This window comes from Perca fluviatilis, chromosome 22 (genome assembly GCF_010015445.1).
Source record: "Perca fluviatilis chromosome 22, GENO_Pfluv_1.0, whole genome shotgun sequence".
NCBI lineage: Eukaryota > Metazoa > Chordata > Actinopteri > Perciformes > Percidae > Perca > Perca fluviatilis.
The window spans coordinates 26,915,671-26,987,759 of record NC_053133.1 but is presented as its reverse complement, the minus strand read 5'-3'; the positions used below and the strand labels follow the sequence as shown (position 1 = coordinate 26,987,759).

At 41.2% G+C, this 72,089-nt stretch overlaps 3 protein-coding genes and 1 long non-coding RNA gene across 12 annotated transcripts in view; all 4 read left to right on the top strand.

The window, feature by feature from the left end:
- Positions 1-435, top strand: part of LOC120552564 (nebulette-like) — a 67,036-nt gene extending 66,601 nt beyond the window's left edge. For all 4 annotated transcript variants that reach the window (XM_039790732.1, XM_039790731.1, XM_039790730.1 and 1 more), the window contains one exon: positions 1-435. This exon is cut by the window's left edge and continues 267 nt beyond it. The gene's annotated coding sequence lies outside the window, so the exon portion shown is untranslated.
- A 6,450-nt stretch (positions 436-6,885) lies between these two features.
- On the top strand, positions 6,886-14,913 carry LOC120552563. Of its 5 annotated transcripts, XM_039790727.1 has the most exons (5): positions 6,886-7,278; positions 7,324-7,458; positions 7,633-8,011; positions 11,657-12,258; positions 14,318-14,913. In XM_039790727.1, the coding sequence occupies exons 1-5, from the start codon at positions 6,907-6,909 to the stop codon at positions 14,750-14,752; spliced, it is 1,923 nt and encodes a 640-aa protein (XP_039646661.1). In that variant the 5' UTR covers positions 6,886-6,906; the 3' UTR covers positions 14,753-14,913. The 5 variants fall into 5 exon arrangements, with proteins under 5 accessions (XP_039646661.1, XP_039646662.1, XP_039646660.1 ...); XM_039790728.1 differs by lacking the exon at positions 7,324-7,458 and having other exon boundaries at positions 6,886-7,323; XM_039790726.1 differs by having other exon boundaries at positions 6,886-7,413.
- A 4,432-nt stretch (positions 14,914-19,345) lies between these two features.
- On the top strand, positions 19,346-42,310 carry ssr1 (signal sequence receptor, alpha). Of its 2 annotated transcripts, XM_039790722.1 has the most exons (10): positions 19,346-19,500; positions 23,327-23,472; positions 27,617-27,713; positions 29,366-29,469; positions 30,989-31,147; positions 32,846-32,922; positions 33,382-33,460; positions 35,062-35,155; positions 37,936-37,950; positions 41,006-42,310. In XM_039790722.1, the coding sequence occupies exons 1-10, from the start codon at positions 19,350-19,352 to the stop codon at positions 41,071-41,073; spliced, it is 990 nt and encodes a 329-aa protein (XP_039646656.1). In that variant the 5' UTR covers positions 19,346-19,349; the 3' UTR covers positions 41,074-42,310. The 2 variants fall into 2 exon arrangements, with proteins under 2 accessions (XP_039646656.1, XP_039646658.1); XM_039790724.1 differs by lacking the exon at positions 37,936-37,950 and having other exon boundaries at positions 19,347-19,500.
- A 16,428-nt stretch (positions 42,311-58,738) lies between these two features.
- Positions 58,739-67,554, top strand: LOC120552561. The gene is made up of 4 exons (XR_005638030.1): positions 58,739-58,770; positions 63,643-63,738; positions 66,164-66,232; positions 67,074-67,554. It is a non-coding gene; the product is annotated as an uncharacterized LOC120552561 (long non-coding RNA).
- Positions 67,555-72,089: the final 4,535 nt, after the last annotated feature.

Genomic DNA, 72,089 nt, shown 5'->3' with positions numbered 1-72,089 from the left:
AGAGAGGTAGAGAGGGAGGAAGGGAGAGGGACAGGGGGGAGAAATGGTAAAAATGTGATGAATGAAATCCGCCCTTGCTGTTAAAAAGTCAGCAGTCGGTGATGTTCCTTGCATTTCAGGGATGGTTTACATTTTTTGGATGTTTCAAATACAGACAAAAATGTGTTTTTGTTTTTTTTTTAAATCAGGAAATAGACCAGAATGCAATGCAGCTACAGGGACAAGGAGCTGTGTTGGAGACCGTTTCCATATCACAGAAATAGTTCCCTATATAGTGCGTTCGGCATTTTGTACAGTAGTGGTGTTCGAATCCTCCGCGGTCACTATATAGTCCTATTATGAAATACCCACAATGCACTGCTAATTTGAGTGTACATACGATGTACAGTACAGGCCAAAAGTTTGGACACACTTTCTCATTCATTTTTTTTTTTTTTTTTTTTTTTTTTTTTATGTGTTTTTCTTTTTTTTTTTTTTTTTTTTTTTTTTTCATGAGGTAGTCACCTGAAATGGTTTTCACTTCACAGGTGTGCTTTGTCAGGGTTAATTAGTGGAATTGTTTCCCTTATTAATAAAAAAGCAAAGGGTGGCTACTTTGAAGAATCTAAAATATAATACATGTTTTCAGTTATTTCACACTTTTTTGTTAAGTACATAATTCCATATGTGTTCATTCATAGTTTTGATGCCTTCAGTGAGAATCTACAATGGAAATAGTCATGAAAATAAAAAAGGAAATGCATTGAATGAGAAGGTGTGTCCAAACTTTTGGCCTGTACTGTACCTTACATTTTACTCCTGTATACCCACAATGCAACGTGGCCGTGTTTTACCCGGAGGAGAAGAAGAAGAAGCAGCCGTGGAAACTGAAAAGGAAAAATGGAGCTGGCTTTAGTTTCTAAACAGTGGTTAATAATATATATATATATAATATACAACATTTTACTATTCTCCTGGGTGCTGTGTTTGCTGTTCGTTTTTTTCTGCTCTTTTTTTTGACGTTTTTGTTGAATTGTTTACCATGTTTTTTAAAGCTTTTTCCGACATTTTTATGACGTTTTTCAACGTTCTTTTATCACTTTTTCTTCAAATGCTATAACATTTAATAAAACGTGAAAGCAGTGAACTGATTATTTATTTTACTTGTGAAGAGCGTCGTATTGAACCATCCAAGGTATTTCTTTTTTTTTTGACAATTTGGTTGAAAGAAACCCAAATTTATGATCCAGAAACTTTTGGAAAATGGCTCAAATTTTGACCGGAGGACAACACAAGGGTGAAGAGGCATTTTGGGAAATGTAGGCAATAACCAACTAAAGACGAAGCAGTCGAGGCTGTCTGACGTGAATTTTTAAAAACAAAAACAATAGCCTGAATTAGGGCTGGGCAATATATCTATATTATATCGATATTGTGATATGAGACTAGATATCGTCTTAGATTTTGGATATCGTGATATGACATAAGTGTCTTTTCCTGGTTTTAAAGGTTGCATTACAGTAAAGAGATGTACTTTTCTGAACTTACCAGACTGTTCTAGCTGTTCTATTATTTGCCTTTTCCCCACTTAGACATTATATCCACATTACTGATGATTATCTAAAATCTAAGTGTGAAGATATTTTGTTAAAGCCCCAATTTTCAACCCTAGAATATCGCTGCAATATCGATATTGACGTATTGGGTCAAGAATATCGTGATATCTGATTTTCTCCATATCGCCCAGCCCTAGTCTGAATACTCTGAACATCACCGACTGCTGATATAAGAACGGAGACGTTCTTTTGTTGAGGTGGAAAGAAAAGCAAGCGAGAGAAGACGCAAAGATATTAATCTAGCATGCTGTCGATAAGTTATGTCAAATATTACAACTAGAGAAGGGAATAAGAGCGGAAGGATGCATGAAGGTAGAAGGTAGAAGAGATTGGAAGAATCTGTCATTTTCACATGACCTGCAACAAACTATATCCGATTATATTTTTCAGCAATTCAAGCACATTATGAATACAATTTGTTATCATTTGCAAAAATAAATAGCAGTGCAAGTGGACGCTATATTTAGGATATTTTCTGAGCTTCACCTAGCTGTCAGACGGCCCTTTACGACAGGGAACTGAAGCCGTTCTCTATGTTCTCTTCAAAGCCACCAGACTCCTTTGACCAAATATTTTCATTTTGACATTTCATGTCATTTTAAATCGCAGGACACGGGAGTTGAGTCCACCACAGTCACACAATAACACAGAATAACTAGAGAGGTGTGAATGCTGTGTGCGCTACCCAGTATGTCTGAAAGATGTGGGACATTTTAACGTTTGAACGGGGTTTCTCGGTAAGTGTATGAACGAGTGGATAGCAGTTAAAAAATTTAACGAATCTGGGTCAAATCTGAAAATTCCGTCCATTCACTTGAATGGGGGGAAAAATGTTGAATATTTCAGAAATTATAAAAGTTATGGAAAATGTGTATATAAGCAGCACTGTCCTAATCGTGCTGAACGTTTGGACGATTGAATGACGTTTCTATGTCGAAAAATATGGAAGGAGTTGCAAAAAAGAGAAAATGGGTACGGAAAAATAATGAATACGTAGAAGAACAGCCTTCAGCATTCACACAAACTAACCGACGGAGGCAGCGGCAGAGCAGCAACTCCCGTGTCCAACGAGGTCAAATTAATACATTTTTGTCAAAGGAGTCTGGTGGCTTTGAAGAGAGCGGAGATAAGAAGCTCGTACAACCACAAAATCCAAACGTAACGATGGAGGAGAAAAGGAGAGGAGCAGAGAAAAGGAAACACATTCAGATCTGACATTTGGGTTTTTAGAATTGGAAGATAAGGATACATTTAGAAAAACACAAGTACATTTCTGGCTTTTTACTCGGAAATGATGCAACCAAAGGAAGGAGGGATGAGTGGAGGAATTAAAAAAAATAAATAAATAAATAAAGGCGACAATAACACATTTGTAGGAACAAAGCTTTAGAGATCTCTCAAGTTTAATCATTTATTTATCCTGAGTTTTAATTAATGTCCAGGTGAGTGTAGTTTTAGTTTTTGACTTCTGAAATATAATTACACAAAGACAGAAAGATCCGACAGGTTCTCACTCCCAACGCGTCAAATACGGATGCCTGGTCGGGTGCCTTTGGCGTTGTTGTTGACGCTAAAAGTCTCCTTTAGCGTCAGATCTAAACGCGCTTGGTTGGGATTATTGGCGTCACTTTTGACGCAGTTATGTTAAGGAAAAGGTCGTTGGAGGGCTTACATTTCCATTACAAGTGGGACAAGAACGGGACAGTTGGGTTTAGGTAAAGAAGAACGGGACAGTTGGGTTTAGGTAAAGAAGAACGGGACAGTTGGGTTTAGGTGAAGAAGAACGGGACAGTTGGGTTTAGGTGAAGAAGAACGGGACAGTTGGGTTTAGATAAAGAAGAACGGGACAGTTGGGTTTAGATAAAGAAGAACGGGACAGTTGGGTTTAGGTAAAGAAGAACGGGACAGTTGGGTTTAGGTACAGAAGAACGGGACAGTTGGGTTTAGGTAAAGAAGAACGGGACAGTTGGGTTTAGATAAAGAAGAACAGGACAGTTGGGTTTAGATAAAGAAGAACGGGACAGTTGGGTTTAGGTAAAGAAGAACGGGACAGTTGGGTTTAGGTAAAGAAGAACGGGACAGTTGGGTTTAGGAAAAGAAGAACGGGACAGTTGGGTTTAGGAAAAGAAGAACGGGGCAGTTGGGTTTAGGAAAAGAAGAACGGGGCAGTTGGGTTTAGATAAAGAAGAACGGGACAGTTGGGTTTAGATAAAGAAGAACGGGACAGTTGGGTTTAGGAAAAGAAGAACGGGGCAGTTGGGTTTAGGTAAAGAAGAACGGGGCAGTTGGGTTTAGATAAAGAAGAACGGGACAGTTGGGTTTAGATAAAGAAGAACGGGGCAGTTGGGTTTAGGAAAAGAAGAACGGGACAGTTGGGTTTAGATAAAGAAGAACGGGACAGTTGGGTTTAGGAAAAGAAGAACGGGGCAGTTGGGTTTAGATAAAGAAGAACGGGACAGTTGGGTTTAGATAAAGAAGAACGGGGCAGTTGGGTTTAGATAAAGAAGAACGGGACAGTTGGGTTTAGATAAAGAAGAACGGGACAGTTGGGTTTAGATAAAGAAGAACGGGAGAGTCGGGGTTTAGGAAACGTGACACGCGGGACACGATCCCCGGTCTCCTGGGTGAACGTCCTGTGTTGTTTGACCCATTCACCCCTCCCCCACCCCCCCGACCAACCTCCCTATGCGGTATTTCGGCCTTTCATACTACTCCCTACCGTAGCCTCTCTTAGTGCTACATCATCTTCAAACGTCGTGTAGCTGCTGCTCTCCCCGGTGCGTTCTACTCACGCTGAAGGCGCTTTTTGCGTTATTTCTGACGCTGACCGCCACTGCCCAAACGTATTTTACGAGCTCGGAGTGAGAACGCGTTGAAAGGTCCCACAGTGGCACGGCTTTGGTTTTAAACAGCAACACTAACCTCTGTGTGTTGTAAAAGTCTTCACTAACACACCGGGTCTTTCTGTGTCTCTTTAGTCAGTTACTGTAATAAAAGCGTCCCCGTGCTGTGCAGAAGACTTAACACACAGACTGACATTTAAAGGGACTGTAAAGTACGTCAGGCCTTGACATTTCTCTCTATGTCGCAGACTATTTTGATACACGGGCTCCTGTCTATGTTTTTTTGGAAAGATATATTTTACTCTTGTACCTGTATGTGTCCAGTGCGTTGTGTTTTTCGGGTCTGTTGGTCTTGCTGTGTGGATTGCATCGCGCGGTCATTCTCATCGTTTTGTATTGAATCAAAACTTCACTCTGCCATGATTTGTCATTCTAGCTGGAGAGCGTTTTTTTGTACGTTTGATTTCATAAACACAATAGAATATAATTAACCGTGTATTCATAAGTTAACTTTGTTCATTTTGGGAAGACATTGGGGGGGAGGGATTTTGTTTTGGCTTCTAATGTCACCGTTGTAAAGTTTTTTTTTTATTTAGTCCGTATGTCGTCACAGATTATAGTAAGTTTATTTGAAGATGTATATCACTCGATCTCAGTTATGTTTTGTTTGCCATGTGATAATTGCAGTGTGTTTCATGTTGTAGAAATAAAATATGAATAATTTGTCAGCAGGAGTGTGGTTTTTCTTATTTAGAATCTCAGACAATGTTTTCAATTCATGTTTATTTGAATAGCTTGATGCTTTATAGACATTTATGCAACAAATCTCCAGTGTACAGCATCACAGCATTTATAGCTATTATTTGACAATGCTCGTCAATAGAAAGGCTTTAAAACTGTCATTAAAAAAACAAACATTAAACACTGCCACAATCATTTATACACCAGGGTTCAACGCTAAGGTTTTTTTTTTCACTTGTCCGGTCGGGCCAGTAAAAAAAAACAAATTCTACTTACCCAAAGTCATTTTTTACTGGCCCCTTACAATGTCTCTTTTTTTTTGCTTGGAAAAAAGTTTTTTTTTTTTAAATGGGAGGGGAAAGCCTTGGAAAACATAGCAAAAAATATCGAAAAAATGTCAAACTTTGGGGAAAAAAGTCAAAAAACTGTAAAAAAAGAAAGAAAGAAATAGACAAAAAAAAGTGTCAAAAATGTAAACGAAGAACGTCACAGAAGTCAAACATTGAAAGCATCGAAAGTTTAAAATAATGTCAAAAGCATTAAGCGCTCACTCAATTCTTGATTGGCCAACAGCACATTCAAAAAATCCGATGATTTATGATACGATGACGCCTGAACAGGCGACTGGGTAGTTTTATTAAGTTGTCCCGGGCCATTGGGCAACCCTTATTGTTGAACCCTGTACACATATTCATATGTATTGCAAATTAAAAAATGGCCAATAGAGCTCAACAGTGTGGTTCCGGAAGTAAAAAAATCCCATTCATTTTCTCCATAAGGATTTAGATTAGCAGCCATAATGTCTAAACCATCCCATAATGTCTAAACCATTCGAGGCAGACTGACCACGAGCTACGAGGTCGTGAAACGAAAGTCTCTGCTCCTGTAGAAGCTAGAAGTCTGTATGAAATCACCCTTGTTTTAAGAAAAACATGTTTTTATCCGCGATCTTATGGAGAAAAACAACAGTACCCACAATCCTAAGCGTAACAGCCAATGTCTCTGATTGGTCCAACTCGCTGTTACCATAGAAACGTTAACTGTAACCGGGGAAAACGCGAATGGCTAAAGTGGGCTTCTAGCATTGAAGTCTATGATTTGTTCATGTATTTTAAGACCAAACCCTCCCTGATCCATTGGAAGAATGAGTTAAAATCTTTTGGGTTAAAGATAAAAAAAAGAAAGGAAAAAAAGCCCTTGAATTGATTTATTTATTTGAAACTCTTAATTTAATTTGAGATAGCCCCTTCTATTTATTTATTTTTTTATTTCTTTTCTTTTATATCATTCTGTATGTTGTTTTGTACGGTATAAGCTCCTAGGTTTTGTTTATATGCTCGACCCGAGGCAATAGCTCTGTTTTTTTAGATGGATTTGTGATTGTGACTTGTTTGTTTGTTTGTATATTTGTATTCTGAATTTTTTAAGGCACTTCCGCAATTGCAGCACTTCGGCGAACCGGATGCTTTGTCCATTAATATTATACGGTCTATGGTTAGACCTTTATTTCACAACTTTTTTTTAAAATTTATTTTCTACATATATTTTTTCTGTATATGCACATCTGGTATTTACCTGTTGCATATGTACATACTAGCGTTGCACCTATGTTCTTTACTACTACTAATAATAACAAAACATTTTCTTACTAATTTACTTCCGTATTCTTTTTACCGGATATACGCTATCTTCTCCTTCCTCAGCGGTTTAGGGCAACGGGTAAACAAATGGCGCAAGCAACGAGCAAGGCTTGTAGCGTCCCGGGCTGCTGCTGTTACTCCCAGAAGCAGCCGTATCTGTCGTTTCACTCCTTCCCTGTCCACGGTGAAGTCCGACGGAGATGGATTCAGGCTATCCGGCGGGAAGAAGGACCGGACTTTACCATTCAAACCGGGAGCACGTACGTCTGCAGCAGACACTTCACGTTAGACGACTACGTTTTAGGGATGAGTTCCCCCTTCTCCATCACTATCCTCCGGCTGAAAGCAGACGCCGTCCCGAGCCTGTTCCCCTGGAACGATTTCACCCCTGGAGGGAAAATGGACCGTGTGTATGAGCGGAGCCAAAAACGGCCGCCGGTACCGTCCGTAGGAGCCGAGATAAAGGACGTAACACGGCCGCCGGTACCGTCTGTAGGAGCCGAGATAAAGGACGTAACACGGCCGCCGGTACCGTCTGTAGGAGCCGAGATAAAGGACGTAACACGGCCGCCGGTACCGTGTGTAGGAGCCGAGATAAAGGACGTAACACGGCCGCCGGTACCGTGTGTAGGAGCCCAGATAAAGGACGTAACACGGCCGCCGGTACCGTCTAGGAGCCCAGATAAAGGACGTAACACGGCCGCCGGTACCGCCCGTAGGAGCCGAGATAATGGACGTAACACGGCCGCTGGTACCGTCTGTAGGAGCCGAGATAAAGGACGTAACACGGCCGCCGGTACCGTAGGAGCCGAGATAAAGGACGTAACACGGCCGCCGGTACCGTGTGTAGGAGCCCAGATAAAGGACGTAACACGGCCGCCGGTACCGTCCGTAGGAGCCCAGATAAAGGACGTAACACGGCCGCCGGTACCGTCCGTAGGAGCCGAGATAAAGGACGTAACACGGCCGCTGGTACCGTCTGTAGGAGCCCAGATAAAGGACGTAACACGGCCGCCGGTACCGTTTGTAGGAGCCCAGATAAAGGACGTAACACGGCCGCCGGTACCGTCTGTAGGAGCCCAGATAAAGGACGTAACACGGCCGCCGGTACCGTCTGTAGGAGCCGAGATAAAGAAGGCGTTGTATGACGCTTTGAAACGGGAACACGATTATGCGACGCCGCTGCCTGCAGGTAAGAAATCCTACTTCCTGTCACGTTATGTAGTTAGTAGTAGTAGTAGTAGTAGTAGTAGTAGTAGTAGTAGTACTAACACACAGACACACACAGACGCACACACTCAGACATACACGCACAGAAACACACACACAAACACAAAGACAAACACACACACACAAAGACACACACGCACACAGAAACACACAAACACACACACAGACACACAAACAAAGACACACACACACACACACACAAAGACACACACACACACACACACACAAAGACACACACGCACACAGAAACACACAAACACACACACAGACACACAAACAAAGACACACACACACACACAAAAACAAAGACCACACACACACACACACACAAAGACACACACGCACACAGAATCACACAGACACACACACAAACACAAAGACACACCGCGCACAAAAACGTACAGAAACACAGAAACACAACCACACACAAACACACACACACAGAAACACACACAAACACAAAAACACACGCAACACAAAACAACACAACACAGAAAACACAAAACACACACAAAACAAACACAAAAAATAACACAAAACACACATACATACAAACACACACACACACAAACAAAAACCAGAAACACACACACACAAAGAGACACACACGCCACAGAAACACAAAACACACACACACACACAAACACACACACAACCAGAACACACAACACAAACCCACACAAAGACACACAGGGCCACAGAAACACACAAACCAAAACACACACACAAACACACACAAACACAAAAGACACACACAGAACACACACAAATACACACAAAACAAAAACACACCCACAGAAACACAAAGAAACAACACACACACACAGAAAACACACAACGCACAGAAACACACACTCACAACAGAAACACACACAACACACACACAGAAACACACACAAACAAAAGACACACTGGCACAAAGACACACACACACAGAAACACACACACACAGAAAACAACACAAACACAGAGAAACACACACAGACACACACGCACAGAAACATACACACACACACAAGAACACACACAAACACAAAGAACAGCAGCACACAGAACAAACACAAAGAACCACAGCACACACAACAACACACAAACAACAAAGACACACACACACACACACACAAAGACACAACGCACACAGGAAACACACACACAGAAACACAAACAACACACAGACCACAGAAACACAAAGACTTACAAGAAACCACAACACACACACACAAACACACACACACACAAACAACACACGCACAGAAACACACACACAGACACAAAAGACAACACACACACACAAAAGACACAAACACACACAAGAACACAGACACACACACAAAACACACAATACACACAGAACCACCACACACACAGAAACACACAAACACAAAGACACACACACACAAAGACGTACAAAAACACACAGACACACACACACACACACAAAGAAACACACACACACACAAACGACACACCAAAGGACACACAGAAACGCACACAACCACAAAGACACACCCACAAAGAACAAAGCAACAAAGACACACACACAAACATACAAAACAAAAAACACACACACAGAAACACACACACACACAGAAACACACACAAAACACACAAGAAACATACAAAACAAACCACAAAGCACACACACACAAAAGACACATCACACAAACACACACAAAAACATCGAGAGTAACACATATAATCCACACACAACACACACACACACACACACACACACACACACACACAACACACACACAAACACAAAACAACAACCAGAGACACAGACACACACAGAACACACACAGAAACACACACAAACAAAAAGACAAGCACACACAAACACAAACACAAAAAAAGAACACAGAAAACAAACACATACACGCACGGAAACAAAAAGAAAAACAAAAACAGACACAGAACAAGCAACACACATCACACACAAAAACAAACAAACCACACAACCACACAAAACACAAAACCAAAAACAACAACCAGACACACACGCACATAAACACACACACACACACACACACAAAGACACACACACACAAAAAAACACAACACACAAAACACACACAAAAAAAGCACAAACACAGAAAACAAGCACAGACACACACAAACACAGACACACAAACACAAAGACACACACGCACACAGAAACACACACGCACACAGAAACACACAAACACACACACAGACACACAAAGACACACACGCACACAGAAACACACAAACAGACACACACGCACACAGAAACACAGAAACAGACACACACACGCACAGAAACACACACGCACAGACACACACACACACAAAGACACACATGCACACAGAAACACACACAAAAAAAACACAAACACAAAAGAAACACACACAAAAGACACACCACACACAGACACACACACATACACAGAAACACACACAAAGACACACACTCACACATAAACACACACACACAGAAACACACACAAACAAAAAAAGACACACACACACAAAGACACACACGCACACAGAAACACACACAGACACACACAGAAACACACACAAACACAAAGACACACAAACACAAAGACACACACGCACAGAAACACACACACACACAGAAACACACAGAAACACAAAGACACACACGCACACAGAAACACACACACACAGAAACACACAGAAACACAAAGACACACACGCACACAGAAACACACGCACACAGAAACACACACACACACACACAAAGACGCACACAGAAACACACACCCACAAAGACACACACGAACACACAAACACAAAGACACACAAACACAAAGACACACGCACACAGAAACACACACAGACACACACAAAGACACGCACACAGACGCACACACACTGACAGAAACACACACACACACACACACACAACACAAAAAACGCACACAGAAACACAACACACACACACACACAAAGACGCACACAGAAACACACACCCACAAAGACACACACGAACACACAAACACAAAGACACACAAACACAAAGACACACGCACACAGAAACACACACACACACACACAAAGACACACACACACACAAAGACACACACAAACACAAAGACACACACGCACACAGAAACACACACAGACACACACAAAGACACGCACACAGACGCACACACACTGACAGAAACACACACACACACACACACACACAGACACACACACCCCCACATGGCTACATTATCTGAGACTTATGTAAATAGGCCTAATTGTTCATTTCCATCAACCTTAAAAGTTGATCAGAAGAAATGCTGTTATTCTCCACAGGGCTTTATTAATGCCACTCAACTGAATGAATGAATGAATGAATGAATGAATGAATAACTGACTGAATGAATGAATGAATGAATGAATGAATGAATGAATAACTGAATGAATAACTGACTGAATGAATGAATGAATGAATGAATGAATGAATGAATGAATAACTGAATGAATAACTGACTGACTGAATGAATGAATGAATAACTGACTGACTGAATGAATGAATGAATGAATGAATGAATGAAATGAATGAATAACTGAATGAATAACTGACTGACTGACTGACTGACTGACTGAAAGTGTTAATTCTCCCCAGGTATGCTAGACGGGACGGTTGAGTACATCGAGTACCTGGAGGCCCAGCTGAAGAACGCCTTGCGGCCGCCGTCGTCAGACCTCTTCGGCCGCTACTGCGCGTCAGACGACCAGATGAGATTCTACACCAGGTTTCCGTCCGAGCGCGTGTTTCGGATCTTCTGGGAGTCCATCGCCCCTTCTGCCTCTCGGCTGCTCTCCTGGACTGAAGCCCAGAGGATCGGCGAGGGCTCCGGTGACCTCCTCGCCAGTCCCAGCCCCCCTAGCACGCTGCCGTTAATCGATGAATTTCTGATTTACTGTATGCAAGTAGCGGTCGGCGCGAAGGAGCAGGTCATCGCCGACACGTTCCGGATACGTTTAACCGCAGTGAGCCGTGTGACCATCACCTGGGCCAATTACCTCTACTTCCTTCTGGGGGCGCTTCCTCTTTGGGCGAGCAGGGAGAAGGTGAAGGCCGCCATGCCCGGAAAATTCAAGAAGTGCTGTCCCGATGTCCGTGTGATACTGGACTGCGCTGAGATTCCCGCGGCGGCGGCGGCGACGGCTTCCTCTTCGCGATCGCGAGCGTCCTCCCGCTGCAGAAACGGGACGACCTTTAAGGTAGGGGGGCTGTGCAGTTAATCGAAAATGTAATCGTGATTATGATTTTTTTAGGGCTCCCTGTCGGTACACGATCCGTTCAGCGCGTGCGCGAAAATGTTCTGCGCATGCGCTGTTGTACGAGGATTTACGACACCGCCCGTTCGCGATATTACGAATCCCACTATGGCCACGCCAAGACCCGCCCTTCAATAGCATTCACACACTACTATTGGCCAGGCGTCCATGCTTACACGTACAGGTCCTATCCCCTGACCAATCCCTAACCCTAACCTTAACCACTAGAGGTGAAATGCCTAACCCCAACCAATCAAGCTGCTTCGTAGGGCGGGTCTTGGCGTGGCCATAGTGGGATTCGTAATTTTGCCGCCCGTTCTGGTTCCACGCTTCCGGTCGACAGCCAGGCTAACGTTAGTTTAGCTAACGGCTAATTCGGCTAAGCGCTAGCTGAGACAGCATGTAGCTAAACTTTAAAAGACCCTCAAAATAAAACTTGAAAATAAACGTTAACATATATAACAGCTGTTACGTCAGTTCTACTTTACTTGTGCTCATTTAAAATACAATCACTCAATATTTGTCTTTATTGTTATTATGTTACTGTTAAGTCTTAATGTAGCTGTAGCCTGCTTCTCCCATTGAGTTTGACTTAACGTTATTTTAGACTGAATCTAGCTGTCAACGTCCCGTTAGCCGAATTAGCTGTTAGCTAAACTAACGTTTGCTTCCCGGTGGAGGCTAGCCATAGGCTAGCGTGGAACAGATCGTGCAGGTCGTAAACAGTAATATCTTGCGCATGTGCAGAACGGATCGTGTACCGACAGATACGACACTGCACAATCTGTTCCACGCTAGCCTCCACCGGGAAGCTAACGTTAGTGTAGCTAACGGCTAATTCGGCTAACCGCTAGCTGACAGCTAGATTCAGTCTAAAATAAAGTTAAGTCAAACTTAATGTGGAGAAGCAGCTACAGCTACATTAAGACTTTACAGTAATAACAAAAAAGTGTTGAGTGATTGTATTTTAAATGAGCACAAGTTAAGTAGAGCTGACGTAACAGCTGTTATGTGTGTTAACGTTTATTTTCAAGTCATTGCTGTCTCAGCTAGCGGTTAGCCGAATTAGCCGTTAGCTAAACTAACGTTAGCTCAGCTGTCGACCAAAAGCGTGAAACAGGTCGCGCAGTGTCGCGAATCCTCGCACAACAGCGCATGCGCGAACATTTTGCGCACGTGCAGAACGGATCGTGTACCGACACGCCCAACGATCCCAAAAACAGAAAATAATCGAGAAAATTTTTTTCTGAATGAAAAGATCAACTTTAAATAGTTAAAGTATTACGGCAAATTTCACAGACGTATGTGTGTTTTTGTTGTTGTTTGTTTTACTGTTTATTTATTTAACTTTTTCCATTGTTTTTTTTTAAAGGACTAAGCCACTGTTTGTTGAAATAGTTCTTATCCCGGTCTCCCCTGGCTGTAGATAGGTGGGCCAACGCATGTTTTGTCTCAGTGCAAGTAATTAGGTTGTTTTTTTTTTTGTCTTTTGTTGGCTCACTTTTGCTCACTTTTACTCACAGCATGCTAACCGGTAGGGCTGTGCTCGATTTAAAGAAATTCTTAGTCGACTAACACTCGTTCAGTTGTATCGACTGATCGATTAGTTGATTTAATCGACAGATCTGTCAATCTGAGTTTCTCCGCAAAGAGTCATGCATAAAGCGCCACTTTAATTCTTGTGTTTACCAGAGATGTGCTCGTACGTTTCTTGGAAATAAGTCATTCAGCATGAAAAAAAACATCAAACATGACTAATGGACTAAAGAAATCTAAGTTGACCAAGACCAAAACGACCGATTAGTCGACTAATCCACTAAGAGGGAGCAGCCCTAGTAAGTATTAGGGCAAATTTCATAAATCAGTTTTACTGTTGATTTATTTAAAGTTTTTTTAAGTTCAGTAGTTGCAACATCTCTCCAGAAGTTAACGAGTAATCGTGTCAAATTATCGAGATTTCAACATTGACCGAAAATAATCGTGATTATGTTTTTTTATGCAGCCCTACTTTAAGGGACTGATCGGAGTCGCCCCCCACGGTCTGGTGACCTTCTTCTCGCCGCTGTACGCTGGAAGCGTCTCGGACGAGGAGATGACGAAGGTCAGCGGGGTCCTTCCCTTACTCGAGCCAGGGGACGAAGTGGTGGCCGGCGAAGGATTCGGCATCGGAGAGCTCCTTTCCGGCGTCGGGGCGAAACTGGTCGCTGCGCCGGTCGAGCGTTCAGCCCGCTCCGGGATTACGAGAGAGGACGGCGAGAAGACGCAAGCCGTGGCGCGCCTCAGGACGGTGGCGGGAAGGGTGATAGGCCGAATTAAGTCCAATCACATCTGGGACTCGCCCGTACCTCCCGCTCTGATGGGCACGGTCAGGCAGATCTGGCACAACTGTTGTGTTATGGTGAATTTTCAAGGACCTTTGTCTTTAGACGAAGACTGAGATCTGGAGAGGATGTCGGGATGCGATGATGCATACCAGGGCTGCACAATCAATCGCAAATCTATCGAAATCGCAATATGGACTATAGTGCAATATCCAAATCGCAATGTTTGTTAAAGGCAAAATGTGTCAAACCGTTCTGAATGAAGTATTGTGGGGCTGCAGAGATGTCTTTTTTTTTTTTTTTTTACAATATTTTTATATATTTTTCAATGAAAATGAGAATAATGATACAAAAATGATCATTCCCTCCAATATTGTGCATTATATCGCAATTGCAATATCAGTCAAAATAATCGCAATTATATATTTTCCTCATATTGTGCAGCTGTTGCATTCTTATCCTGGTTTTGGGTTTGCTCTCTTTTTGTCATTGGTGTGTGTGTGTGTGTGTGTGTGTGTGTGTGTGTGTATACATACATACATACATACATACATACACATACATACATACATACATACATACATACAGTACAGGCCAAAAGTTTGGACACACTTTCTCATTCAATGCGTTTCCTTTTTATTTTCATGACTATTTACATTGTAGATTCTCACTGAAGGCATCAAAACTATGAATGAACACATATGGAATTATGTACTTAACAAAAAAAGTGTGAAATAATTGAAAACATGTCTTATATTTTAGATTCTTCAAAGTAGCCACCCTTTGCTTTTTTTGATAACTCTGCAAACCCTTGGTGTTCTCTCAATGAGCTTCATGAGGTAGTCACCTGAAATGGTTTTACCTTCACAGGTGTGCTTTGTCAGGGTTAATTAGTGGAATTATTTCCCTTATTAATAAAAAGCAAAGGGGTGGCTACTTTGAAGAATCTAAAATATAAGACATGTTTTCAGTTATTTCACACTTTTTGTTAAGTACATAATTCCATATGTGTTCATTCATAGTTTTGATGCCTTCAGTGAGAATCTACAATGTAAATAGTCATGGAAATAAAAAGGAAACGCATTGAATGAGAAGGTGTGTCCAAACTTTTGGCCTGTACTTATATATATATATATATATATATATATATATATATATATACAAATAAACAAATAACTGCCTCTTGCGGGGTAAGACACTTAAGAGCCAATTAGTGCCCTTGGTATAAATAGGAACCAATCTTTCGTTCCTCGGGTGCAACTCGGAAGCAGGTACAGTTTTTGACCACACACGCACGCACACACGCACGCACGCCCGCACGCACGCAAGCAGTAACTAATATCTCATGGAAATAAATGGAACCAAAGGTTTAAACTGCAAATATGACGTGGACTTTCATTGATCAAAAAGGTAAGAAGTTACACAATACGTCCTAAGTAAGTTAAAAAAACTCAAGTACTCTCCCTGTGGAACAGCACCTCAGGGGCTTAAAGTTTGGGCTAAAGGCGGTTTTAAGTCTGATGTTATGTGCGAGGTGTCTGCCGGTCAGTTTATGTTATGTTAGCAAGTTAACTTTAGCACAACTGCCCACAAAGTACTGCTTGCTAGCGAAGTGCTGATTTCAAAACGTTGCTGACATATACACACTTCACAAACAGATAACCCTGTCACTGGAACCAAAATCTGTCTGAGTTGATTTGCAGAGCTGATGTCAGTGAACTAGCATGTTGCTACTCCCCACAGTAGGCTGCTGGAAACACCCACTATCAACACACAGGACCAGCTGACCAATCACAGTCACACAGGACCAGCTGACCAATCACAGTCACACAGGACCAGTCGACCAATCACAGTCCTTGCCTAGTTGCGTCGCCTCGACGCAAAGTTACAAATAGTTAATAAATCATCCTTTAGCCTCTACACATACCATATACCACATACCTTATACCTCTACACATACCATATACCACATACCATATACCTCTACACATACCATATACCACATACCTTATACCTCTACACATACCATATACCACATACCATATACCTCTACACATACCATATACCACATACCTTATACCTCTACACATACCATATACCACATACCTTATACCTCTACACATACCATATACCACATACCTTATACCTCTACACATACCATATAACACATACCATATACCTCTACACATACCATATACCACATACCTTATAACCCACACATACCATATACCACATACATACCATATACCCTACACATACCATATACCACATACCTAACCTTACACATACCATATACCACAACCACATACCTTATACCTCTACACATACCATATACCACATACCATATACCTCCTACACATACCATATACCACATACCTTATACCTCTACACATACCATATACCACATACCTTATACCTCTACACATACCATATACCACATACCTTATAACTCCTACACATACCATATACCACATACCACATAACTTATACCCTCTACATACCATATACCACATACCATATAACTTCTACACATACCATATAACTACATACCATATACCTCTCCACATACCATATACCACATACCTTATACCTCTACACATACCATATACCACATACCTTATACCTCTACACATACCATATACCACATACCTTATACCTCTACACATACCATATACCACATACCTTATACCTCTACACATACCATATACCACATACCTTATACCTCTACACATACCATATACCACATACCTTATACCTCTACACATACCATATACCACATACCATATAACTCCCACACCATATACCACATACCTTAACCTCTACACATACCATATAATTACATACCTTATACCTCTACACATACCATATAACCACATACCATATACCTCTACACATACCATATACCACATACCTTATACCTTCACATTACACCATATAACACATACCATATACTTCTACACATACCATATACCCACATACCTTATACACCTCTACACATACCATATACCATATACCATATACCCACATACCATATATACCTCTACACATACCATATACACCACATACCTTATATACCCACACATACCATATAACTTACATACCATATAACACCACATACCTTATACCTCTACACATACTATATACCATTACATACCATATACCTCTACACATACCATATACCACATACCTTATACCTCTACACATACCATATACCACATACCTTATACCTCTACACATAAAAGGACCATGTCTACAGAACAGGACATGTTCTACTGGTTGGACAGTATAAAAATATATAAATATATAAGGACCATGTCTACAGAACAGGACATGTTTCACTGGTTGGACAGTATAACATATATAAATATACAAGGACCATGTCTACAGAACAGGACATGTTCTACTGGTTGGACAGTATAAAATATATAAATATATAAGGACCATGTCTACAGAACAGGACATGTTCTACTGATTGGACAGTATAAAATATATAAATATATAAGGACCATGTCTCACTGGTTGGACAGTATAAAATATATAAATATATAAGGACTATATGAGACTTGTACTGGACTGTGATGTGCTGCCAATTAAGGGAATGAGTTGCAATAAAAGAGAAAATAAATCAATTAAATCATTTTTATTACTTAAAGGGTAAGTTTTTGGTTCCTTTTCAACGTTATTGTCGCGTTTTTCAGGATTTTTTTTGTTTACCAATTTTTCGAAGTCTTTGGCGCTTTTTTTATTTATTTTTTTTTCAACAATTGTTTTGATGTTTTTGTTGCTCCCTTTTTTTAATACATGCAGACAAGTCCTAGGACATCCCTAAATAGTTGGAGATCTCAACCCTCCCCCCCAATGTTGAACCCAAAGTTACACCCTTGCTTCAGGGGGCATTGTTTTTCACATCCTTCATAGAGCATTTTAACTACTACATACTAATATATCACAATATCCGAGAAAGATTTTAAAGATCTTTTCTCTTGTGAGACGTTTGATTTTGATGGAGGGTACTACGAGGATTTATGTCAGAGGAAAAATGTAATAGAGTATAGAATATTGGATAAATAAGGATCTTAATAATAGTCTTACAAAAGGAGAAGTTCAAATGGCTATTAATAAAGCTAAATTGGGAAAAGCGACAGGGGTTGAAAATATCCCAAATGAAATACTGAAATCACCCAAACTATTTGATATTTTGTGTGATTTATTTAAAGGATGTTTTGAATCCGGCAAAATACCATCTATGTGGCTTAAATCAATTATTAATTCGATACCAAAATCCCAAAATGAAAATCCAAGGGTGCCTTTAAATTATAGAGGGATTAGTCTAATGAGCACAGTTTATAAGATGTATTAAGATCTACGATACTTAATGAGAGGCTCATGTTGTATTTAGAGAAAGAAGAGCTCCTTGTGGAAGAACAAAATGGGTTCCGTAAATCAAGATCATGCCTAGATCACATGTTTGTATTGTCTACAATTATAACTAATAGAATAAGTGAAAATAAGACAACATATTCGTGTTTTATCGATATCATTAAGTATCTAAGATAAATTAATCTAGTATCTTTATTTATTTATTATTTCTCTCTTTATCTCTTGTTCACACTCCAGTCCAGTTGGCGGCGCTAATGCACCTTTAAGTTGGTTTGCCAACCGCCAATAAACCCTAAAGAGGAAGAAGAAGAACGCCTACCTGTGTTCCTGCGCATGCGTCGTAGTAACTGTAGCGGAAGCGGCACTCACAGCTGTCTGACACTGAATGAGAACGCACTGATTTCGCCTCCAAAAATGATGAAATTTCTCCCTAAACTGCTGGTGCTAGCGCTGCTAGCCTTCCCGGCGACCCTCCTCGTCAAAGGTACGTCTTTAACACAGCTGCTGCACGGTTGGTAGACGAAGAAAGGGGACCGTTGTTTAGTTAGCTTTAAACGTGCTAGTGTTAGCTGCGCGGCTAACTACCGTTAGCTGCCGTGGGTAAGAAGGAGAAGGCCGTTCTCCATTTGACATGTGCTAGCTGAAAGGATATAAATGAGACGCTTTTCGCTCGTTTAGGGGAGTTATGAAGCGTTTACACGTAGCGTCTCTTTCTCTTAATGTTTAATTGTTAACATATGTGATACACAGTTCGCTACGTGCAGTTTACCCGACTGCTTAGACTGACGTGTCCTTAGCTGTTAGCCGCGAAGCTAAGTAGCGCTGCTAACTGTCAGTCAGCCTCCTGGACACACAACACGCTATACTCCTTTTTAAATGAAGTCTAAACGCTCAAGTAACTACATTGTGTTGTCTGTAATCAATGCCTCAATGCATTTATAAAAAGTTGTATTAAACTAGCTACTGTGGAATGTTGTTAGCGATAACGGTCCAATATTGTAAAAGTGATAAATCCATGTCTTGTTTGATTATTAAGCAGGACGAGTTGCAACATACTTACTGTGAAATATCAACACGTTTCAGTCTACAGAGAAACGCACACCGCCCTTTAACCTTTTAAAAATGAGCCGTGAGGACTTCCGTACTAAGTATATTTGTGACATAATCCAAGTTTCAAGAGGTTTATTGTCATATGCAAAGTAAAGACAACTTAGACCATGCAATGAAAAGCTTGCTTTGCCGGTCTTCCTTACATAACGAATACAAAAAGATACAAATACAATAAAGCTAAAAAGAACAATTAAAAATAAGTTTTAATAAATAGTTTGACAAAAAGATTAAAAATGCATAAAGTGCACTTTGCCTAGGAAGCTCTGTGTGTGGAGTCTAGGAGGGGGGTGTGTGTGTGTGTGTGTGTGTGTGTGTGTGTGTGTGTGTGTGTGTGTGTGTGTGTGTGTGTGTGTGTGTGTGAGTCTAGGGAGGGGAAGATGAGTGTGTCTAGACTAGACTCTAGGAGGGGAAGATGTGTGTGTATGTGGGGGTATTTGAGTGTCCAGTAGTCTGATGGCCTGTGGATAGAAGATTATATTGTGATGTCACAACTATACTTTATAATAAGAAGTGATGTGTGCTGTGCAGAGGCTTCAGAGTATGTTGAGTTATGGGACGTGTCCACTGGCAAGCGTATCTTCCACGCTTCCTGTTCATGGTCTGTGTAAGCAGCAGAGCAATGCATTCTGGTAGAAGCGCTGCCTGCTCCTCATTTTTACATAAAGTTAAATCTAGGCTACTTTTTTTTTTTTTTTGCTTGCAAATCAGGGGCATCCAGCTCGACTCGCCGCCTCTTGAAAAACACACAAATTTCTGACCGTTGTCAATCTAAAATGAAGACAGATTCAGCAGCTGCAAAGCTGGCAGGCCTTCGTCTGCATTTAGCGACAGACTAGAACACGTGTAGCAAAGAATTGCATCCCCTGGTTCCTGCAGTACTGTGGAGTACTGTCACGTTTCCAGAATTTTTAGGATTGTCTTTGTACAGAATTATCTGTTCTCGTGACATCGCCATATGTCAGCATGCACAGTTTTGACCTGAAGCCCAAGATGAAGAAGTACCTGTACTCTTCTTTATCTTCCTTCTATATAACTGGGGGTAAAGGAAGAGGCCACAGTCAGTATCTATTTTATGTCTTTGTCCCTGTGATGAGTAGACCTTCCAATCAAATGTCCCATCAACTCCCGAGTCCCGCCCCTACATCCTTTTTCATGTGGTAATGTTTTTGAACCACAGATGAAAATTACAGTCTTTCGCCCGTGTGTTTGTGACCATTTCTTTGTATTGCTCAGTGGGACTGGGCGTGGATCGAGGGCGTAGGTATGTTTCAACATTGGGGGGGACACACACATTAAAACTGGGGCATCCTCCCCCAGAAAAAACTTTGAGCCTCAAACACTTCATTTCCTGCATGCTGGTGAATTTTTATGCACCAATTGTTGCACTGTTTTACCTTTCCCAGCGCACTTAGGCAGCTTTATTTCCCCAAAGAGACATGCGCTGCGAGGCTAAGAGGGTTTCTGAAATTGTTGGGAAACATATTTACAGTTAATAAGGATATAAACATGTTTTGAGCCCCCTAAATGAAATTATTTTACCTCTTTTGGGGAGTGGGTTGTCTTTCATATTTTTTTGACGGGGACAAATCTACCTCCTTTATAAATAAATGTAAGAAAAAGGTTGGCCAATTACTTCATGTCATATGGTCCTGTGATAAGGTCCAGGAACTTTGGACAGGGATACATGATAACCTCTGTGGGATTGCAGGGACCCAGGTTCAGGCAGTCTGAGATTATTTACTCTGGGAGACGGGTCAATCCTAAATGGGATGAATAAGCACATAAGAAGCTGGGTCCAGTGTAGTTTAAAGGTCCCATGACCTTGGTGACATGGTGCTCTTTGGATGCTTTTATATAGACCTTAGTGGTCCCCTAATACTGTATCTGAAGTCTCTTTTATATAGACCTTAGTGGTCCCCTAATACTGTATCTGAAGTCTCTTTTTATATAGACCTTAGTGGTCTCCTAATACTGTATCTGAAGTCTCTTTTATATAGGCCTTAGTGGTCCCCTAATACTGTATCTGAAGTCTCTTTTATATAGACCTTAGTGGTCCCCTAATACTGTATCTGAAGTCTCTTTTATATAGACCTAGTGGTCCCCTAATACTGTATCTGAAGTCTCTTTTATATAGACCTTAGTGGTCTCCTAATACTGTATCTGAAGTCTCTTTTATATAGACCTTAGTGGTCCCCTAATACTGTATCTGAAGTCTCTTTTATATAGACCTTAGTGGTCCCCTAATACTGTATCTGAAGTCTCTTTTATATAGACCTTAGTGGTCTCCTAATACTGTATCTGAAGTCTCTTTTATATAGACCTTAGTGGTCCCCTAATACTGTATCTGAAGTCTCTTTTATATAGACCTTAGTGGTCCCCTAATACTATATCTGAAGTCTCTTTTATATAGACCTTAGTGGTCCTCTAATACTGTATCTGAAGTCTCTTTTAAATAGGCCTTAGTGGTCCCCTAATACTGTATCTGAAGTCTCTTTTATATAGACCTTAGTGGTCCCCTAATACTGTATCTGAAGTCTCTTTTATATAGACCTTAGTGGTCCCCTAATACTGTATCTGAAGTCTCTTTTATATAGACCTTAGTGGTCCCCTAATACTATATCTGAAGTCTCTTTTATATAGACCTTAGTGGTCCCCTAATACTGTATCTGAAGTCTCTTTTATATAGACCTTAGTGGTCCCCTAATACTGTATCTGAAGTCTCTTTTATATAGACCTTAGTGGTCCCCTAATACTGTATCTGAAGTCTCTTTTATATAGACCTTAGTGGTCCCCTAATACTGTATCTGAAGTCTCTTTTATATAGACCTTAGTGGTCCCCTAATACTGTATCTGAAGTCTCTTTTATATAGACCTTAGTGGTCCCCTAATACTGTATCTGAAGTCTCTTTTATATAGACCTTAGCCAGGGCTCTGTTTACACCTATCACCATTTCTAGCCACTGGGGGACCATAGGCAGGCTGGAGGGACTCATATTAATGTTAAAAAATCCTCATAAAGTGACATTTTCATGCCATGGGACCTTTTTAATGATAGCTAGACATCGTATCGTGAGGCCTCTGGTGATTACCACCCCTAGGGCTTATGGTGTTGTCACATGTCTGGGTGGGGTGGTGATGACGAAGGGGGGTTTCGTATGTAAAAAATGTTAATCACAAAAACGAACCCGATGTTCCATCAGGGCCGATGGCGAGCGCCCAGGATCTGACGGAGGACGAGGAGGCCGAGGCTGTGGAAGACGACGTTGTGGATGACGCGACCGCCGACGCCGAGGCTGAAGACGAAGACGACGAGGCGGAAGTGGAAGACGACGAGAATGTGGAGCTGGTGAGTGACTGAAGCGTGATTTAAAAGCCGGTACACACCAACCAGACGGCCGATCCTCGGCAGAAAAGCCGGTCGAGATGATCGGTCGGGTCCCCTAGGTCCAAAAAAACTGCCTCGGGACTAGGGTTGGGTATCGTTTGGTTTTTTTTCGATTCCGGTGCTAAATTGATACTTTTAAAACGGTGCCTAAACGGTGCCTGAACCGGTACTTTTCAATAAAGTAAAAAAAAAAGAAGTAAAAAAACAAGGGTAATAAACAACAGTCAGTGACTTGTTCATTGCTAAGGCCATGGTAAAAATTAAAGATTTAATAATAATGTAATAACTATAACAATAACTTATTTCACCAGTATATTGCTGTTGAACCCCAGATGGGAAAAGGGTATTTTACAATTACTGTGAATGCACCACGAGGCTACCTGTTTGAAGTGAATGCACCGTCTGTGTTGTTTAATTCCGACCATATAAACATAGTACTACTAGTACTACTACTGTATATCTATGAATTGCGACAACGGCTGCGCTGCAGAGCAGACTGTTACATCCCGCTGTTGAAGTCCTCCACAGTGAAATACAGTCACACTTTACACTGTTTAACGTTAGCTGTCAGCATTGTAATGTAATATGTCTCCATAGCAGCAGGCGGCGCTACTCTGTCTTTTGATGTATACCCTCCTGTTTTTACCTCTTATGAGTTTCTCCTGATCTCAGCAATTGATTTTTAAAAACATCTACAACATTTAAAAGATTATAAAAAAGGCTAAGATGGAGATATTTATAGCCATTATCAAAGCAGTACCATGTTATGCAGTAAAATAAGTAGTAATGGAAATGAAAACCGGGCAGCTGATTTGGACGAACGCGTCACATGGGGTTTGTTTTCTCCGGAAATTCAAAGCCAGACTGTCATGGCGGCTCGTTGAGAATACGATCTCATATCGGACTAAAATAGTTCACCGAAAAAACATGTTTCTGAAAACATTTTAAGAGAGAAATAGGCCGTGCAGTGTCTGAATCTGTCTTCTTTTCAGATCAACAAAGGTCAGTTTAAAAGATCTTCATCAGATTTTGAGACTCTAGTCACGCTCATCCTGCTCGCCATTTTCCGGGGGAGTCGCGACTGCCCTGCCGCCGACTGAACATGTCAGGTCGGCCCAAAATGAACGCCGACAGCCCCCCAAATTGACGACAGCGTGGGACACACCGAACAGACTCGAGTCACCGACCTCACCAGGCTGTCAGACGGCCGATTTTCGGCCCTGTGTCCCAGGCTTTAGAGCTGAGGATCTTTGCCCGAATCCGATTGGACCCGACTGGTTCGGCCGGGTTCAGTCTTAATTTTATTTAACCAATTTGTAAATGGCCAATTACATGGTAAATGAACGGTCAGGTGATGCGTTTCAATTAGCGCGAAAATGGATGCTGAGGAGGTGAAACGGAGGCTGGCCTCTGGAGTAGGGCTGGGCGATATGGGGAAAATAAAATATCACGATATTTTTTTTTTTACCAAATACCTCGATATCGATACTGCTACGATATTATAGTGTTGACTAATGCTGCTTTCACACAATATTTACAGAATGAGATTTTTTATAAATAATCATCAGGAATGTGGATATAATGTCTAAGTGGGTAAAGGCGAATAATAGAACAGCTAGAACAGTCTGGTAAGTTCAGAAAATGACATCACTTTACTGTAATGCAGCCTTTAAAACCAGGAAAACACAACATTTATACCATATTACGATATCCAAAATCTAAGTCGATATGTAGTCTCATATCACGCTATCGATATATCGATGTATTGCCCAGCTCTACTCTGGAGGACTTATTTTATTTCTTTGTTCCGACTTCCAAGTGGTCTATAGCCTACGTTTAGAGCTGCAAAGATTAATCAATTAGTTATCAACTTCTAAATTAATCGCCAACTATTTTGATAATCGATTAGTCGGTTTGAGTAAATTATTTTAGGCAAAAGTCAAACTTCTTTGATTCCAGCTTTGTTAAATGTGAATATTGTTCTAGTGTCTTCTCTCCTCTGTGACAGTAACCTAAATATCTTTGAGTTGTGGACAGAGCAAGACATTTGAGGACGTCATCTTGGGCTTTGGGGAAACACTGATTCAAATTTTTCACCATTTTCTGACATTTTAGAGACCAAACAACTAATCGATTAATCAAAAAAATAATCGAAAGATAAAATCGACTGTGAAAATAATCGTTAGTTGCAGCCCTACCTACGTTAGTCATGAATACATGATGTTAAAACATGTCTAAATGACTCATTCTTGACAAAAAGACAAAAGAGCTGTGTGTGTTGTGTGTGTCCTTGCGCACATTTGAATGATGTCGGGCTGTAAATGGATTCGGGCTTTTAAAAAGCTGTCAATCAAAATGTACTTGTCGGGCTCGGGCCTTGTCGGGCCGAAATTTGAAGGCCCCATTACAGCTCTAGCGTGATTTATGCTTCTGCGTTAAAATCTACGCTGTGGCTACGTACGTAGGTACGTGGAGATGGCGACCCTACGCCGTTTCCTGACATTCACCTCTTGAAAAATGTAAATACCGTATTTTCCGGAGTATAAGTCGCATCAGTCAAAAAATGCATCATGAAGAGGAAAAAAACATATATAAGTCGCATTTATTTAGAATAAATAAATCAATCTGTCAACTACACAATAGCACCCAGAACAACCGGCTACCAGGGCGTGGAGCATGGATGGATTAAAAGGCGTGGAGACGTAGCGGCACCGTTGACGAGCCCCTCCCGACTCGTTCCTCCAGCTCTGGCCATCTCGCTCTCAGCCCGCGATTAGCCCATTAGCCGATTAGCTTTCTTTGTTTTCTTCATTGCAGTAAGAGTCACCTTTTCGCCAGTCTCCCTCACAAGTTTCTCCCTCATTTCAAACTTTCTTTCTGCTGCTTGATTACCGTTTTCGGCTGCATGTTTTACTACCTGCAGATTATCTCTTTTCTTTCTCCGTTGTCTTTAGCAGCAGCATTCTAGTCGTCACAAGCCTAGAGCGCCCTCTCGCGGCTGTAGACGGTAATGTTTTCAGTATGAATTAACATTTAAAGACATGTTCAATTATATATATTTTGATATATAAGTCGCACCTGACTATAAGTCGCAGGACCAGCCAAAGTAGGAAAAAAAGTGCGACTTATAGTCCGGAAAATACGGTACACGTCGCAGCGACGCAGAGCGCGTGGCCGTGGCTTGGTGGCGTTGCATGTCCCCCCTGACTCATTTCCCCGTGGTCAGCTAAATGTCTAGCTGACCAATCAGATCGCCGCATTTGTCGGATCTACTTGTTGTATAATGGGGATTAAATAAACTGCTTCTGTTTTATGAGGGAAAGATAATTGTGTAAACGAGTAAGGATATAACCTCAGAGTGTTACATACAATCCTAAAATGAAGCTCTGTGTTTATACTTGGAGAAATTAAACTTCTGTCTGTCTATGTATCTGTCTGTGGGTCTATGTTTTTGTCTATGTGTCTGTCTGTGTCTGTCTCTGTGTTTGTCTGGGTCTATGTGTCTGTCTGTGGGTCTATGTATGTGTCTGTCTGTGGGTCTGTGTATCTGTCTCTGTGTCTGTCTTTGTGTCGGTCTTTGTGTCTGTCTTTGTGTCTGTCTGTGTGTCTGTCTGTGTGTCTCTCTGTGTGGGTCTGTGTGTCTATGTATCTGTCTGTGGGTCTGTGTATCTGTCTCTGTGTCTGTCTGTGTCTGTCTGTGTGTCTGTCTGTGTGTCTATGTATCTGTCTGTGTGTCTATGTATCTGTCTGTGGGTCTGTGTATCTGTCTGTCTGTGTCTGTCTGTGTGTCTGTGTGTCTGTCTGTGTGTCTATGTATCTGTCTGTGTGTCTATGTATCTGTCTGTGTGTCTATGTATCTGTCTGTGGGTCTATGTTTCTGTCTCTGTGTCTGTCTTTGTGTCTGTCTGTGGGTCTATGTATCTGTCTGTGTGTCTATGTTTCTGTCTCTGTGTCTGTCTTTGTGTCTGTCTGTGGGTCTATGTTTTTGTCTGTGTGTCTGTCTGTGGGTCTGTGTGTCTATGTATCTGTCTGTGGGTCTGTGTATCTGTCTATGTGTCTGTCTCTGTGTCTGTCTGTGGGTCTATGTATCTGTCTGTGTGTCTAGACGGAAGAAAAAGAAGATGAAGAGGAAGAAGCGTTGGTTGGCGAGGTGAAAGCTTCCCCTAACGCTGACACCACCATCCTGTTCGTCAAAGGAGACGGTACGTGTCCTCCAGAGTCTTCTGAACTGTAAATGGTAGCGAAGGCGAGATGACTAGCTATGATGTCACGACAACCGGTACTTCGGTACCAACTCTGTACCAAAATTCTGGAAACGTGCCGGTACTCATTTTTCCACAGTACCGGGAGACGCAATCCTTCCGGACCTGACGGGGGCAGTAGATACGCCTAACGCTAAAAAATGTTCTAGACGGCCGCTAAATGCTGAAGAAAAACACCGACCTGCACGGGAAAATCTCCCTGTACGGCTTGACCGCATTCAGCTTCTTCTATGGTGGCGCCTTTCACGACTTCACCTGGAACTCCCAAACCGCAAGGGAGTCTGTTCCTCTCTGCTGTTGTCTACTACATCCTAGATAGAAAGAAAATCACAAATTCTAGTTGTTGTTTTTTTTTCCTGATTTGAACCAAAACAATTTTCCCTCAAATGATGGCTGGTTACTGACCGCAGTGTCTAGTAAAGTAGACAACCTGCCCAATTATTAACTAGCATATGGCTGGTGTTATACCGTATGACCATTGCCCACCATTTCTCTGATAGCGCCTGTTTTAACGGACCTCTGTAACATCATTAACTTTAACCAGCCCGGTTCTTGGTGAAAAACGACGGCAGAGAGAAACCGAGATAACTTAACGTGCTTGCTGAGGTGAACTCATGAAAGACGGTACCGTACACTGGCTGTGTGGTGATGCCAGGCTCCAGAGCAACGGCCTGTGGGGTTAAGAAGACGCACGTTTTTGTAAATCACGCTGTCCTTGCCCCCTCCACTCCACACCTTTCAACAGAAAGTTGAAACTAAAAGAAAACGCTGAAAGAAGAATGACCGGCATGGTTTTATTTCAGTTAGCCTAATAGCTGGTTTGATTTGCATTGAGAGTTGGTCTTATAGAAAGTACCCCATGCTAATCTCTAGGTATGGTGAAGGGTATGTGATGATGTGGGGGTATGGTGAAGGGTATGTGATGATGTGGGGGTATGGTGAAGGGTATGTGATGATGATGTGGGGGTATGGTGAAGGGTATGTGATGATGGGGGGCTATTTTAATTCCAAAGGCCAAGGGAACTTTATCAGGATGCATAGTATCCTGGATCCATGAAATAACTGGCCTTTTAAAAATAAAACTCTGCCTGCCTCTATGGGAATTTAACATAGGGATGTGTATACTTATGTCCCCTGTATTTTAAGGAAGAACATTTATTTATTTATGATACATTATTCATTCACAAAGAAAATTGGTGTCCTTAAAGGTTGGATTTTTCCTAATTTTTTTAATTAAGGCATTAAGATCAATTTCCAAAAGAGGATTTTTTTATTCCTCTTTTTAGTCAAATTTAGCATGGGTGTATTCACTTAAGCTGAGCACTGTATATTCTGAAAAAAGGCCACATTCTGAATATCCAACCGGACCTGTATCACATTCAGAATATTGTCATATTTTGAATATTTGTGTGCATGTAAACGTACTCCGTGACGTCCTTTATCTAAAACGACCCAAGCCTCGATATGTCCTTCACGAAACATGCGCTTCGAAGCCTCGGCACAGAACGTAACATCACTATTAAATGCCAGTAAACTAAAAGACAATATTTTAGACATGCAACAGCAGAATTAACTCCTCCTCTTCTCTCCAGACTTCCCTGCCAACAACATCGTCAAGTTCCTGCTCGGCTTCACCAACAAGGGATCGGAGAACTTCGTCGTGGAGTCTCTGGATGCTTCTTTCCGTTACCCACAGGTACAAAAACTTCTAATAAAACTTCTCTGATGTCAGCTTGTTAAATGTAAATATTTTTTGGTGAACTAAATATAAAAACTAAATATCTTTGAGTTGTGGACAGAAAAAAAAGACATTTAAGGCAGTCGTCTTGGGCTTTGGGAAACACTGACCCAGACAACTAGATGGACCAATACCAGTATCGGAAAAGCAGTGTTCGTACTGGTGCTTGAAATCCTTGAAGATGCTTGAATTTTGATGTGTTTCCAAGGTTTGAAAAGTGCTTGAATTTTGGATAAAATGCTTGAAAATGCTTGAAATTGTAACTGTATTTCTTTCACAACAAATGCCTAACTTACTGAATAGTTTGTTTATTAAATGGAGAAATGCAAACCACGCAGGGTAAGGCATTTCACCTCGAGTGGTAAAGGTTAGGATAGCCGACTGGTCAGAAGGCCAGTTATTTCATGGATCCAGGATACTATGCATCCTGATGAAGTTCCCTTGGTCTTTGGAATTGGTTCGGTGGGAAAGAATTTTAAGGTTCGGCAGAAACCCAACCCCGTTAAAAAGCCCAATATTCAGCCGAATCTGAAGCTGAATCCTGGATTCGGTGCATCCCTGACAAAGATAGAAATCGTATCCCATCCATACAGGGATAGCAGTATACAGCTGTTAAAACATAGTAGTGTACAGTACAGGCCAAAAGTTTGGACACACCTTCTCATTCAATGTGTTTCCTTTATTTTCATGACTATTTACATTGTAGATTCTCACTGAAGGCATCAAAACTATGAATGAACACATATGGAATTATGTACTTAACAAAAAAGTGTGAAATAACTGAAAACATGTCTTATATTTTAGATTCTTCAAAGTAGCCACCCTTTGCTTTTATTAATAAGGAACAACGTCCACTAATTAACCCTGACAAAGCACACCTGTGAAGGTAAAACCATTTCAGGTGACTACCTCATGAAGCTCATTGAGAGAACACCAAGGGTTTGCAGAGCTATCAAAAAAAGCAAAGGGTGGCTACTTTGAAGAATCTAAAATATAAGACATGTTTTCAGTTATTTCACACTTTTTTGTTAAGTACATAATTCCATATGTGTTCATTCATAGTTTTGATGCCTTCAGTGAGAATCTACAATGTAAATAGTCATGGAAATAAAGAAACACATTGAATGAGAAGGTGTGTCCAAACTTTTGGCCTGTACTGTGTATATGTATTTTTTAACACACTGGTATTAGATCGGCACTCTGTATCGGCCGTTCTGCAAGTTCAGGAATCGGACTCTGTATCGGGAAGGAAGAACTGCATCGGAACACCTCTACAACTTATCGATTAATGGAGAAAATAATCGACAGAGTAAACGACAATGAAATGAACCGTTAGTTGCAGCCCCAAAAAACACAGTAAACCACTTCCCTCCTATAGCACGAGAACGAGCGCCAACTCTGCGTCGAGTGACATTAATACGGATGAGCGTTTCTGTGCAGCTCTTGTCTAACTGCGTCTCTGTCTCCTCCCGGTCAGGATTACCAGTTCTACATCCAGAACTTCACCGCTCTGCAGCTCGGCATCGAGGTTCCCGGCGGCAGACAGGCCACCTTCGAGTACTCCTTCATCCCCGCGGAGCCAATGGGAGGGCGGCCGTTTGGACTCGTCATCAACCTCAACTACAAGGACAGCAACGTAAGGAGAAGTCGGGGGGCACAGTATGATTTAAAGAAAAATAACCTACTGGTAGAGATGCACCGATAGACCGGCCGGTGACCGGAACTGGCCGGTTTTCACGTGCTCGGCCATGACCGGCAGGTCAGTCTGACATTATGCCGATTTCATGCCGGTCAACGCTACGATTAACTGACAACAGAAGTTATACGAGTTACAGTTCTCAAGGACGCACGGACGCCACAGCACGCAGTCTCTATTTCCTTTCAACTTCTCCACTGTGTGTGGCGTGTACCCGCTCGCGGTGTGAAGAGCCTGTCGGCGCTGTTCTCCCACATGTAGGGAACCTCGTGAATTAACCTGCAACATGTCAGCTGTTTGGACATTCTTCAGCGTGTGTGCAGAAGATAACAAGTTTGCAATATGCAAAACCTGCAAGGAGACAGTAGGGCGTGGAGGGACCACACCAAAAACCCCAAATCACATTGTTTTTAGCTGGATATTAGATGTGAAAAGAAGGAAATGGTTCTCACATTACTCTTTAGATGTGTGTGAATGTCTCACACCAGGAGTCATTCATATAGTTCTATTTTATAGCGATCATTAACTGTTCAAAACATGTTCTATTAAAGAAAAGATAGAAAATAAATATTTGCATGTGCTGTAAAGTGGTTAGAAAAAATTTAATCGGAATCGGCTAAAGTTGGTATCGGCTGGCCTAACTCAATGAAAATCTGAATCGGCCTAGGGAGTCGTAATCGGTGCATCTCTACTTACTAGTTTCTACTAACACTGGGGTAAAATCAGTTTTTCCTGACTCTGTAAGAATGATTGATTTGCTTGTTCAGTAAAGGCAACGAGTCTGTTACCTTATTCAAAAGAAATCTGTAATGTCTATGCTTGAGTAAATTAAACCCCAATCAACAGAACTTCTTGAAAAAATAATAATATTTAAATGCCACCGTAAAAATCACCGGGAGAGTCCCACACAGCCAGACTCTGGACGGTAGAACTAGAGGTGTGAATCTTCACTGATCTCCCGATTCAATTACGATTATCATGTCAGCGATTCGATATCACAATGCGTCAAATAAAAGTTTCTATTAAAGCCATGTAGGATATTTAATTCGTAGCTTTTCAAGCTTCAAAAACCAACCATTCTGCAGTGCTCTAATACTAAATAAACTGGATACATAAAACTATACAGCGCTGAGCACATGGCACCTCCTGAATGTGCAAAACATACCAGAATATGTAAACAGAAATGTTGTTAGGCCTACATTAAATTGTAAACAGAAATAATCGATTATGAGCCGGCCGATTATCGATGCAGCATCGTCCATGTCCACGATTCGATGCATCGATTATTAGATTAATTTCAACACCTCTAGGTAGAACTGAGATTAGTGCTCCTATTGGAGTTGATGTTCTGCTTGTACAACGGTTGTTTGGTGAATTCCTGTTAAACATCGCGGCTAGTGACCCTGAAAAAGAAACTGATTGTTTTTCAAGCTAACCTGATGTTTAAGGGGCAGAAAGACTGACCTGTGTCTGTTTTTTACTTTTCTTATCTCACTACTATCTCTATACCTTCTGCACTCTGTTTTTCTCTTTTTTTTTTCCAATCATGTCTTTGCCGATCTTCCCTTTCTCTCTGTTGTTGCTTTCTCTTTTCTCCCTTCTCTTGCTTCTCTTCTCTTTCCTTCTTTCTCTCTGCAGGGAAACGTTTTCCAGGATGCCGTGTTCAACCAGACGGTCACCATCACCGAGAGAGAGGACGGCTTAGACGGAGAGACGTAAGCTTCTGGATCTTGTTTTTAATTTCCTCTCAGAATCTGTTTTATTGGCCAAGTGTACTTACATACACAAGGAATTTGACTTCGGTAGATGTTAACTCTCTATGCATTCAACAAATAGACACATAGTAGTAGTAAACATTCAGTAGACAAATAGTGATATAGACACATACTGTACAGTCGATAACAATATACAGTACATATAGGCACATATCAACATAATATACAAATAAGACATAATATCAAGACAAGTACACATGGAGTAGGATGTAAAGTGCAAAAAGTATTAGTGCAAAGTAGTGTGCAAGATGCATATTGAGTGAGTGGCCAAAGTGCGGATGACCCCACTTATCCGCAGTTCAGTAGAACTAGAAATCCCTTCTTTTATTCCTGCGTCTGTTGTTCTTCTCCTTCTCGGACATTCATTCGTTCCTTCTTCCCTCCCTCCGCCTCTCCCAGGATCTTCCTGTACGTCTTCCTGTCCGGCCTCGGGCTGCTGGTCATCGTAGGCCTTCACCAGCTGATGGAGTCTAGAAAGGTACGGCTGGTTAAAAGAAATTTAAAAAACATCTGAACAACAGTGAGTTGGTTTCACATACAGTTGTGCTCATAAGTTTACACTAGAGGTGTGAATCGTCACTGATCTCCCGATTTGATTTAATTACGATTATCATGTCTTCGATTCGATATCTCGATGCGTCACCATGTAGGATATTTAATTCATAGCTTATCAAGCTTCAAAAACAAAACATTCTGCAGTGCTCTAATACTAAATACATTGGATACATAAAACTATACAGCACTGAACACATGGCACTTCCTGATTGTGCAAAACATACCAGAATATGTAAACAGAAATGTTGTTAAGCCTACATTAATTTGTAAACCGAAATAAGCTATGAGCCTGCCGATTATCGATGCAGCATCGTACATGTCCACGATTCGATGCATCCATTTATTTGATTCATTTCAACACCTCTAGTTTACACACCCATGCTAAAGTTGACTAAAAAGAGGAATAACATTTTTTTTATTATTTTAATTCCAAAGGCCAAGGGAACTTTATCAGGATGCATAGTATCCTGGATCCATGAAATAACTGGCCTTTAAAAATAAACATCTGCCTGCCTCTATGGGAATTTAACATAGGGGAGTACTGACTTATGCCCCGTGTATTTTAAGGAAGAACATTTATTTATTTACGATACATTATTCATTCACAAAGAAAATTGGTGTCCTTAAAGGTTGGATTTTTCCAAATTCTTTTTTTTTTTTTTAATTAAGGCATTAAGATCAATTTCCAAAAGATGTTTTTTTTTATTCCTCTTTTTAGTCAAATTTAGCATGGGTGTGTAAACTTATGAGCACAACTATATGTTGGTTATTCAAGAGAAAAAGATCCTCATTTAAAATGCAAAACCTTCCCCTTTTAAACTCGGGAATTAGCTAAATTGTGAACAGAAGATCCTTCGAAGGATAAAACGAAACAAAGACGTCACCTTGACATCTGGGAAACTTGAATTGACTTTTCCCGTTATTGTTGACGTTTGTAGACAAATGTAATTGATTCATGCGTCTGTAATTTAAACCTGTGTGTCTCTGTGCGTGTGCGTGTGTGTGTGTGTCTGTGTGTGAGTGCGCCTGTGTGTGTCTGTGCGTGTGTCTCTGTCTATGTGTGTCTGTCAGTGTGTGTGTGCGCGTCTCTGTCTGTGTGTAAGTGTCTGTCTCTGTGTGTGTAAGTGTGTCTGTCTCTGTCTGTGTGTAAGTGTGTCTGTCTCTGTCTGTGTGTAAGTGTGTCTGTCTCTGTCTGTGTGTAAGTGTGTCTGTCTCTGTCTGTGTGTAAGTGTGTCTGTCTCTGTCTGTGTGTAAGTGTGTCTGTCTCTGTCTGTGTGTCTGTGTGTAAGTGTGTCTGTCTCTGTCTGTGTGTAAGTGTGTCTGTCTCTGTCTGTGTGTAAGTGTGTCTGTCTCTGTCTGTGTGTAAGTGTCTGTGCGTCTCTGTGTGTCTCTCTGTATGTGTGTAAGTGTGTCTCTGTCTATGTGTGTGATGTGCTTTATGCCAATGGCCCATGATTTTGTATATGTATTTAACTGCATCTCTAATGTTAATGTCCCTGTGAATTGTTCCCTGTGCGTGAACAGAGGAGGCGTCCCGCTCCAAAGGTGGAAATGGGAACTTCGAGCCACAATGACGTCGACCTGAGCTGGATCCCTCAGGAAACACTCAACCAGATCAGTACGTCCCTCTCCTCCACACACACTCGTCCGCTCGCGCACCGGCTTCTGTTTACTGCACCTTTTTTATCGCTACACTTCTGTTCAATGTTCCCTTTGTTTTCAGTTCACTATGAAAACCAACATTCAGAGACTTCAAATCAAAGTACAACTGTCTTAACATGTCTTATTGTAGTGGAACTACTACAGATTTGTGTGTTGTTTTTTTTTGTTATCAAGTATCAAATATGGAAAGCTGGCAGTGAATGCCTGCTCAGATTGTTGACTCATTTAGATCTGATATTTACACAGCCCCCAAAGTCCTGAAAGATGAAATCTTTTCATCTCGTTTGCCAAGACAGTCTTCTATCGTGACCTGGAGCGCTGCAAACATATTTCCTGATCAGTCCCTCCAGAAAAACGTGATTTTTGCGATCGCATAATCAGCCAAAGTCCGCATATTTATGCAGGGGCTGCATGTTTTCAAATATGCCGCACTTTCGCCGCATAAATTGCCGATTTCCACGCAAAATATCATATAGCATATTCCACTTGCATGATTTCATAATCCACCGCATTTCCGTTGCAAAAAAGTCACATATCTTAGCAGAAAGTTGAAAAATGTTGCGTTTACTTAACACAAGAGCAGCCATTTAGCCCCTGTTGCCATGGGAACGTTATGAAGTGACGTAATTACGCGACGTGAACATCATCGAAAAGCAGGGTGTTGGGGGGTGAATCACTGTTTTTTCTCTTTTTCATCAAACTGCAATTTTTGCAAGTTCTCGCAATTTCATCTCATAAAATTGCATAAATATCATATAGAACATATTCCATCGCATTTTTTAAGAAAATGTGCAGCATAATCAAGGATTTTTGCCCCGCAACAATCACAAAAAAACTCTTCATTTTCCTGGAAGGGACTGCCTGATAAAACTATGGCTGCACGATTATGGCCAAAATGATAATCACAATTTATTTTTTATTTGTAGTTTGTAGCACAACATAATATCTTGTATAAAGCAGCAAAAGGTGACCGAATTCTTCACAGAATGCCGAGGAAACCGCTTAAAGGGATACTCCACCGTTTGTTGAAATAGTTCTTATCACTGTCTCCCCTAGCTGTAGATAGGTGAGGTCTCCTCTAGCTGTAGATAGGTGGGGTCTCCTCTAGCTGTAGATAGGTGGGGTCTCCTCTAGCTGTAGATAGGTGGGGTCTCCTCTAGCTGTAGATAGGTGAGGTCTCCCCTAGCTGTAGATAGGTGGGGTCTCCTCTAGCTGTAGATAGGTGGGGTCTCCTCTTAGCCTGTAGATTAGGTGGGGTCTCCCTCTAGCTGTAGATAGGTGAGGTCTCCCCTAGCTGTAGATAGGTGGGCCTCTCCTCTAGCTGTAGATAGGTGGGGTCTCCTTAGCTGTAGATAGGTGGGGTCTCCTCTAGCTGTAGATAGGTGGGGTCTCCTTAGCTGTAGATAGTTGGGTGCTCCCCTAGCTGTAGATAGGTGGGGTCTCCTCTAGCTGTATGTGGGGTCTCTCCCTGTGTAGATAGGGTGAGTCTCCCCGCAGCTGTAGATAGGTGGGGTCTCTTGGCGTGTAGATAGGTGGGGTCTCCTCTAGCTGTAGATAGGTGGGTTCTGCTCTAGCTGTAGATAGGTGAGGTCTCCCCTAGCTGTAGATAGTTGGGGTCTTCCCTAGCTGTAGATAGGTGGGGTCTCCCTCTAGCTGTAGATAGGTGGGGTCTCCCCTAGCTGTAGATAGGTGGAGTCTCCTCTAGCTGTAGATAGGTGGGCCTCCCCCCCCTGTAGATAGGTTGGGGTCCCCCTTAGCTGTAGATAGGTGGGGTCTCCCCTAGCTGTAGATAGGTGGGGTCTCCCCTAGCTGTAGATAGGTGGGGTCTCCTCTAGCTGTAGATAGGTGGTCTCCCCTCTAGCTGTAGATAGGTGGGGTCTCCTCTAGCTGTAGATAGTGGCGTCTCCTCTAGCTGTAGATAGGTGGGGTCTCCTCTAGCTGTAGATAGGTGGGGTCTCCTCTAGCTGTAGATAGGTGGGGTCTCCCCTAGCTGTAGATAGGTGGGGTCTCCCTCTAGCTGTAGATAGGTGAGGTTCTCCTCTAGCTGGAGATAGGTGAGGTCTCATCGCTGTTTAGATAGGGGTCTCCCCTTAGCTGTAGATAGGTGGGGTCTCCTCTAGCTGTAGATAGGTGGGGTCTCCTCTAGCTGTAGATAGGTGGGGTCTCCTCTAGCTGTAGATAGGTGGGGTCTCCTCTAGCTGTAGATAGGTGGGGTCTCCTCTAGCTGTAGATAGGGGGGCCAACGCAGTTTTTGTGCACGCATTGTTTTAGTCCGGTGCAACACCGGCAGCGCCGCCGCTAGTTAGCTTAGCGTAGTGAATGGAATCCTATGTTGCCGGTTAGCATGTTGTGAGTAAAAGTGAGCTGACAAAAAAACAACCTAATTACTTGCACTGAGACAAAAAATGTGTTGGTCCACCTATCTACAGCCAGGGGAGACCGTGATAAGAACGATTTCAACAAACGGTGGCGTATCCCTTTAATGATTAAACAATCCATCCCTCCTGATAACCCAGAACGGTGCTTGTTGGCGCTCAGATGTTTTTAGGTCTGTTGATGTTTCTTCCCTCCCAGAAGGAGCGGCTGTGTGTGTGTGTGCAGGTGTCTCTGTTCCCTTCCTGCTTCACCTGCTCCTGTATGAACTGCAGCCTTCACTGTGCATGAGGATCACTCACTCTTTTCTCTTTCTTTCTTTTTCTCTGCCTTCTTCGCTGTCATGTTTTCCTGCGTCTTCAGTGCAGAGTCGCAGAGGTGAGGTCTTGTGTGTGTGTGTGTGTGTGTGTGTGTGTGTGTGTACACTAAAATCTAAATGCTGTGCTGATGTTGGAGTGTTGATTCTCAAATGAGTGAGCTCGCTAAAAGTACAGATGCTCCGATTCATCAAAGTGTTTTGTTCCTCTATAAATAAAGGCCTAAAATGTCTAGGGCTGTGCTCGATTTAAAGAAATTCTTAGTCGACTAACACTCATTCAACTGTATCGACTGATCGATTAGTTGATTTAATCGACAGATCTGTAAATCTGAGTTTCTCCACAAAGAGTCATGCATAAAGCACCACTTTAATTCTTGTGTTTACCAGAGATGTGCTCGTACGTTTCTTGGAAAGAAGTCATTCAGCATGAAAAAAAAAAAGCATCAAACATGACTAATGGACTAAAGAAATCTAAGTTGACTAAGACCAAAACGACCGATTAGTCGACTAATCGACTAAGAGGGAGCAGCCCTAAAAAATGTCCCAAAAACGTTTTTTGATAGTAAAAAAAACAAAACATGAGAAATCAGTCTACCACTCCCATTCAGTTTGAGAAAAAGCATTCGGAGCATCTCTACTTTGAATGACTGTGACATCTCCCTCGTTCTCCTTTTTGGAAGTTTAGTTGCATCTGTGTTCATCTCTTTCACGGTCCGATCACACCAAAAAGTGGCTCGGTGAAATCATCTGCATGAGTTTGTGAAATATTTTTTTGGACAGTGTTTCTTTTCGGAAGCTACAGTGAATGAATAGTAGGGCTGGGCGATATGGAGAAAGACCAATATCACGATACTCTTGACCAGATGCCTTGATGTCGATATCGCGACGATATTGTAGGATTGACGATTGGTGCTTTTCACAAAATATTATTTGCACAATACGATTTTTTTTTTTTTTATTAACAATCTTTAGAAAGGTCGATTTAACGACTACCAGTAAGTGTATAAAGGCAAATAATACAATAGCTAGAACAGTCTCAGAGAATTACATCATTTTGCTCTAATGCAGCCTTTAAAACCAGGAGAAGACAACACCATATTACAATATCCAAAATCGAAGATATTTATTCTCATGTCACGATATTGATAGACTATCGATATATTGCCCAGCCCTAATGAATAATAATAATAATAATAATAATAATAATAATAATAATAACTTTGTACTAGACTGTGACTTGATTCTTGCATGGCAGGAGGACTGTAAGTGCAGTCCCCCAATCAGTAGTCGTGTTTCCATTCCCATATACTGAACGTTTATGCATTTTAAAGTACGGCATTAGAAAAGCTGTATGGAAATGGCAAACATTTAAAAAAAAACGTCCTCAATTGCAGACGGTTTGTACGCTCGCTTGATGTGTTTTTTGTTGGAGATTTTTTTGGGCTTTGTGGAAAAACAGTTGATGCTAAATGTGATATGGAAACTCCTTCCTTCTGCTGAGCAACTTCTGACCATAGACTGTATAATAAGATTAATGGACAGGCGATCTCGTGCAAGTGCTGCAAAAGTAGCTGCAAGCTTTTTAAAGCTGCGCTTCTTATCTGAACTCCAGAAGGGGCAGTATGGGGGGTTCGGGAAAGGAGGTCTGTTTCTGTAGAAGTCCAGGAGAAAGTGAGCCACTTCTCACTTGATTTATTACCTCAGTAAACCTTTTCATAATGACTTTATGGTCTCAATCGCTAGTTTTAAGTCTTCTGCCACACAGAATGAGGTTAATTTTTTGAATTATGGTCTCGTTGATTTTAAAATCGGCGCTAAAGCAGGGGGTGTTTTAGGGTGTGGCTATGATGTGACAGTTCGCGGCCTTGTCTTATATGTAATATAACTATGGGAGATAGATAGATAAGATAGATAGATAGATAGATAGATAGATATAATATATTTTTAAAACCTAGTGAAGCTAAATCGTACCTAGAATCATGTAGGCTAGCTTTCAGCAGCAGTTGCATCAGATACCGGCGAAGTGTCAGCCGCGAAGTGTCGTTGCAGCTCTCAGCTACGTCACAGTCACCCCAGTCAGCAGCCCACATCGGCTCCTCCCTCACTCCTCCCTCTCTCGTCTAAAATCCTCACATCCGCAACCAGGACGGCTGACTCATAGCCGATCCCCACCAACCAACAGGTGACGTCACACCTGCGCTGTCCTTTTTAATATTAACAGTCTATGGTTCTGACACAGTCGACGTTTAACTCGCAGGACTGGCCCGCACGTTCCCTCAACGTGTCTCCGTGTCCAGACAACATACCGATACTAGTGTGTGTGTGTGTGTGTGTGTGTGTGTGTGTGTGTGTGTGTGTGTGTGTGTGTGTGTGTGTGTGTGTGTGTGTGTGTGTTTGTTGACATTTCAAAAGTTTTCTTGACAAATGAACGGAAACACGACTACTTGCTTTGAAAACTCACCAAGGGGCCCACCTCCCAGGGCCGGTGTGAACGGGAGAAATGATTACAACCATATTGATACAGACTTTGTTTTTACAGTCAGACTTTGACCCTGTTTACACGTACGTTTTTACAAACGGACATTTCCCTTCGTTTGTGCCCTTCGTTTACACCCAAATGGAGAAACCGAGTCTTTCTAAAAACTCCGGCCAGAGTGGAGACTTTTGAGATCTTCGTTTGCACGTAAACTGAGACAAACGAAGGTTTAGGCAGCCGAGAGAGAGAGAAAAAGAGGAAGTGATTGGTTGCTGTTGTTGCTATCTTCTGGATTCTGATTGGCTATAACGTGGGCTTGAGCTTCTCGTTTACACCGCCACCTACAGGTCTGGCGTGCTCTCGGCTGCACTGACGGCATATATACACACCGTTACGTGTAAACGAGCACTTTTCTGAAAACTGACAGCTGTGCACGATGTTATTTTAGAAAAACGGAGAGGTTGAAATGTCCGTTTGTGAAAATAGCCGGCCACGTGGAAACGTAGCATTGAGAACCTGTGAACCTTTTTTTTCTTTTAACCTAATTCCAAGCAAATCAAAGTGAAGGTGTCTCGTCGGGTGTGTTTGTTTTGTTAAAGTCCCATCAGTCACGCTGTGTGTTTGTGCTTCTCCTCCAGACAAGGCGTCTCCCAAAAGATCTCCTCGCAAGAGGAACCAGAAACGCTCGGCCGGCTCGGACGAGTGACGGGCGCCAGCGACACCACGGCGGCAAAAACACTTCATCCGACCGTCTACGTGGGAGGAGGAAGAGGGGGGAGGGGGAGGAGGAGGAGGAGGAGGAGGGGCGAGTGAGAGGGGCTTTGAGCGCCACGCTGAGCGCACTCTGCCCTCTCACCTGAGGAACTTTAACCAGTACCAGGCACCGAGATGGCTGGCTCTCTACTGTCATCTTAAAAAACTGTTCCACACACACACACACACACACACACAGACACAGACACAGACACACACACAGACACAGACACACACACACAGACACACACACACACACACAGACACAGACACAGACACACACACAGACACACACACACACACAGACACACGAGGGAGAGCAAATACTCATCCTAAAACAGGTGTGTTGGGTTTAAAAGGCACGTGTGAGGACGTTTTCCTCTAAAGGTCGTTGGTTTTCTTTCATTCTATTTGTTTGTCGAAGCGTTTTTAGTACGAGAACGGCTGATGGGATCGCTGTGAGACCGTTTTTGATTGTTTGGTTATTACCTCCCACTCTGGTGTAAAAGTCAAAGGAGGAAAAATAAAAAATAAAACGCCCAAAAGATCTGGTTTTTAGTCTCTGAAAATCTCACGACGACTTTCTTTTTTTAATCGTCTCGTACGATGGTAAACTCTGGCTTCAGAACCGCTGCTCGGGCGGAGTAAGCCATCTGAAGAAGCCGACTTGTGATGGACATTCATCACCATTTTTCTACTTTTTTTTTTTTTTTTAGAACAAATGATTCATTAACATTTTGCAGATGGACTGATGATGTAACTCTGTCGTTTTTAGTTGCAGCTGTACTCGTGATGGAGCCACGATGACGGGAACGAATGCTTTGTCGATCGGGGCCTGCACATTTCGAAGTCTCTCTGCTCTCCTGCGTTTGCTTCGCTTGTTTTCACTGTACAGATCCTAAAAAAGGAGAGTCTGACCCCTGGTGTCGGCTCTCACCGATTGACCCACTTCTGACGCTCTTTCTCAAAAAGTCTGCGAGGACTCGGTCCGTCCACCGGTTTAAAATAGTAGATAATGTGACACGGCTTTCAGACTCTGAGCCATTTGTGCAGGAGAGCACACACACACACACACCTGCAGCAGGCAACATCCCACATTTCATCGTGTTCATTTTATATCTGGGTGTGAAAGGAAGCAAAAGGAGTGTCAAAAATAAACCTGGAACAAGCTTGCAAGAACATAACCTGTATCAGTATCTCCCTGTGTGTTTTCTTAGCCGTGCTGGCACAAACGACTCCGAGCTCTGTGGTCCGAAGCTGCCTTCAAACGCGGCGAGTCGGTCGCTTTTTTTAAGTGGTTTTTTTTTTAGTCAATCTGTCGCTGAACCACTCAACAGAAATGGATTTTGCCGCGTTCCCGGTGTGAGATTCTATGATTTTTTTTTTGTTGTTTTTTTTGCATTTGAACGTCACGTTTGATAATGAGAAGCACAGCTGAAATGATGAAAACCGATTGGTTGATTGGGAGGGAAAGAAATATATTTAAAAAAAATCAATTTATTGCTTTAGTAACAAAAAATTAAAAAATTCACCGGTTCCATTTTCTTCAACGTCTAGGATAGTAAATCTAAATCTTTTTGAGTGCCGGGGATTTTAGAGTGCATTTTGAAAGACTTTTTATTCAGGCTCTGGGAAACTGTGATGGCCGACTCGTAAGACTATTTTCAGTCACTAGACGTCAAAAACTAACTTATAACCCCCCCCAGGGTCCATCGTGACTTGTGAACAGGGAGCCATGAAACAAATCGATTGTAGGCATCGCCATCCGGGCCGCGTTCAGCCCCGACGCTACCTAGCAACACGTTGTTTTTTAACTGAAACAGGGCTGGGTTGAACACTGTTGTGTGTGAAAGCGCTCTGCCTGTTTACAGCCACGTCTCTGCTGATTGGCTATCCCCTGGGACATGTGGCGATATATATATATATATATATATATATATATATATATATATATATATATATATATATATATATATATATGGGCCTCATTCTCTGAGCGAGTAACTGTATGTTCTGAGCACAGAACTGTATTTTGCAAGGACATTAAAACGTAATTTTAACAGGAATTAACTCTCGCAAGTCTCATACTCATCATAGTCTCATCATTCAGTCTCAAACTTCAACATCTTCACCACAAAATGATCTTTTTAAACGGACGACATCGTCTGTGTAATCCATGGCTCCGTTCAAAATGGATCACGTCATTATTTGTCTCTCTCCGTTCACTACCGTTGAGTTGATGTCCCATTGCGGTCCACCGGAAGGACAGGGACTTCTCCTCTATTGAATTTGAATCTTAATTTTTTTTTATTATTTGGATTGTAAAAAAGAAAGTATGGAACTGGCTGAAACACTGGTGTAAATACAGGCTGACAGATGATGACCTGAAACAAAAAAAATGTACTGAGCTAATTTATTTGAGTGACAGATTGGGGATTCAATGTGTGGGTTTTTTTTTTATATTTTTTATTTTACCACTAGGGGGAGACACTGACTCACTCTACACTGCAGGACTTTAGCTTTTCAAGGTCTTGTGCTGCAGAGTTTTGTCTTTTTTTTTTTTTTTAAAGCTGTGTGTTTTCTGCGAGAAACCCCTCCGATGTTTGGACGGGAACGTTAACTGAATGTTTGAAGTCTTAAATGTTTCTGCAGATGATCCGACAGGAAACGCACACAGAACTCGGCTGATGTTAAGGGTTGTTTTTTTTTTGTTTTTTTTTCTAAGATAACAGGGCTGTCATTCCTAGATACAAGCTTGGACTTTTATTTGCTATTAAATGTGCAGGAAATAAACTTTGATGATTTGCTGTATGCCTGGTTCCTCCCGTCTTTTCTTTACTTTCAACTGGAGAATTTAAAATGTCTCTTAGAGCTTAATTAGAGCTGCAAAGATACTTCGATTAGTTGTCGAAATTAGCGTTACATAAGTCGCCAACTATTTTGATAATGGATTAATGAAGTTTGTGTATTTTTATTTTTTTTATAACAAAAGGTAAACCTGTCTGATGTCAGCTTGTCTAGTTTCTTCTCTCCTCTGGGCAAAGGCGTATGATGTCCAACTATCTAGGGAGGTCCCAGGAGGCGACAAAAATTAAGAAAGAAGCAACAAAAACTTTAAGGGGGGGGGGAACCTCCAGAAAGGCGACAAATCGTCAAAAAAACCCTAGAAAAAAGCAACCTAAACGTGACAAAAACTTCCAAAAGAAACTCAAAAAAAGAGACAAACGTTGAAAAAAAAACCTCAGCAAAAGCCCAGAATGTAAGTTACGCCCATGCTACGTAACTTCAGGTTCAGCATTGGGGGGGAGAAGATTGAGATGTCCAACCGTGTAGGGAGGCGACAAAAACTAAGAAAGAAGCAACAAAAACTTTAAGGGGGAGAAAAAAAAAACCTTCAGAAAGGCGACAAATCGTCCAAAAGATTTAGCAAAAAAAAAGAAGCGACAAAAACATTAAACGCGACAAAAGCTTCCAAAAAAAAAGACAAAAGTGCGAAAAACTTTGGCAAAAGCGCCAAAAACTTCAAAATAAACCCTCGAAAAAGGCTCCAGAAACGCAACAAAAACCTCCCAAAAAAACCTTCAGCAAAAGCCCAGAATGTAAGTTCCATCTCTGCCTCTGGGACAGTAAACTGAATATCTTTTGAATTGGGGACAAAACCAGACGTTTGAGGACGTCATCTTGGGACTTTTTGGGAAACTGATCCACATTTTAGAGACCAAACAGCTGATCCATTCATCCAGGAGATCATCCCCAGATTAATCGACGATGATCGTCAGTTGCCGCCCTAGTTTACAGTAAAGCATAAAGCTGTACGTGAAGATGTGCTGCTGCCACGTACAGAAAGAGAACCACAATACCCATGATTCAGTGCACTTTGTGATGCTGTCTTAATTCGCCGATGACAGTTCAGTTTGGTAAAAGCTCGTCCATTAGTTGTCAACTATTAAATCAATCGGCAACTATTTTGATAATCGGATAAAGGTCTTTCTTTGATTGAAAGAGAAGTAAGACTTGTCTGATGTCAGCTTGTTAAATGTGAATATGTTCAAGTTTTTTTCTCTCCTCTGTGCAAGGGCGTAACTTTAGGTTCAACATTGGGGGGGGGGGGGTTGAGATCTCCAACTATCTAGGGGGGGTCCCGGGACTTGTCTGCATGGATTGAGAAAAGTGACAACATTGAAAAAAAACTTTAAAAAAGAGACCCAAAAACCTTGAGAAAGTGTGGAAAAACTTTTGAAAAAAGTGCCAAGATCTTGGAAATGAACCCTCAAAAGGCGACAAAAACTCAGAACATCAGCAAAAATTGTCCCAAAAAAGAAACTTCGTCCAAAAAAAAAACAACCTCAAAAGACACGCAAAAAACTTTGGAAAAAGAGGCCAAAACTTCTAAATAAAACCTCAAAGAAGGCGACACAAACTCAGAAAAGAAGCATTGAAAACTCCGGAAAGGTGACAAATGTAAAAAACAAAAAAGAAAAAAAAACATCAAAACCATTAAAAACGCGACAAAAACTTCGAAAAGAAACTCAAAAAAAAAATCTTAACCCAGAACCGAAGTTACGCCTCTGCCTCTGTGACAGTGAACTGAATATCTTTGAGTTGTGGACAAAACGAGACGTTTAAGGACATCCTCTTGGGTTTTTTGGGAAACTGATCCACATTTTAGAGACCAAACAACTGATCCATTCATCCAGAAGATAATCCCCAGATTAATCGACGATGAAAATAATCGTTAGTTGCCGCCCTAGTTTCCAGTAAAGCATAAAGCTGTGCGTGAAGATGTGCTGCTGCCACGTACAGAAAAAAAGCCAAAAAAAAAACTCAAAAGAGACGCAAACGTTGATGTGCGAATAAACTTTGGAAAAATCGGCCAAAACTTCTAAATAAACCCTAAAAGAAGGCGACACGAACTCAGAAAAGAAGAAACAAAAACTCCGGAAACATTTCCCCCCCCCCCCAAAAAAAATGCATCAAAACCATTAAAAACGCAACAAAAACTTCGAAAAGAAACAAAAACAAGAGACAAAAACTGAAATCTAAGCCCAGAACCTAAGGTTACGCCTCTACCTCTGAGACAGTGAACTGAATATCTTTTGAGTTGTGGACAAAACGAGACGTTTAAGGACATCATCTTGGGCTTTTTGGGAAACAATGATCCACATTTGAATCCATTCATCCAGAAGGTATCGGCCAATGAGAGTAAAGGTTAGTTAACGAAGTGAAAGGGCTTCTAGCGTAAAGCTGCTTTTTGAAAGGTGTCCTGTTTCCATAATGTGACGTGTGTTGAAACCGGTTGATCTGCTCTGTGATTGGACAAGATTTAGAAAGTGATGCATGGCTGAATATATCGTGTATCATTTTATCCTGAGTGACATCTCAGTGGAGCGATACGGATCACTAAACACACTGCGTCAGAATCCGATTTCATGAAAACAATGCTCTCACAAGTACGCTCACAGAAACAAACTTTTCTTTATTATCAGAGTACAGCATAGAAAATCTGCTTACAAATATTGGCTTGGATAGAACAACGTAATGTGATTCTTCTAAAATAAAACGCATCACATTCATTATTAATTTCACTTGTTTTCATTTTAACCCTTGTGTTGTCTTCCCATCAACCTTTTTCAGTTTTTTGCTTTTTCCAACATTTGAAATTGTTAAATTTTTCTTCTACACATTTTCAGCGCTTATTTCTACGTCCCATATTTTCTGATTTATAAAACAAAAAATTGAAAACGGGTCAATTTGACCAGGAAGTCAACACAAGGGGTTTTAAACAAATTGTATATCCGAAAACGATACACATTTTCAAAAAGAGGCTGCCGCCAACGAGCCAGCTCGGCCTTTACGACACTGGAGCCCAAACATCTCAGCTGTTGTTCAGTTGGACGCACGAGCCGAAGAGAGACGAGCCTGGTTTGTGCTACAGCTGTAATTGGGACTTAAACGTTCTTCCCGACAAGGCCCAAGCCCGACAAGTAAATTTTGATTGACAGCTTTTTAAAAGCCTGAACCCGTTTACAGCCCGACATTATTCAAATGTGCACACGCAGCTATTTTGCCTTTTGTCTAGAATGAGTCATTTATCGGTCTTGTTCCTGAGACAGAAACACGTCTCAAACTAAGTTATTTTTCTACTTTTTCGTTATGGGTCTGTCTGCAAATATGCCATTTTAGTGTCTTGTTGAAAAATGGGTCCAGTATTTACTTTGGTGACCTAAGGTGGGGCGAACCGTCTCTATGAACTATGAAAAGGCTCAGTCTGCCACTTTAAAAAAAGAAAAAATGACTCCAGTGCTGGTTCTTTGGTATCAGCGGCAAAACCAGCACTTTAGTGAAGGTTTCATTTTCATTTCATTTATTTATTTGACAGGGACAAAGCAGACAGACATAGTGTCAAAACAAAGCTTGTCACTGAAGTGCTGCATAAAAAGTTTATAGCAGATGCTAATTTTCAACTCCAGTCCCTGGTTGGGCTTTTATACACAATAAAATTTACATACTTAACTATCTCAATTCAAAATAAACATAATAAATAAACAACTTCAGTCCTAATACAAATAATATGAACATGATATAAAAACAAGCATATCATATACAATTCTTACCTATTTACAATAATTAAAAATGAGTACACATTTGGTTTGTTTTTAACTAGTTTTTGAGCCTAAAAGTAAACACTTTAAAGTCAGTTACAGTCTTGATGTCAGATGGTCATGAGTTCCAAAGTTTAGAGCTCTTCACAGAGAAGCTCGTAGGACCTAAACTGGTCCTGCAGTATCGTATTTTGCAGTCATGATTTGTGGAACTTCTAGTGACTCTAGTGCTGCTCAGTCTCTCAACAAATGAACTTAGTGGCTCAGGTGCTAAATGATTAATGTACTTATGAATTAATTTAAGAAAACAAAAATTACTCTCAAAATTCATTAAATTATATTTCTTAATGATGGTACAGTGATGGTAAAGTATTGGTTTTTTAATCCATAATTTTTATAGCTCTGTTGTATACGGAACCTATGCATTTGGTTGTAGTGGGAGCGGCTTGTGCTGTCATGCAGTACGATATATGAGAAAAAATCATAGCATGCATGTATAGCAGGGCAGCCTGTTTTGGGATGTAGCTAAGGTAAATACAAGCTGGACAATCGTCCTATTAAGTTATATTGTAGCTTGTTTCACCGCCGCTGACTGCAGAGATCTCGCTTAATACTGGACCGATGTCGGAGATTGTTGTTCCCATCAGTCACTTAGACACAAAAACACATAGGAACATAGGGTCCAGGTTGAATAAAACGCTAGTTACCCTTTAACCCTCTGAGGACAAAAGATGCACCGGCGATTCCAAGCGATGTTATGTCTAAAATTTCATTTTAGACATTTATTTACTATTTCGTTCATATATCACGCCACTTTTGTGAACCCAAGACGTTCGTAAAACTCATTTCAAGCACCAAAACAACTGAGTGTACGTCTGTTTTCACACGAGATTTGAGAAATATTGGAACAATTTTGGGCGTGGCTATACAGAGAAGCTGAGTTTGTTTAGATAAAGCGCGTTATATGACGCTAAAGGAGACTTTTAGCGTCAATAACAACGCCAAAGATACCTGACCAAGCGTCCGTATTTTACGAGATGGGAGCGAGAAGCTGTTGCGCACACGGTTTTTGCATCATCAGTTTTGATGCAAATTAGTGTTAATTTCGTCAGACGAGACTAAATATGTACGTCAACGACCTTTTTTTCCATGACTAAGACGAGACGATGACGAGACTGCGCTGATGTCCAAAAACGCTGACTAAGACTAAATTAACGTGCATTATTGTTGACGAAAAAAGACGAGACTAAAATGTTTTGCATAAAATAAAAACTAAGACAAAATCTCTCTTCATTTTCGTCTACAATCGTCTCTACTTTTCCATCATGAGATTCAGCTGTTACTGAGACCCGTTGCTGCTGCACCGACAGGTACCCTAACGACCGTTATCTACCGGACCGAATAGCAACGCAGGTTTTGGTGCCACTTAAATGCCTGCGCTTCTCTCTGATGCTCCTAAACGGACGTTAGAGTCAACCGAAACATGGCTGCACGGGATGCTAGTTAACACTATACTTAGCAGCAGGTAACGTTAGCCTACTGTTAGCTAGTTAACACTACACCTGACAGCAGGTAACGTTAGCCTACCATCAGCTAGTTAACACTACACTCGACAGCAGGTAACGTTAGCCTACCATCAGCTAGTTAACACTACACTCGACAGCAGGTAACGTTAGCCTACCATCAGCTAGTTAACACTACACCTGACAGCAGGTAACGTTAGCCTACCATTAGCTAGTTAACACTACACCTGACTACACCTGACTACACCTGACAGCAGGTAACGTTAGCCTACCGTTGGCTAGTTAACACTACACCTGACTACACCTGACAGCAGGTAACGTTAGCCTACCGTTGGCTAGTTAACACTACACCTGACTACACCTGACAGCAGGTAACGTTAGCCTACCGTTAGCTAGTTAACACTACACCTGACAGCAGGTAACGTTAGCCTACCGTTGGCTAGTTAACACTACACCTGACTACACCTGACAGCAGGTAACGTTAGCCTACCGTTGGCTAGTTAACACTACACCTGACTACACCTGACAGCAGGTAACGTTAGCCTACCGTTAGCTAGTTAACACTACACCTGACAGCAGGTAACGTTAGCCTACCGTTGGCTAGTTAACACTACACCTGACTACACCTGACAGCAGGTAACGTTAGCCTACTGTTAGCTAGTTAACACTACACCTGACTACACCTGACAGCAGGTAACGTTAGCCTACCGTTGGCTAGTTAACACTACACCTGACAGCAGGTAACGTTAGCCTACTGTTACGGCCGTCGTCAACGCCCTCCTGTGTCTGCTGAAGTGGAGTATGCAAAGCGGGCTGTGCCATCCCGACCGCTGGCGATTGGATGGACAAGGAAGGACCCGCCTAGTACCTGGAGGAAGAAGCTGCTGATTGGTGCGGCGTGCTCCCCACTGGCCGGCCAATCAGGAGGAGTCAGGTGTCTGCCTCCAGCTTAAAGAGGCCATTCGTTTGCAGCTGAGGAGAGCTGCCAGACCAGACTTTGTTTGAGAGTGTGAGGACGTGGGCCTAGGAGTAAGCATTAAAAACTAATACCCTTCATGCACTTAGTCACTTTGGTTGTGTTAGTTTCATTAGGTTCAGGGGTGCTGTGAGACCTGTGTTTTTGTGTTTTTACCAAGTACTTCAGTTAAGTAGGTGTATTGTTTAGTCTTTTGTTTCCTTTTAGATTTAGAAATAGTCTTCCTTTTGAAGATCTCCTTTTGTTATATTCGGTTTTTGATTTCCGCAGCACCCATCTGCCCACTTACCCTTTGTTGAGCACTGTTTGTCGTTATTTGCCTGATTCCAAAATAAATATCCTTTCTATTACCACATTCCAACTGGTTTTATGTTATGCCTTGATACCCCTAGCTACGGGGCGTAACACTACCATCAGCTAATTAACACTACACCTGACAGCAGGTAACGTTAGCCTACCATCAGCTAGTTAACACTACACCTGACAGCAGGTATCGTTAGCCTACCATCAGCTAGTTAACACTACACCTGACAGCAGGTAACGTTAGCCTACCATCAGCTAGTTAACACTACACCTGACAGCAGGTAACGTTAGCCTACCATCAGCTAGTTAACACTACACCTGACAGCAGGTAACGTTAGCCTACCGTTGGCTAGTTAACACTACACCTGACAGCAGGTAACGTTAGCCTACCGTTGGCAAGTTAACACTACACCTGACTACACCTGACCGCAGGTAACGTTAGCCTACCGTTAGCAAGTTAACACTACACCTGACAGCAGGTAACGTTAGCCTACCGTTGGCAAGTTAACACTACACCTGACTACACCTGACAGCAGGTAACGTTAGCCTACCGTTAGCAAGTTAACACTACACCTGACAGCAGGTAACGTTAGCCTACCGTTAGCTAGCAGTTGGAGTAAACACGGTTAAAATGCTGACTGCTAAACGGTGTAAAGGTTTGTCTCTATTTCACTGGAGAGGATTCGAACACGAGACGTACGACAGTCTGTAGCTGTCGTTGTCTGAAAAACAACACATATGTTGCGTTCACTTGAAATACGCCTCGCCAGTTTCGTGCTGCATTTATTTTATTGTAAAATATCCTTTTCCCATGCAGTGGTTGTTTTTGTCGTTTAGCAGGAATTTACTGGTGAAATAAGGAAGAGGCTCAAAATGTATATAACTTTATATAATTTATTTAAAAAAAGATGTTTTGACTAAAACTTGACTAAAATGGCAAGACTTTTAGTCGACTAAAACTTAACTAAGATACCTTGAGTTCTCTTTTGACTAAAACTTGACTAAAATGACAAGACTTTTAGTCGAATAAAACTTGACTAACAAAAAATTCTGGCACAAGACTAAGACTAAATTAAAAATAGATGACAAAATTAACACTAATGCAAATATCCTTAAAAGGAGAATTTAAGAAGATGTGTAAAAATGCCCTTAGACCTCAGAGGGCTAATTAGAGACCAAACTTGCTAAAGAAGTCCACTGGGGGACCCACTACAGTTATTAGATCTGAGGTAAAGTTATTCAGTAACTTCTGACACACTCACTGATTTCACATTAATGAATTTGCGTAACTGGCGGTGACGAAATCAGCCTGGCTGCTGCTGCTGCTGCACCTACATATCTTAAAATAGTGTCACAAAGGAATTGTGGTTTTAGCTTGCACAGATAAAAGATTTAGGAATTTTACACATGATGCAGTAGGTGCTGCTGTTTTTTTGTTGTTTTTTTGGATTGTTTGTATATGGGAGGAAGTATGTAGCAATGTCCTACTGTTAAATATCAAGTTCCCACCTGACCTGGCTCATTCATGGCCTGTCGATCACCATGAAACCTCCGCCCTTCAGGCCTCTTTATCCCTCCAAACAGAGCAGGCAGAACAAAGAGAGGAGTGAAGTGAGTCTAATGGACTCGTTCGTTGTAGAACAGTTGTATTTGGTCACATTAAATGTTACGTCGGAAAGTTTTATGTATATTGTTTGGTTTATGTTAGATTGCAGAGTGAAATCCTGTTTAAAGTTAAAGGGCAAATCCGGCACAAAATGACCCTAGGGGTTAATAACAAATGTGTACCGAATCGACCGTTCTCTGGGATCTGTTTTCATGCTAATCGAATGTGACCAGTTTTAGCGCAAACCGCTAATTAGCTTAGAACGCTAGTCGTCGGGGCAGAGGGTAAAGTAAAAATAAATCTCTATTTCTACACCACTAACAAGGCTCAACATAGCACCACACTTCTACGGTAGCATAATGAAGGTCCCTACATGTAAACCGAAGCATTGAGAACTTTGTAAGTGTACAGACAGTTTATTAAAAAGAGAGTTTAGAAAGACAGTACCGTTAACGTATACAGGCAGGCGCCATCTTGGGAAAACAGTCACGACCAGTCGAACGACTTAACAAAGAACACTTTCCTTGTGCCCTGACGACTAGCGTTATAAGCTAATTAGCGGTTTGCGATAAAACTGGTCACATTCGGTTAGCATGAAAACATCCCAGAGAACGGTCGAGCTCGGTACCCATGTGTCACTTTATAACGTTCCTATGGCAACAGGGGAAAATGGCTGCTCTTGTGTGAAGTAAACGAAACATTTTTCAACTTTCTGCTAAGATATGTTATGGGACTTTTTTGCAACGAAAATGCAGGGATTATGAAATCATGCAAGCCCTGCATATTTTGCGCGGAAATATATATATAATATATATATAAATATATATAATATATATAAATAATCGCGTTTTTCTGGAGGGACTGTAATTAGCATTGATTCCCTAGATCGGGGGTGTCAAACTCATTTTCACTGAAGGGCCACACATCAGGGGCCAGACATGTAAAGGTCATTGACTTTTGTTCCACTGAAAAAGTAAAATATCTTTGACTGCATCACTGCATTTCTGTGTGTAATCTTAGGAAAGTTGGCTGAGCTCCGATCAGATGTTGGAGGTGTGGCATCATCAAGACTAATCTAATCTGGCGTACGGTCAACAAAATGTCACCTAGCAAAGAACCGGTTTGTTCCAGCGGAGGAGAGAACAAACGGAGAACAAACAGCGTTCTGATTTCAGTCTGCGATGACAGAGGAGAAGAGAAGAGTCCAAACTACAGCACAGGGTGAGTGCTGATCGTGTGTGTGTCTGTTTGTGTGTGTGTCTCTGTGTGTGTGTGTGTGTGTGTGTGTGTCTGTGTGTGTGTGTGTTTATGTCTGTGTTACCGATTTACATGTGACAATATGTTGGCTCTAAACACGCTAAAAGTATCGTTTGTTTAAAGGGAGTCTGGTGGGTTTAGAGCTAGCGAGGGAGATAGGGAAACTTTAAAGTAATTCCACCCTAAAAATTAAACATTAAGGGCCCTATCTTGCACCCAGCGCAACTGCCTTTGTACACCGACGCATGTACCATTCCTATTTTGCACCCGACACACAGCGGACTTTTCCCTCCACAGACGCACGTCGGTAAATTAGGGAATGTATTTGCGCTCCCGGGGGCGGTTCAGCGAAAAGAGGAGGCGAGTTCCAGCGCCAATGTTCCCTGGTGCTATTTTGCAGTTTCAGAAAACAATTCTGCCACAGACCAGGAAAAACCTGGTCTAAAGTCAGTGGTGCTAGTCTAAAGTCAGTGGCGCTAGTCTAAAGTCAGTGGCGCTTGTCTAAAGTCAGTGGCGCTAGTCTAAAGTCAGTGGTGCTTGTCTAAAGTCAGTAGCGCTAGTCTAAAGTCAGTGGTGCAGGTGCTAGTCTAAAGTCAGTGGCGCTGGTCTAAAGTCAGTGGTGCTAGTCTAAAGTCAGTGGCGCTAGTCTAAAGTCAGTGGTGCTAGTCCAAAGTCATTGGTGCTAGTCTAAAGTCAGTGGCACTAGTCTAAAGTCAGTGGTGCTAGTCTAAAGTCAGTGGCACTAGTCTAAAGTCAGTGGTGCTAGTCTAAAGTCAGTGGTGCTAGTCTAAAGTCAGTGGTGCTAGTCTAAAGTCAGTGGTGCTGGTCTAAAGTCAGTGGTGCTAGTCTAAAGTCAGTGGTGCTAGTCTAAAGTCAGTGGCGCTAGTCTAAAGTCAGTGGTGCTAGTCTAAAGTCAGTGGTGCTAGTCCAAAGTCATTGGTGCTAGTCTAAAGTCAGTGGCGCGTTATTCAGATGCTATTTTAGGGGCGCATGCTTGGCCATAATGTAGTGTGTGCACAACGCGCATACACCTTGCTTCCCTCATCTACATGGACGCAGCAGTTCCCATTTTTGCAAACCATACATAATTATAAAGGAAAATATTACTGAAAATGTGCTTCAGGTGTTTGGATAGATCAGGAGGACCTTTACAGTACAGACCTCAAACAGTCGCAGCATTCTTTGTGGCTTGTTGTGATTTACACATTTCCATGAATCATGGATGTGTTGATGACATAAATGAGGAAATATTAGAGGACTTAAGGAGACGTGATGTTGAACTACGGCGGGATCTGGTCCGGGAGTAATGCGCGATGCGCTCCTGATGGAGCGGGTGGACGGAGATGGAGTGGGTGGAAGGGGCACAGCAGGAGCAGGTGGTGCGTTTGGAGGCCCACGCTCCATGGCTGCAGCAATCCTCTCCAGACTTGAGGAGATGCGCCCGAGAGGCCGCAGCAACATCGCCACCCGGCCAAGACGGGCGTTTATTACTTTGCCGCATCCCGGACAGCTCCCGCTGGCGTGCGCCAAGCAAACCATGGCGGATTACTATTATGACGGCGGATTTGCCTGGCGCATGGAACAAGCGCGCCTGCTCTTAAAGGGAATGTGAGATGACGCTCTGATTGGTTATTTTCACGTTACGCCCAAACCACACCTAGCTACTTCAGACCAACCCATTTTAGATTTGCGTCGGGCGCAAGAGTCATTTATCCCGCCAGTATCATAGCAACAGCGCCCAAGATCCGCCCACAAAGCTACTTGCGTTTCACGTTTGATACTTGCGTTTCAGATCGTTAAAATAGGGCCCTAAATGTTTGTTCCCTGCAATTAAATGAAAGAGTTTGGGGGTCAAATATAAATCAAATACAAGAGGCACAGGGTTGTAGGCTGTCTCTAATATATATATATATATATACAGTACAGGCCAAAAGTTTGGACACACCTTCTCATTCAATGCGTTTGCTTTTTATTTTCATGACTATTTACATTGTAGATTCTCACTGAAGGCATCAAAACTATGAATGAACACATATGGAATTATGTACTTAACAAAAAAGTGTGAAATAACTGAAAACATGTCTTATATTTTAGATTCTTCAAAGTAGCCACCCTTTGCTTTTTTATTAATAAGGGAAATAATTCCACTAATTAATCCTGACAAAGCACACCTGTGAAGGTAAAACCATTTCAGGTGACTACCTCATGAAGCTCATTGAGAGAACACCAAGGGTTTGCAGAGTTATCAAAAAAAGCAAAGGGTGGCTACTTTGAAGAATCTAAAATATAAGACATGTTTTCAGTTATTTCACACTTTTTTGTTAAGTACATAATTCCATACGTGTTCATTCATAGTTTATTATATATATATATATATATATATATATATATATATATATATATATATATATATATATGTATATTTCTACAATGTCAGAGTCCTTTCACATTCATTTCAATTCACGTTAAAAGCCGCCAGCTGAACTCTGCTGAACCAGGTGAAGACCTTAAGAAAATAAAAGCCTCAGATTTGTCATGTTGTCCAAATGTGCTGAAGAAGCAGCTTCCACTTTTTTTACCTGATTACATCATTTTTAACCCTTGTGTTGTCTCCCCGTCTACCATGAAAACAAACACTTTTGTTGTCCCTGGTCACTTATTTCGAAATCAATATCGCTTTATCTGACATTTTGTCTGAAGTTTTGTCACTTTTTTTTTAATGTTTAGGACGCTTCTTCTGAAGTTTTTGACGTTTTCTCCTGGTATTTTTTTTTCTTCTCCATTTTCTGCACTTATTTCAACATCCCATATTTTCTAATATAAAAAAAACTTTGAAAATGGGTCAAATTTGACCCCTGGACAAAATGAGGGTTCAAATATAAACAAAACACACACACACACACACACACACACACACACACACACACACACACACACACACACACACACACACACACACACACACACACAAAACTCCCTGAATGCTTGACGTGTTGAGCTCACTTCTCTTCAGGTTAATGAGTGTTTACGTTATGACATCCTGCCAAGAGGAAATAAAATGTCCCGGACTTTATTTTTAGAAATGAAAGGCCAAAGTTCTGAGTACAGACCAATGTTTTTCTGTGCAGGGTGTGTGTTGTATGGACTGTTTTTTAAAGAAGGATCAGTCTACACACATGCAACTACTCTCAACTTCCATGCATCGTAACCTACAAAGAAAAAGCTGTTTTAACAAACTGCATGGATCACTGGTCTGTGTTTGGAGGCAAAGAGAACCAGGTACTATAATGACCTCTTCTCCTGGGGAAAAAAGCTTAAAAAATGGGACAAACATCCATATTCTGTCTGTGAGAAATGAAACCTCAACGTCTTTAATATGAAGTTTGAGTGGCTGTAAAAAGAAGAAATATGAAGTGGGAATCTCAAATCAAAGGGGCATCTTCCAGACGATATGTATGGCCGCTGCGCAAACGCGTGCGTGCTAGAAATAGCGCTTCCAAGCGTGTTGGAAGCGTTTCCAGGCAAAATAGAATAATAAAAGATGTTTATATGTCATTTAGACACAAATACATATTAATAAATGACATGTTGATGTTTGAAAGTCTCGAGGTTTTGACATAAATGCAGATATATAAATGTAATTAAAAAACAATAATAATAATTATCGATTTTCAGATATTGCACCTGTCAATACAGAACTTTGTTATCTCAGGAAAGTGAATGGAAATATAAATATATATGTACATATATATATATATATATATATATATATATTGAATATGTGCAAAAAATTTATCCTACAAACAAAAATATTGACGAAGAAAAGTTGAAGAACACGCTATTATTTCATTTTATCAAATGGGAAACATCCATGTGTACAGACAAGGCTAGCAGCAGCAGCAGCAGCCTCGTCTGTACACATGTTTCTGGTGTGCAGAGGCATAGAAAACGCCACGCAGCTGAGACGCCATGCTCACGCCACGCTCACGCCACGCAGGCACAAATCACAAAATATTGAGAAAAGCTTCTCGTTATTTTGAGAAACTAACTCAGAATAACTTCCAGGCAGGGTTCAAAATCAGCACCATCTGCCAGCCAAATGCTGGTAAACATAAGCAGGTGGTTGGTTGATTTGGTAGGTCATCTACTGATTTAACATGAACTAATCCAGCGGTGTCAAACTCAACTTCTCTAAGGGCCACACATGTTTAGTTTACTGACATGCTTTTATTTAAGAGAAAAAGTTCAATATGTTAGGGCTGGGCAATATATCGATATTATATCGCTATCGTGATAAGAGACTAGCTATCGTCTTAGATTTTGGATATCGTAATATCGTGATATGACATAAATGTCTTTTACTGATTTTAAAGGCTACATTACAGTAAAGTGATTTTCTGAACTTACCAGACTGTTCTAGCTGTCCTATTATTTGCCTTTACCCCACTTAGACATTATGTCCACATTACTGATGATTATTTATTATTATTTATCTAAAATCTAAGTGTGAAGATATTTTGTGAAAGCCCCAATTGTCAACCCTAGAATATCGCCACAATATCGATATAGACATATTGGGTCAAGAATATCGTGATATCTGATTTTTCCCAGCCCTATTGTACTATAGCATGTCTCATATAGCTTTCTCACTTACAGTTTGAGCCTCATAAAGCCAGCCAAAAAGTTCCTTAGCCATCATAGAAAAAAAAGCGACAAACCCTTTGAAAAAAGTGCCAAAAAAGGCAACAAAAACACTTGAAAAAGCGACAGAACTGTCTAAAAAAGCGACAGAAACTTTGAAAAAAGTGGCTAAAACATGATAGAAAGAGTCAGAAATGTTGAAAAAAAAAGCACCAGGAATGTCAGAAAAGGGGTCAGAAACATCAAAACAACCTGCCACCAACTTCAGAAATGGTGACAAAAACGTATCTATTGATATGCGGGCCGGATCAAAATCTGCGAGTGGCCTGATTTGGCCCTCGTGCCTCGAGTTTGACACGTGTGCCCTACAGATAACGATAAAGTTGTGTTTTGAACCCTGCACCGGGGCTACATTTTGCTGCAAGAGTTGCTGCTGTCGCTCTGCTGAGACAGCCGCTCTTTTTTTTTTTTTTTGGTGGGGGAGGGGGGGGGGTCTTCTCTTGGGGGGGAATAAAAAAAAAAAATATATTTTGTTTTTCGCCTTTTCTTCTTCTTCCCGCCTCTGGTGGGTGTGTGTCTTTTTTTTTTTTGTTTTTGTGGTTTTTGTGTTTTTTTTTGGGGTGGGGGGGGGGGTGGGGGGTGGGGGGGGGGGGGGGGGGGGGGGGGGGGGGGGGGGGGGGGGGGGGCGGCGGGGCCGCCCCCGGGGGAGCTCCCCGGCCAGCCTCCGACTCCCGGCTGCAGAGTGAGAGACTTCACACACACGACACGAGGCTCAGCGAACGCACAATCACAATCAGTTCTATCAGAATCACAATCTGCTTTATTGGCCAATATTTTAAAATGATGCAATCAGGTAAAAAGTGGAAGCTGCTTCTTCAGCACATTTAGACAACATGACAAATCTGAGGCTTTTATTTTCTTAACCCTTTGGTTGTCCCTTATCTCAATGTTCAATGTTCAATCAAAAGTTTTTTATTTTATGTTTTTGTGGGGTTTTTTCCAACGTTGTGGTCGCTTTTTCTGACGTTTTTGTCACTTTTTCAATGTTTTGGGTGCTTTTTCCGGCGTTTTTGAGGCTTTTCTTTTTTTTTTTTATACATTTCCGGCGCTTATTCCGACGTCCCATACTTTCTGATGTAATTTCCTTTTTTTTAAGGGTTAGGGTTAGCATTTGACTTCAGCAGGTGTTAACTCTCTATACATTCAGCAAATAGACATGTAAATGGGTTTTTTAAAGGGTTAGGGTTAGGGTTGGACCTAACCCTAAAAAAAAACATTGGTTAGACCTAACCCAACCCTTAAAAAAAAGAAAATTACATCAGAAAGTATGGGATGTCAAGCCAGAAGCGAGAAAAAAAAAAAAAAAAAGAAAAAAAAAAAAAAAGAAAAGCCTCAAAAACGTTGGAAAAAGCACCCAAAACATTGAAAAAGTGACAAAAACGTCAGAAAAAGCGACCACAACGTTGGAAAAAAACCCACAAAAACATAAAAATAAAAAACTTATTAAAAAAAAGCGACTGAAACACTGAGATAAGGGACAACCAAAGGGTTAAGAAAATAAAAGCCTCAGATTTGTCATGTTGTCCAAATGTGCTGAAGAAGCAGCTTCCACTTTTTTACCTGATTGCATCATTTTAAAATATGAACACACACACACACACACACACACACACACACACACACACACACACACACACACACACATACACACAAAACACCCTGAATGCTTGACGTGTTGAGCTCACTTCTCTTCAGGTTAATGAGTGTTTACGTGACGACATCCTGCCAAGAGGAGATAAAATGTCCCGGACTTTATTTTTTAGAAATGATTGGCCAAAGTTCTGAGTACAGACCAATGTTTTTCTGTAAAGACATGTAAACATAGACAAATAGTAATATAGACACATACTGTACAATAGAGACAACAATATAGATATAGGCACATGTCAACATAATATAGAAATAAGACAAGTACACATGGAGTGGGATGTAAGGTGCATAAAGTAATAGTGCAGAGTAGTGTGCAAGATGCGTATTGGAATGATAAGTATGTAATGTGTAGAGCAGTGGTGTAATGTAACTAAGTACATTTACTCAAGTACTGTACTTAAGTACAAATTTGAGGTACTTGTGCTATACTTGAGTCTCTTCTTTTCATACCACTTTCTACTACTAGAAATATTGTACTTTTTACTCCACTACATTCATCTGTTCCAGCTTTAGTTACTAGTTACTTTAGTTACTCCACTACATTCATCTGTTCCAGCTTTAGTTACTAGTTACTTTAGTTACTCCTCTACATTCATCTGTTCCAGCTTTAGTTACTAGTTACTTTAGTTACTCCGCTACATTCATCTGTTCCAGCTTTAGTTACTAGTTACTTTAGTTACTCCACTACATTCATCTGTTCCAGCTTTAGTTACTAGTTACTTTAGTTACTCCTCTACATTCATCTGTTCCAGCTTTAGTTACTAGTTACTTTAGTTACTCCGCTACATTCATCTGTTCCAGCTTTAGTTACTAGTTACTTTAGTTACTCCGCTACATTCATCTGTTCCAGCTTTAGTTACTAGTTACTTTAGTTACTCCGCTACATTCATCTGTTCCAGCTTTAGTTACTAGTTACTTTAGTTACTCCGCTACATTCATCTGTTCCAGCTTTAGTTACTAGTTACTTTAGTTACTCCGCTACATTCATCTGTTCCAGCTTTAGTTACTAGTTACTTTAGTTACTCCGCTACATTCATCTGGTACAGCTTTAGTTACTAGTTACTTTAGTTACTCCGCTACATTCATCTGTTCCAGCTTTAGTTACTAGTTACTTTAGTCACTTAGTTACTAGTTACTTTTAGATTCTAAAATGTGAGGACGATTCTGCATTGAGTACTTTTACTTTTAATACTTTAAGTACATTTCCCTGATGATACTTACATACTTTTACTTAAGCAACAGTTTCAATGCAAGACTTTTACTTGTAACAGAGTATTTGTACAGTGTGGTATTAGTCCTTTTACTTAAGTAAATTATCTGAATACTTCTTCCACCACTGGTGTAGAGCACCATACGATACCATAAAATAACAGAGAAGTACATTCATCTCGAGGGAAAGGGTTGTGCAGCGGCTTCGTACAAAGTGACAAAGAATGCAATCATAAAACATGTCAAATACAACATTTACAATGTACATTTCAACATGTAGAACTCACTTAACAACAGACTAAGCTACAGGCTGTAACTGAGCCTGGGTGGGTTTCAAACTTTCTCTTTTCTAGTTTTAGAGTCTCATGTTATAACAGATAAGGAGCAGAGCTGCGCTGGGATAAAGGCCACTTCAGTAACAATGAGTACCAGGTGTTACTTGCTTGGTAGCGTTCCTTAAAATGAGATCTGATCTTCAGACAAGATGATCCATCTTTTATAAAATAAAAAAAAGTTGAAAAAAAATCATATTTTGGAAATTTATCTTAATGTCTCAATTAAAAAAAATGACACTGTAGACTGGATATTCTCTGGTAAGCAGAGTAAGTAATTAAGTAATTAAGTAAAGTTTATTTCTATAGCACATTTAAAAACAGCTCGCGCTGACCAAAGTGCCGTACATAGCGCATTAGCCACAGGGTGATAAAATAAAAATAAAACACACTTACAAATCAGTGATTTAGGCTAAAAAGGGACATCGAAAGACAAACACTTAATTACAAACATAGAAAAAATTAGGAAAAATCCAACCTTTAAGGACACCGATATTCTTTGTGAATGAATAATGTATCATAAATAAATAAATGTTTTTCATTAAAATACAGGGGGCATAAGTCAGTCCACCCCTATGTTAAATTCCCATAGAGGCAGGTAGACCTTTATTTTGAAAGGGCAGTTATTTCATGGATCCAGGATACTATGCATCCTGGTAAAGTCTCCTTGGCCTTTGGAATTAAAATAGCCCCCCCACATCATCACATACCCTTCACCATACCCCCACATCATCACATACCCTTCACCATACCCCCCACATCATCACATACCCTTCACCATACCCCCCACATCATAACATACCCTTCACCATACCCCCACATCATCATCACATACCCTTCACCATACCCCCCCACATCATCACATACCCTTCACCATACCCCCACATCATCACATACCCTTCACCATACCCCCCATCATCACATACCCTTCAATATACCCCCACATAACACCTTCAACATACCCCCACATCACACATACCCTTCAATATACCCCCACATCATCACATACCCCTTCACCATACCCCCACATCATCACATACCCTTCACCATACCCCCACATCATCACATACCCTTCACCATACCCCCTACATCATCACATACCCTTTCACCATACCCCCACATCATCACATACCCTTCACCATACCCCCACATCATCACATACCCTTCACCATACCCCCACATCATCACATACCCTTCACCATACCCCCCACATCATCACATACCCTTTCACCATACCCCCTACCATCACATACCCTTTCACCATACCCCCACATCATCACATAGCCTTCACCATACCCCCACATCATCACATACCCTTCACCATACCCCCTACATCATCACATACCCTTCACCTATACCCCCACATCATCACATACCCTTCACCATACCCCCACATCATCACATACCCTTCAACCATACCCCCATCATCACATACCCTTCACCATACTCCCCCACATCATCACACCCCTACCCCTCTACCCACATACCCACCACACCCCACACACACATACCCTTCACCATACCCCCCACATCATCACATACCCTTCACCATACCCCCCACACCATCACATACCCTTCACCATACCCCCACATCATCACATACCCTTCACCAAACCCCACACCATCATCCATACCCTTCACCATACCCCACATCATCATCACATACCCTTCACCATACCCCCACATCATCAACATACCCTTTCACCATACCCCCCACATCATCACATACCCCTTCACCATACCCCACACCATCACATACCCTTCACCATACCCCCACACCATCACATACCCTTCACCATACCCCCACATCATCACATACCCTTCACCATACCCCCACATCAACATACCCTTCACCATACCCCCACATCACACATACCCTTCCATACCCCCACATCATCACATACCCCCACCCACATCAACAACCTTCACCATACCCCCCACATCATCACATACCCTTCACCATACCCCCACATCATCACATACCCTTCACCATACCCCCCACATCATCACATACCCTTCACCATACCTAGAGATTGGCATGGGGTACTTTCCATAAGATCATCTCTCAATGCAAATCAAACCAGCTATTAGGCTAACTGAAATACAACTTTTAAAGATTTTAAGTGAAAAGAAATTCTTAGAAATGTGGGAACATAGGGCTGACCCCGACTCTTTCACTTAACAAGATATTTAAGATGCATCATCTAAAAATAAATCCCTGTGATGAATATACTTGGTAAGATTTAGCAGTTTTTTTTGCAGTGTGCCTGCTCCTTTAAAGTTAGAAAACTGTTATATTGATGTTATTGCTTCTGAGCTGACATTTCTGAGTCAGTTCCCTGACTTTCTTTCTCTGTTTTCAGTGAGGAGAAACCGTTTTCTACTGCCGTTTATCTGCTGATGAAACACAATCAAAAGCTGATCGATTTCGACTTGGACCTGGAGCCTTCAGGGGAGAAGTAAGTTTTATGTACCAGGCCCGTAGACATAGGGGTGGGTGGGGGTTCAGGTGATTCAAACTGGTGATCTAAACCAATGGTTCTCAAGCTGTTTTCAATAATGTTCCCCCCTTTGAACAGTGTTTTTTAATGTACCCCCCTAACCAGCGTGAATAATTCTTGGTAGAAAAAAAAAAAAGTCTCTATAAAGAGGAAGAATACAGTTATGTCAGCGACAGATTTACTAAACTACAGCCTTGGACCTGGAAAACATTTAGATGATGATGGAAAATGTTATGGGTTATGGGTATTTTGTGGTGGTCTGTCTTGTATTTTGCTCGGTTTCCTGTTTTATTTTGGCCGTCTGGTTTTCGGTCTTGTCTTGTCTTGTTTTACTTCCAGTTTTTTGGGTTTTCCCACTTTCGTGATTGCCTGATGTTTCTCACCTGTTTCCCAGCACTTGTGTCACCTGCCTCTTGTTACCTCGTCACCCTCTGTATTTAGTCTCTGTGTTTCCCCTTTGTTCTTTGTCAGGTCGTTGTTGTGTTTCGTCTCCAGACAGTTTGTGATTATGCGATCGCATCCATAAATCACTTTTTTTTTCTCTTTCCATCGCACTTTTTAAGAAAACGTGGTGCATAATCAAGGATTTTTTCCCACAAAAAAAAACTCTTTTCTGGTTTCTGGTTTTCCTGTGTTATTTTGGATTCCCTTTTTGCCTGGACTCCTTTGGTTTTGTATATTTTAATTGTTTATTAAATCTTCAATCGATCCTCTGCTTCCGTCTCTGCATTTTGGGTCCGCCATTCACCAACCCTCCCTGACAAAAAAAGGAGACAAAAACTTTTTAAAAAGACGGTAGAAAGAAGGGAGTAAGGCAAGAATAGGTCCAAAATAGTAATAAAAACTTTGGGGGAAAAAACACAGTAGAAAGAAGGAAGGAAGAAAGGCAAGAATGGGTCAAACAAACGACAAAACCTTCAAAAAAAAGGTGACAAACTTCAAAAACAGCGACAAAAACTTTGAAAAAGACGGTAGAAAGAAGGAAATAAGGCAAGAATAGGTCAAAAATAGTGATAAAAACTTAGAAAAGACACAGTAGAAAGAAGGAAGGAAGAAAGGCAAGAGTAGGTCAAAACAAACGACAAAACCTTCAAAAAAAGGTGACAAACTTCAAAAACGGCGACAAAAACTTTGAAAAAAGCGACAAACTTGGAGAAAAACAAGACCGTAGAAGTAACTACAGCCTCGGAACTGAAAAACATTTAGCTAAAAACGTCACGTACCACCTGCAGTCCTCCAGAGCACCCCTAGGGGGACATGTACCCCCTGCAGTCCTCCAGAGTACGCCTAGGGGGACATGTACCCCCTGCAGTCCTCCAGAGTACCCCTAGGGGGACACGTACCCCCTGCAGTCCTCCAGAGCACCCCTAGGGGGACATGTACCCCCTGCAGTCCTCCAGAGTACGCCTAGGGGGACACGTACCCCCTGCAGTCCTCCAGAGCACCCCTAGGGGGACACGTACCCCCTGCAGTCCTCCAGAGTACCCCTAGGGGGACACGTACCCCCTGCAGTCCTCCAGAGCACCCCTAGGGGGACACGTACACCCTGCAGTCCTCCAGAGAACCCCTAGGGGGACACGTACCCCCTGCAGTCCTCCAGAGTACCCCTAGGGGGACACGTACCCCCTGCAGTCCTCCAGAGAACCCCTAGGGGGACACGTACACCCTGCAGTCCTCCAGAGAACCCCTAGGGGGACACGTACCCCCTGCAGTCCTCCAGAGTACCCCTAGGGGGACACGTACCCCAAACTGAAGCCCTAATCTTGTTAAAACATTACTTCTGTGAATTGGTTAACTGGCACGCAACATGTAACAATCTAACGTATCAACAATCCACACAACTAACTTCATGCACTCATATCTATCTATCTATCTATCTATCTATTTATCTATCTATCTATCTATCTATCTATCCATCTATCCATCTATCCATCTATCTATCTATCTATCTATCTATCTATCTATCTATTCTATTTATCAATCTATCTATCTATCTATCTATCCATCTATCCATCTATCCATCTATCCATCTATCTATCCATCTATCTATCTATCCATCTATCTATCTATCCATCTATCTATCTATCCATCTATCCATTTATCCATCTATCTATCTATCTATCTATCTATCTATCTATCTATCTATTTATCCATCTATCCATCCATCTATCCATCCATCCATCTATCTATCTATCTATCTATCTATCTATCTATCTATCTATCTATCTATCTATTTATCCATCTATCCATCCATCTATCCATTTATCCATCTATCTATCTATCCATCTATCCATCTATCCATTTATCCATCTATCTATCTATCTATCTATCTATCTATCTATCTATCTATCTATCTATCTATCTATCTATCTATCTATCTCAGACTGGTATGCAAGAGGACGAGCAGTTTTCCCAACCGTCCAGATTTCTAGACTCCAGGCTGAACTCTACAGTAAGTCCACGTCTCTTTTCTTCACGTTACACCAGACCGGGCTGTTCTTTTAAATCAAACGTGTCAAACTCGAGGCCTGCGGGCCAAATCCGGCCCCTCACAAGTTTTGATCCGGCCCGCATATCTATTTAGTTTCACAAGAAATCGGAAAACTGCTTTTCAAACTGCAATTACGTAACACTCAGAGCAGGGTTTGGCAGATGCGCCGACTCCGAAATATCCCCCAGAAGCATTTTCACATTCAGGCTGTCAGTCGGCTGTGTGGTAGCCTGCTTTTAAAAATTTAATCATCGGTTTGATTGCTTTGCTAAACTCTTTGATGGCTGAGGAACTTTTTTAGTGCTTTATGTCGACCAAACTGTAAGTCAAGTTTGAGTCCCTTTTGCTGACGTGTTTTGGCTTTTTTTTTGTGACGTTTTTGCCACTTTCCTCTTCTCCAACCATCACAACTCTAGTTTTGGTTGAAATAAACACACAGTTTACTGATTTACATGTGAAAACATCTTGGCTCTATACACGCTAAAAGCATTGTTTTTTTAAATGGAGTCTGGTGGGTTTAGCAAACTTGTAAGTCACATTTGAGTCCCTTTTGCTGACGTGTTTTGGCTTTTTTTTTTGTGACGTTTTTGCCACTTTTTACGACATTTTGTGGCGCCTTTACCAATGTTTTTGTCTCGTTTTTCTTTGATGGATAAGTTACTTATTCGGGGCTTTATGTCGACCGAGCTGTAAGTGAGAAGACTGTACAAGACATGCAGTAATACAGTCAACGATATTTGACCTTTTTTTGACAAAATAAAAGCATGTCAATAAACTCTATGATTCTCAATATATCCCAAAGGTTATGTTGCTGCCAAGAGGAATGAATCCATGAAGAGCGGCCCATCGATGGGAAACCCGCTGAGATTCTTTCCTTCTGCTCATGCTGCTCGTGGATGACGTTGTGGAGCGAGAAGAGCGCTACGTTCGTTCAGACCTCCAGCTGGAGATGGAAATCCAAACTGAGCTTTTGCACTTTGATTGTAATCGTGTCTGAATTTCTGCACGTTTTATTTCAATTTAATCTTTTGCGAGTGTTGCTATGACGCTAAAAAACAGAGCAAAGCCGCGAAGATCTTTGACGCTTTTTTCAACGTTTTTATTCTACGGATTTTGGTGTTTCCGACATTTTTGACACTTGCCGTTTTTGTCGCCTTTTCTAAAGTTTTTGTCGCTGTTTTCGCCCCGTTTTCTGAGGTTATAGTCGTTTTTTCTGACGTTTTTTGCTTTTTCCGAAGTTTTTGTCGCTTTTTCCGAAGTTTTTGTCGCTTTTTTCAAGGTTTTTGCCTCATTTTCTGAGGTTGTAGTTGCTTTTTCTGACGTTTTTTTGCTTTTTCCGAAGGTTTTGCAGCTTTTTTCAAGGTTTTTGCCTCATTTTCTGAGGTTATAGTTGCTTTTTCTGACGTTTTTTGCTTTTTTCGAAGTTTTTTTAGCTTTTTTCAAGGTTTTTGCCTCGTTTTCTGAGGTTGTAGTCGCTTTTTCTGACGTTTTTTTAGCTTTTTCCGAAGTTTTTGTTGCTTTTTTCAAGGTTTTTGCCTCGTTTTCTGAGGTTGTAGTCACTTTTTCTGACGTTTTTTAGCTTTTTCCGAGGTTTTTGTCGGCATTTCTGACGTTTTTGGCATTTTTTTCTCTGAAATTTTTGCCTCGTATTTCAATGTTTTTGCCGTTTTTATCTGACGTTTTTGGCACTTTTTAAGATATTTTTGTCGCTTATGTGGTGACGTGCAGATTCAGGAGAAGCACACTACTGCAGTGCTTACATTACATACACACCACATGTAGCTACATGCTAACGTCAGAGAAACCTGTAATCTTGATTGCAGATGTAGTTAATTTCCCCCCAATTTTGGATCACAGGTACGTTTGTTCAGACCTACAGCTGGAGATGGAAATCCAAACTGAGCTTTTGCACTTAGATTGTAACCGTGTCTGAATTTCTGCACGTTTTATTTCAATATAATCTCTTTGCGAGTGTTGCTATGACGCTAAAAACAGAGCTGGCCCGAACCAATGTGGTGCCCTGTGCGAAATCTGTTTTTGTCGCATTTTTTTAACGTTTTAGACGATTGTTGTTGGCCGTTTTTCGAATGATTGTGGCGCTTTTTTCCCTAAATATTTGCCACTTTTTTTGGTGCTTACTTCTTCACTTTGTCGACATTTTTGTCATCTTTTTCCCCCGACATTTTTCTGTTTTGCCGATGTCAATTTTTGTCAATACATGCAGACCCGGGACCTCCCTAGATAGTTGGAGATATCACCATCATTATACACATCTGCAACATTACTTATCGGTTTCTATATTATATATTTTATATACGGCATTATTCAGCCTCAGTCGTCACATTCTCATTTTTTTAACGTTGAAAACTGAAATCTTTCCGTTTAATTCTGAACACCAAACAGATTCTCTTTTAATATATTGTTAGATAAAGTTTAGATCATATGTTTAACACAACAAAAGGGAAAAATAGCATCTGGGTTTTGTCGTTTTTTTTCCTCTGTATTCTCACGTTGTTTTCTAATTTCTCATACTGTGACATGTTATATAGCTGTATGTTCATACCATTTGTGTTTATGAGTCGAGCTCTGAGGCCTGCACTACGAATCAAGATCAACATGCCCGTGATCTCTTTCAGTTACCAGGCTTCACCTAACCTAACAACTGCGTTCACGCATAAGCTGGGTCACAACGGTGGTTAACAACTAGTTCAATCAACCATCACGGTTTCCCAATGCAGCATAAAAGAGGCAGTGTTTGCACTTTATGACCAATCACAAACATCTACCAGAGCTGCATATTTTATATAAGAATAGTAGGGCTGTCAGCATTAACGCGTTAATCGCGATGCGATTAAGGGCGGAGCATAACGCATTCATTTTTTAATCGCATGCCGGCATTTATTAATTTATTTTAGACTTCAGTCGGCTCAGACTGCTACGAGTGCTACTTGCCGATCTGTGGATGAAACCAAATCCCCAAAAAATTACTACAGCTATATGCAATAATGACAGATTCACACATTTTTCTTTTGTTTACAGTAAATAAATAATATCCAAATACAAATCTTAAAGTCAAGTTCATAAAGTAACTTTCTTTGCATTCATTTGATTCCCAATCAAGATACCCTGGTTAAGAATCGCTTTCCATTGTCAATATGTACTTAAAAACAGTTCTGAAATGCAAAATAATAGAATTTTAGTCATGTGATAAAATATGCGATTAATCGCGATTAACTATAGAAATTCAGCGATTAATCGCGATTAAAAAAGATTTATCGTTGGACAGCCCTAAAGAAGAGCAAACTACACAGACACGGTTTTACAGGCAAAATGCAATACAGTCGCTGCTTCCTAAAACAGGAAGGAAAGCTGGCAAAAAAACGACGCTGTAAATGCGTTGTAGTGTATGTGGTAGCGATGCTGTAATGTTGTGTGGAGAGGAATCTGCCGACACTGTTTCTTGATTATAAAGGTTTATTTACAACCAGGAATTCAGCATAAATTTACAAGCTCTGAAGAGCCTGGAGAGCGACCAGTTTCCCAGATTCTCAAAAGTCACTCTGAGGTTCTGCTGTTAACACATGATATATCTATTCTTCATAACTTAGGGTGGGATCAATAATTGACCAACGGCTACAAGCCAACTGGCCTTCTTTTCAACATCTTGGGGGCCCCATTGATAACACTTTCCAGATGTTTCCAGAGAGGTGTCCTCTGAAAAGTAGTGTAAGGTTCATCCGGATCGTCATGCACATAGATAGTTCATATGAATTTCTTTGTTACCAAAAACTTAAGACAAAGTTTATAAAAAGTCTGTTAGAAGTCCAGATACTACAGCGTAAATCACAACTCTTATCAAGATCACTTCCCCATCAGTCAGGACTAAGATCTGACCATAATTACACTTGTCCTTTCCATAAACTGTCGTTGCTTTAGCCTTTTATTTCAGTTGCAATCCTGACAGTGGTAAGCAATCGTGAGCGCAAATAAAAAAATATAAAAATATGATTCAAACCGATGATCGCATCGGAGACACACGGCTCAAGAAGCCGCCAAATAGCCGATATGTAATTCTCTCCGCTGAAAATCTATGTCTTTCATAAAGATGTTGTTGGTCTCTAAATGTTTTAACTTTTCTGAGCGCACCTCTCTCTCCTCTCTCTCTCTCTCTCTCTCCCTCTCTCTCCCTCTCTCTTCTCCCTCTCTCTCCCTCCCTCTTCTCCCTCCCTCTCCCTCCCCCTCTCTCTCTCTCTCTCTCTCTCTCCTCTCTCTCTCTCTCTCTCTCTCTCTCTCCCTCTCTCTCCCTTACACCGGTTGATCTCTAATCTCCAACATAACCTGCTCCCGAGAAGTGACCTCGTTAACGCCAAATCTTGCTTGGCAGTACAGGCCTCAGATCTGACAGTTGTTTGGTCTTGTTTTAGGAACCATGGTGAATATTTGAGAATCTGTCTTGAAGGATTTAGTGAAGGAATTATGCGTACACGAAAGTACGGAAGCCCAGAGAGGCAATAAGTAATAAGAAAGAAAAACGTAAAAACTCGCCGACTTACTTTCATTTTCAAATGGGACTCCAACCCCCGCTCTCCTGGGTGAAAGTCCTGTGTTTGTTTGAAATCTTGTGGCCGAAATGAGTATTACAACAACAAACACTTGACAAAAAAACATATATATATATATATATATATATATATATATATATATATATATATATATATATATATATATATATATATAGGCTACATTTTGCCTGTATAATAAAAAAGGAACTTATAAAGATTATCCTGCCAGAATCTCTTTTTTTGCACCAGTTTTTAAGTCATAAACACCAGAGAGTAAAATGGATCACCAGAATGCTTTTCTTTCTCACTTCTTGCCCCCCGGGGCTTCCGTATATTCGTGTTACATGCATCCTGAAAACCCTGAACTACCTGGAAATATCCTATGATGGTTTTCCTGTCATGGAAATAGTCCTGGAAATATTCCAATATTTACCGAAATGTTGCTAAAAACAAGAATCCGTCCTGAATAAGCTTTATAATGTAGAGTAAATACAACGAGGTAGCAACATTTACACACTTTGTATACGAATGTTTTACTGGGATAGTCCCAGTGGGATTGAAACTGTATTTGTGCATCACAACGTGGCTCCGTTTGTAAGTGTCTGTCCTCGGCTGTGAGGCATTAAAGTTTTTTTAAATCAGAATTTGAATGGTCACTTTGTTTCATTGCTGAGAAGGTTTGTACTGGCGTCAATAAAAGCAGTTCACACCCTAAAATATGACTGAGACATTGACTACTCGTTTACAGGTTAGTCAAAGTCAATTTTCGGGTTAGCGTCTCGAGTTATCTGATTTACGGGTGTTATGAGAGTTACTCTTGTATACGTGGCATTTGTAATCAATTGGCGATATCCCGAAGTAAACGGCGATGCACGGTTAGCGTCTGGACGTAGCCTACGAACAACCTTAAGACGCAATAACTTCTCGGTCACCTTCTTATAAATCTCACTATCTCGGTACTTTCTGCCGACAACAAAAGACATTATATTCAGGGTTTTCACCACACTAATAAAGAAATTGGTTTCCTCCTCGCTCCAAAAGTGTGGTGCTGTGCTGCGTCTCGCCATGTTTACCTCTACTTCCTGTTTACTTCCGGTATACTGCGCGCAGGTTTTCTGCATTGACATTTAAATAACTATATTATTATAGTATATCATTATTATTATAACTATGTTTTCTGGCGCATACAAGAAGTTCCTCTACTCAAAAGACCAAGATTCCTTGCGAATAGAACATGCGCAGAACACAAATCAATG

Bases quoted from the DNA above. Each gene is read 5' to 3' on its own strand.
- LOC120552563 (XM_039790725.1), top strand. From the start codon at position 6,907: ATGGCGCAAGCAACGAGCAAGGCTTGTAGCGTCCCGGGCTGCTGCTGT. The intron at 8,012-11,656 runs GTAAGAAATCCT...AATTCTCCCCAG, and splicing joins TGCGACGCCGCTGCCTGCAG to GTATGCTAGACGGGACGGTT. The intron at 12,259-14,317 runs GTAGGGGGGCTG...TTTTTTATGCAG, and splicing joins GAAACGGGACGACCTTTAAG to CCCTACTTTAAGGGACTGAT.
- ssr1 (XM_039790722.1), top strand. From the start codon at position 19,350: ATGCGTCGTAGTAACTGTAGCGGAAGCGGCACTCACAGCTGTCTGACA. The intron at 19,501-23,326 runs GTACGTCTTTAA...ATGTTCCATCAG, and splicing joins GGCGACCCTCCTCGTCAAAG to GGCCGATGGCGAGCGCCCAG. The intron at 31,148-32,845 runs GTAAGGAGAAGT...TTCTCTCTGCAG, and splicing joins TCAACTACAAGGACAGCAAC to GGAAACGTTTTCCAGGATGC.